The 72,089-nt window shown below is 41.1% G+C and overlaps 1 pseudogene; it reads right to left on the reverse strand.

Annotated features, from left to right (window-relative positions):
• Positions 1 to 5,653: 5,653 nt before the first annotated feature.
• On the reverse strand, positions 5,654 to 42,366 carry LOC101399305 (large ribosomal subunit protein uL11 pseudogene; annotated as a pseudogene).
• Between the last annotated feature and the right edge of the window lie 29,723 nt (positions 42,367 to 72,089).

Here is a 72,089-nt window from a genome sequence, read left to right on the forward strand (position 1 = left end):
ATTTGATAGGATCCAGGAAGTACACTGAGGTGACGGTGGTGATGGTGATAGCAACTGAATTTTATAAAGGGTTTGATGGGGCCAAAAATAGTGAGCTCTTCTGGTTGTATAATTTAGTATCATTTACTTTAACTCAAAATGAAACATTAATCTATTGGGTGCTTAATTGTCTGAAAATTCACGCACTCATTATTAATTGAGGTCCTACATTTTGCCAAACTCTCATGAAGCACTGGGGAAATGGCAGTGAACAAAACAGAGTGGTGTTTTCCTCACGAAGCCCAAGCTAGTAGGAAACAAGCATCCAATAATATTCTCACATGTGCACAACAATGGGGAGGAGGCACAGTGAAGAAAAATAACAGGTGTCATGAGAGAGTAAACAGAGGGAACCTACTTTGCCCAGGAGTGTCATTGGGTGTGAAGAAGCCAGAGAAGGACTCTCCAGTTCTGAGACCTAGAGTTTGAATAGGCATGGGCCAGCATTGAGAGTTGGAGAATTTGGCGAGCTAAAGGGACTGGAGAAAGCCAGTGTGGGTAGAACATATGGGCGAGGTGACAAGGGCAGGAAATGAGTCTGTAGAAATAGATGGGGGCCAGACTATGTGGGGTCTTCTGGGTCATCTTAAGGATCTGAGATTTTGTTTTAACGGCATGCAGAAGCCCTTGGAGGCTTTTCAGTACTGTGGTGACATGATCAAAGCTGCCTATTAAAATGCTCTATCGAGCTGTTGTGCAGAAAATGATACAGAAGGGAGAAATAGTACAATTGGGGAGAACAGGCCATTGAAGGAGAGGAGGCATGAAATGAGAGTGACTCTAACTAGTGTGGTGAGAGTGAGATAGAGAAATATTTTGGAACTAGAAATGACAGGATTTGTCATTGGATATAAGTAACGAGCGTAAAGAAGAGAGATGTCAAAGATGACTTATCAACAGTATGAGATGGGGCAAGGGGGAGGGACTGTTAATAGTGTGAGATGGGGGGATGGATATGCCGTTTCCAAAAAAGGGCAATTTTGGGAAGAACAAGTCAGGTGAGCGTGGGTCAGGGGAAAAGAGTCAACCTAATGTCGGCCCTGTTGAATCTGAAATGCCTATGTCACATTTACCCTCATACCTAGTCCCAGCCCCTTGTATCACCATCAATGTGAATCCGGAAATAAAAGGACTGGAGTTGTTAGCACTTGCTTGTAGGACTCAAATATTCTACATTCAGAAAGGTTTTACTCCTTAGTCCAAATACAAAGAAGAGGAAATGTTACTTAACCAGGACAGAACGTGAAGGGTTTCGGTTAAGTGGTGACTTCTAGAATTGGAAACAATTAAACACTGAGATTTGAAAGAAGGTAGAGTAGATTTGCTCATAAAATGCAAACAGAGTCTATTATCAAAGATATTTGTCTCCACTAAATGGAGAAAAAGATTCAGATAAAGGAAGTCTTTATACACTATTTATTGACTTTCTTCTTGACAATTTAACAGACAAGATACAAATAGTTTACTTTTGTAGCTGACTCCGTTTTAAGAATGGCAACCAATAGTCTGGCTGACTGGCTAAAACTATCAGTTAAACAAAGTAAACGAGTTTTCCGCCTCATCCTCAGCACTTCCCATCAAATTAACTGTATGAACACTTACGTGTATTGTTCAATATTTGTGACCTCATTTTATCCTACATAGGAAAGTTTGAGAAAGAAAAGTGAGTTAAATGCTCTTACATTTTTCCCTTCACATATATCCTGAGATAGGATGATAACCCCATCTAGAGTTCATCACAGGAAATTTTTCAACAAGGAGGGAATGATATGAAAATGAGCATTAGAGAGAAATGGTTGAAAAATAGCACAAGGATACATTTACATAATTTCTATGTGTTGTTGGTCCAATGTGGTGTGGTATAAATAAATCTTATTGATAAATTAGATACTTAAGTATGTGGATATACATGTAGATATTTGAGCAGAGCTTTGTGAAAATATGCCCATTATGAAAGGAACAAAATATATCTCACTTCTCAATATTCTTACACAGCACATTAATGCATATAGTGTTTTTTTGACATAACTGTCCCACATGGAAAGATCTAAAAGCACATCTGCTAATGTCTTCATAGAGAGCAGCGTGTTCAGTCTGTTTTTTGAAATGAAAAGTGTCAACCATCACTGCCGTTCTTAGAACTGAGATGTTAAGACTGCGGTGTCAAGAATGGGCTCATTGTGGGCTGACGATAGTACAGACTCCTATAAATGTTCCAGTGTACTTCTGAGCCAAGCTAATGATCCGTTCCTAATGGATCATGAAGAGCGTTTTGAAGCCACCTTTTTCCTGAACATCATTAACTCTGAATACCTTGTCAAAAAGCACCAGTGGTTGTCACGATGATGTCCCCCAAGTGCAACCGAACGCAACCATCAAATGCATTTGAAGGCTTTGGGAAACAGGCAGCAAAATTCAAGGGGAGTTCAACAGTGCATATCTGAGCTTTAAAAAAAAATTAAACCTGAAACAATATTGGAAATTACATCTATTGCCTTCAGTCTAAGGACCCAGGTCAGGGCATCTGGTTAAGTCTGGCCGCATTGACACAGTTCCAGAAAAAAGCAAGGAGCCAATCTGATGGAAAGACCTGAGGTTGCACCATAGCTGTAAATTACTGCGTGTTGTACTTCTCTTTCCTTATTATCAACCTTCAGTAAAATCTCTGCTATGATCTAGAACAAAGGTCTGAAAACATTTTCTGTAAAGGGCCAGAGAGTAAATATTTTAGGTTTTGTGGGCCATGCTGTCTCTGTTGCAACCACTTAACCTTGACATTATAGCATGAAAGCAGCCATAAATACGTAAATGAATGAGCATGGCTGTGTTCCTATACGGAAATTCTAATTTAATATAATTTTCATGTGTACTGAAATATTTTTCTTTTTTTTCTTTTTTTGTGAGGAAGATCAGCCCTGAGCTAACATCCATTGCCAATCCTCCTCTTTTTGCTGAGGAAGATTGGCTCTGGACTAACATTTGTGCCCATCTTCCTCTATTTTATGTGGGACGCTGCCACAGCATGGCTTGATAAGCGGTGTATAGATCTGCGCCCAGGATCCAAACCTGCGAACCCTGGACAGCCAAAGTGGAGAGAGGGAACTTAACCACTATGCCACTGGGCTGGCCCCATATTATTCTTCTTTTGATTTTTTTTTTTCAACCATTGAAAAAAGTAAAATCCATTCTTGGCTCACAGTCCATACAAAAACGGGCCTCAGGCCAGATTGGAACCAGGGTTGGAGTTTGCCCCCTGATCTAGGAAATTAAAGAGGAGGGCCTGTCCTGCTAGGAATAAGGCAGTAAAAGGGAAAGAAGTGTGCCCTTCTCGGAGGACTCAAAGCTGGAAACCAGTGCAACAGTCACCATTGGAAGACAGCCAGCATTCCACGGAATGCTGAACTTCCTCCCCCATAACTAAGCCCACGGTCACTGAATTAGGATGTCAACATAAGAACCACACTGTCTTCTAAACTGCTGGGAATTGGTTATTGTAGATATAAATCACCAGTGATGTGCCTGGTTCACAGAACATGCTTTGACAATACTTGATTCCTTCCCTCCTTCCTTGTTTTTGCTGATTTTAGCTTCATAACCTCAGCGTGGATATATGTTAAATTCCTATCTAAATTGCTGAGTTTTTTATATTTCTAACTAATAGAAAAATAGGAAATCCAAATTCTTACTATTTAAAACATAGTTATTATTAAATTTAGTACTGTTATTTTTTGAGCGATTAAATTGTTCAAGACCTGTAGACAAGGGACAAAAATAAAATAAGACCATATACAAAAGATTCTTTGGGGCCAGCCCCGTGGCTTAGCGGTTAAGTGCGCGCGCTTGGCTACTGGTGGCCCAGGTTCGGATCCCGGGTGTGCACTGACGCACAGCTTCTCCAGCCATGCTGAGGCCGCGTCCCACATACAGCAACTAGAAGGATGTTCAACTATGACATACAACTATCTACTGGGGCTTTGGGGCGGGGGGGGGAAAGGAGGAGGATTGGCAACAGATGTTCGCTCAGAGCCAGTCTTCCTCAGCAAAAAGAGGAGGATTAGCATGGATGTTAGCTCAGGGCTGATCTTCCTCACAAAAAAAAAAAAAAAAAGATTCTTTGATGGTGGTCTCCACCACTCCCCCTATATAAAAATTGCATCATGTGTCTTTTTCTCCACATTCTGTGTATGCCTCTGTGTGCACAAGCACACACTCACAGGCATGTGTGCCTTTCTCCAACCTTTACATTTACGCACAATTTGAAATAAAAATTTTCATTAAATTCATTCATCTTTTGGATTAGCCAAAGGAGAGCCTTGTAGACATTAATGTAGCATAGAAAATCAATACATCACAATTAGTAAAAGGCAATTGGAAAACCTCCTGGCTTTTATTTTATTTTTGCTCACACTCATTCAGTTTGTTCAAACAAAGAACAGTTTTGCTATTCATTCCAGCAGCCAGAATTCTTGAACCAATGAAGCCAATGGACACTAATGAAAAGGCATTTTTCATGTCCGTTACATTTGACTCAACACCAAGTTGCTTAATGAATTACATTTGCGTTTCACCTTACAGTTGATTAAATATTTAACGTTTGGGACAAAATACAGCTGCATTTCATAGGTTAAGGGTGAGCCACCAAATGGCTTCTAACAACCAATTCTAAAAGAAGTGCATTATAGGAAACACTATTAAAAATTATCTAACCCAATAAACCCAATATTTTAGGTTAGAAAACTGAGGCCCAAGAGATCAGGTGGCATTCATTCAGCTACATTTTGATGTGGCACTCGTTTTAGCTGGATGTTAAGCTCATCTTGAGAAGCGGAAAATGAGGCTTGTTTCTCTTAGGATGGCCAATCCTAGTTTTCAGAGATTGGGCCTCTTTTTGGGTGTAGACTGCTCCTGACCTCAGGATGCACATGTTTCTGACAATTCCAAATGAAGTTTCTGTTCTAAGGGAAGGATCTGGACTTTAGCAGCTGCCTGCGAGTGGTCCAGGGTTAAATACCAACATGTCTGAGTGAAGGGTTTATTCTTGAAGTTGCCAGCATCGGCTAATTGCAGATGTAAAAGATAAGACACCAGTTTCAAAAAGAACAGCACATTGCAATGAGAGCATAAAATGTGTTCATTGTGCTTCTTCCCTATCTAAGGACAATTGACCACACTAAAAAAACAGATTAATGAAATTTAATGATGTTTTTTTAATTTCTTTCTAACTTAAATGTGATTTAGGAAAATTAATACTTGGTTCTGTTTTACAAGTTGTCTGGGGTAGCTAAATTGTAAGGCTCCTCAGAGGAAGAGCTATTTCTATTCAATTAATGAACTAATTTTTATAGTATTATTAAGGTATAATTGATACAACAAACTGCACATATTTAAGGAGTACAACTTGACCAGTGTTGACATATGCGTACACTCATGAAACCATTATCAGAGTCAACATAATAAACATTTCCACAATGCCCAAAAGTTTCCTAGGCTTGTTTGTAATCCACTCTCCAACTCTGTCCCTAGCCAGCCACCAATCTGTTTTTTTGTTTGTTTGCTTTTGTTTTGGGGGGAGGTTGGTTTTGGGGGGATTTTTTACCGGTTTTCAAATGATCCTTTATTGAAATATCTTCCTTTGTAGTTCTTCACTGGCTGGGCATCCGACTGCACTACTGTTGATGTCATCTATGATGTCATGATGGTAGTGGCCATCAACATTTCAGCCCACAGACTGGGCAGCCCCCAACATTTCTTTAATGGTTCCAGAGAGTTCTCTGGCTAAAGATCAGTGCCACAAATGTTGGGCAATGCTGACAACCTCATCAACAATGATATTTTCACTGTGCTTCATGTTTTCCTGATTCTTTCTGTCTCTGGGTGGTTCCGTGAGAGCTTTGAGAATCAGAGCAGAGGCAGAAAGCACCCCCTCAATCAGGCCTGTCTGTTCTGAATGGTCAGGTCCACTGTAATCCTTAGACCCTTCCAGTTGCCAATTGCCTTGGTGATGTCACCACCAAATTTTTTTGGAGACAGACTCAGGAGACAGACTTTTGGTGATGAGGGCAGACATGGCATCAACTTCCCCACTGAGGCATCTCAGATACACCACTTTGATCTTGTTGGGGTTGAACTTGAGCAATATGTTGAAGGCAGCTGGTATCAGATGAACCTGGATTCGAGAAGACCAAAGAAAGTTGTACCTTGGCCCCTTCTAAGACAAAAACCAAAAGCTGCTTTTCGTTACTATAGATTTGTTTGCATTTTCTAGAATCTTCTAGAAATGAGATCATATAATATGTACTCCCTTTTTGTCTGGTTTATGCAATCCAACGTAAATGATTTTGAGATTCATCCATGTTGTTCTGTGTATCAATAGTTTGTTCCTTTTTTTCTGAGTTTATTGTAAGGACATAGAAAAAATTAACTTAAAATGGAATAGACCTAAATTCTAACCTATAAAACTTCGAAAAGAAAACAGAGAAAATCATAGTGGCTGTGGGTTAGGATAAGATATCTAACATAGGACAACAAAGCATGAGCTATTTTAAAAAATCAATAAATTGGACTTCACCAAAATTAAAAACTTTCATTCTTCCAAAGACACCATTAAGAAAATGGAAAGGTTGGGGCCGGCCCAGTGGCGCAAGCGGTTGGGTGCACGCGCTCCACCGCGGCAGCCCAGGGTTCGCCGGTTCAGATCCCAGGCGCACACCAACGCACCACTTGGCAAGCCATGCTGTGGCAGTGTCCCATATAAAGTGGAGGAGGATGGGCACAGATGTTAGCCCAGGGCCAGTATTCCTCAGCAAAAAAAGAGGAGGATTGGCAGATGTTAGCACAGGGCTGATATTCCTCACAAAAAAGAAAATGGAAAGGCAAGCCACAGACTGTGATAAAATATTCACAATACATATATTAGACAAAGAATTTGTAGCCAGGATATATAAAGAACTCAAAAAGAAGAAGACAAATGACACATTGAGGAAAAAAGAAAAAACAATGGTCAAAATATTTGATCAAATGCATTACCAAAGAAAATATAAAGTTGACAGATAAGCAAATGAAAAGATGCTCAACATTATTAGTTTTTAGGGAAATGCAAATAAAACCACAGGGCGGTATACTACACACCCATTTGCATAGCTAGACTGACAATACCAAGCGTTAGTGAGATGTGGAGCCACTGAAACTCTCATACACTGCTGGTGGGCATGTAAAATGGTACACCTACTTTGCAAAACACTTGACAGTACCTTAAAATGTTAAATATTCACCCATCATATGACCTAGCCATTCCACTCCTAGGTATTTACCCAAGAGAAATGAAAGCACATATCCACATAAAGACTTGCACACAAATGTTTACAGCTGCTCTATTTTTAATAGCCAAAAATTTAGAAACAATCTATTGTCCACCAATTAATTAATTTTTAATATTGACTTCCTACTTTTTCCAGACCTTTAGTAGATCACGGGAGCAACCTTCAACCAGTGGGGATGAAATCTGGGGGTGAATACTCCTGCATCCCCCCTTTCAGAGGAAAAATTCTGAGAGGCATTCTGTAATCTTCTCAGGGGTTCCTGGCAGAATTGAACCTCCATCCTCCATAGCAGTGACCTTGATAACTCTTGCAATGGATTTTCCTTGTTCTCGATCTCTTTCTCCCCACGACTTCATTCCCGTTTCCTGACGTCACTTCCCAAATAAACCACCCACCCAAGTTCACGTCTGAGCCTCTGTTGCGAGAATTTGAACTAAGACATGGCCCCTGCCAAATGCCAGGCTCAGTTCCAAGAAACAACACGTATTTTCTTGAAACAATGCCATATGCGTCACCCATATTAATTCAGTTGAAGTGCTAACTAGGACAAAAGGGGGTTCATAGGTCTATATGATGATTCTGGAGAGGAATTTGAAAGAGAATGCATGAATAGGGAGGACCGGGTCCTTTTTTTCTTGATGAGGAGGATTAGCCCCGAGCTAACATCTGTTGCCAATCCTCCTCTTTTTCCTGAGGAAGATTGGCCCTGGGCTAACATCCGTGCCCATCTTCCTCTACTTTATATGTGGGACACCGCCACAGCATGGCTTGATAAGTGGTGCATAAGTCCACGCCCGGGATCCAAAACCGTGAACCCCAGGTCACGGAAGCAGAGCGCACGAACTTAACCACTGCACCACCGGGCCAGAGGACTGGGCCCTTTTAATTTCTGTTTTTAATAAACTTTAATAGGCGCCATTTCAGTACCTGAAAAGTTGGCCCTTACCTCTTGATTCAGCACTCATAAAAAGTTTTGGTTCCTGTCCTGGGAGATGGGGCTGCTGTGTTCCAATGGCAACAACAACACGGCTTTCTGGTCCTCCTGCATTTAAACTTGAGAACTCCCTGGGAAAACAGTCCACCTCCTCGCAAACACTGTGGAGCCTACCATTACCAATCTGCTGATTTATTCAGTATCCGGAATTGGAATGAGATATTCACAGATTCTACGGATTTTTTTAATTTTATTTTATTTCTAACACATTTCTGGCTTTGCTCTTTTCAGAATTTGTACAAAACAAATGCCCTTCTTTCTTCACTCTACAGCAGGAGCTCAGGAAAGAACAGAACACCATGAAAGTCTTAACACCCTGGATTCCTGAGAATGCGTTGCCCTCTTTTCAATCACATTTTAGCAAGAGGGGAAAACGCTCTTTGATGGAGTAGGAAACACAGAGCTAGAAACAGAAATCTAATCCATTTTCCAAGGCTCCACACAGATTCTGCCCTCACTGTACAACCTTCTTAGACCTCCCCTTGACAATCTCAGCACTCCTTCTCACTTTTATAACCAACTCTTTCACTCTCCAAAAAAAAGAGCAAGGCCATGCCTGGTAGAAGAGAGTTTTGATTTCACTGCCTCCTGCAATACTAGTGTAGAATAACCTTTTCCATGAGCTCAGAAGATAATTTTAATCAGAAATCCTATTTTCCAAGACTCAGACACTGAGTTCCAGATCTATCTCTGACATTAACTTAAAGTGTGACTTTTCCTCCTCTAGACATGTGAAATGAATCCCCTTCCAGATATTATAGTCCATGTCCACGGTTCTAAGGATAAAATGAGCTTTCACCATACTAGCAGATCATAGGACATATATTCAAGCACACAGGTTTATTTTGATACTCATAATCAGTATATTTGAACAAAGTCTTTGCTACGTAGTACCCTGAGCAAGACACCAATATTCTCTCTGCCTCAGTGTCTCTCCTCTATAAAGCAGGTGTAATGGAACATGGTGAGGATGAAATGTGAACAGCGTTTCCCCCAGTGAACCAGCTACCCAGTGATGTCAAATTATCTTCAACAGTCTGAAGAAATTTCTAAGAAGTCACTTAGGGCAATGCCCAGAGACAGAAATCCTAAAACAGCAACATTTTGCAAGAGGGAATGTCTATAGCAAAAAACAGGGAATGTTTGTGGCAACTGTGAATGCTGGTGGGTATTTTAAATTGTTGAGTATTTAGTAATTATTTGGTAGGGTTATTGTGGTTGTAGATTATTAGAAAGGGTGTAAGTGTTTAAGCAAGGGGCAAAGTGATGTCAGCACTATATTTTACAATTGCTAAAAGTTATAGTATTTCATGGGGCCAACCCGGTGGTGTAGTGGTTAAGTTCGCATGCTCCGCTTTGGCGGCCCAGTGTTCACAGGTTCAGATCCCGGGCGCAGACCCACGCACCGCTCATCAAGCCATGCTGTGGCAGCATCCCACATACAAAATAGAGGAATATGGGCGCAGATGTTAGCTCCGAGCCAGTCTTCCTCAGCAAAAAGAGGAGGATTGGCAATGGATATTAGCTCAGAGCCAGGCTTCCTCACACACGCAAAAAAAAAGTTATAGTATTTTGGAGGACCTTTAAAAGGAGCACTGAGGAGTTACTTATGACTGCCTCCAGGCTTACTCTATTTTCCTACCAATGCTTCCCAAACAGAAGACACTCTTTCACTCACTATAATCCAAGGAGTCATAGTGAGTACAGCTATAAAGCCAAAATTTACGTCTCAGACTTTGATCACTAAGTGAATCTTTCATCATTCAATTCTACATGTTAAATATTGTACCCCTAATTATATTCTGAAGTGTCATAGCTCACTAGGTTTTTGGAGGGGCAGTTGAGACTCTTGCATTTGAAAAGGAGAGAACACTCTGTGAATATGTGTGTGTGTGTGTGTGTGTGTGTGTGTGTGAGAGAGAGAGAATCTGAATTTTATTCTTTGTACTCTAAATGCCTGGAATCACCTGAGAATATTCTACGTGTTGTTATAACTCCAGAAGAATTCATTATGCCTAGGGAGTTAAAACAATCCAAGTTCAAACACAGAAGCACACACACGCACCCTTGGTATATCTAAGTCAAGGAGGCAAAGGGGCAAAGAGGAGGGAGGACCGGCTTTAAAATGGAGCAGACCAGGGCCGGCCCCGTGGCTTAGCGGTTAAGTGTGCGCACTCCGCTGCTGGCAGCCCAGGTTTGGATCCTGGGCGTGCACCGACGCACTGCTTCTCCGGCCATGCTGAGGCCGCGTCCCACATACAGCAACTAGAAGGATGTGCAGCTATGACATACAACTATCTACTGGGGCTTTGGGGGAAAAATAAATAAATGAAATTATAAAAAAAAAAAAAAAAAAATGGAGCAGACCTTTGATGGAATTCTGGCCTGCCACCCACTTCGTATGGATGACAGTCTTGTGTCTAACATCCTGCCGCCTAGGTTTAAATCTTGATTCTGCTGTTTGTAAGCTGTGTGACTTTGAATGAATTACTCTACCCCTCTCTGTCTCCAGGACCCCATTGTAAAACAGGGGCAAAAATAGTGACTGTCCCATAGGGCTGTTTTGAGTATCAAGTGAGGCAACACATGTAAAGAGCTTGGGAGAGTGCCTAGCACATAATTAGAACTCAATTAAATATTAGCTATTATTAGCATCATTATTACTAACTAGTTACGTGTCCCTATGCAAGTCACTACTCTCCCTATGCCTCAGTTTTCCTCTCTCTAAAACAGGCGTAATGAGATTATTATAAGAATGAAATGAGACAGCGTTTGAGGAGTCACTCAGGACAGTGCCCTGGGTGCAGAGGCTCTATAGCTCAGTCACAGGGCGGAATGTCAGCTGAGTGTCCCAAGTTTAATAGTTACTAGTCAAGAAACGCCACACACTTTGAAGCAGCCAAAGGTGGCAAGGCCTGGAGGGGTAGCCAGCTTTATTTATTGTCAAGGCCAGCACATTCGTCAACTCTCCTCATTAAAATTTGCCAATTAATGAGCAGTGGCATGCCCCCTAGCAAAGATCAGCAGCAACCTAAGCAAACTTATCAAAAATTCAAAGAGGGACAGAGTTTGGGAAAAGTTCATTCTTCCCTTAATTAACGGATCTAATTACAATCCTGACATAACAAAATGCAAAATACGCTCTTCAAAAGACACCAAGTCAAAGGTTTAACAGCCCAGATAACCTTCTCCTTTGGTACAGGCTGACTCAAATGTAGGGGAGAGGGTAGAGGGAATCTCAGCATACAGTCAACAGGGTTGATGAAACAGCTTTTCAAGAAATTAAAGCTTAGTCGCACATCAGAGTCCCAGAGCAACAAAGGAATTGAAAGAGAATAAAAATGTTCCCACAGCCTGGGATCCGGGCGAACACAGAGTCAAGGCTTTCACTAATCTCCCTTCTTAGCAGACGTCAAAGTATTTATTTGGTGACCTTTCCTGGCTGGTTATGAATAGCACTTTAGCATCCTAAAGAGCCTGGGTCTGTAATTGTTGCCTCATTTAGATAAAACCTAAAGTACAATAAGATAGAATGGATACGCTGTGTTTAAATTGTTTCTGAAATAGCAGGTCCAGAATTTCAAACCAGGTACCACTAATCAAAGGCTTAGAGGAAAAGCAGCCTGACCTCCAGCACATCCACTCGGGGAGCCAGCATCTTGAGAGGATAAGCTTGGTCTCTGTCTCATGACATGGATCAGTTGCATAGGAGACTGAAACTCGAGCACCTTCAAGTTGTGATTCTTTACGCGCAAGTGAATAGATAGGAACCATTAAGTCTTAGTCCTTCTCACTAGTTGCAGGGGTGTTCAGACTTTCAGACAGTGGGATGGTTTTCCATTCAGAGTGTCTCAAAAGACTCTTCAGGAATTTTTTCAGGAGTTCCCAAGTGAGAAGCATACTAATGAATTAGAATAAACATATCACAGAATATTATTCATCTGAAAGAGGAAACAGATGTTCAAAGAGAAGAAATGCCTCCACTAAGATCAAACAGAAAAGTAACAGTAGAGAACCCTGCAACCCACCCTTGGCAGGGTCAGACGTGGTATTTCCACCCATCTAGTCATTTCTTTATTCAATCAATATTTATCCAGCATCTTTCAAGTGTTGAGCCTTGTTTAGTCACTGGGATGTAGCTGAGTTTCCAAAGTAGACAAGATCCTACCCGTCATGGAGCTTGTATTCTAATGGAGGAAGACAGACAATAAACCAACAAATAAGCAAGAAAAATGCATCTAGTATCAGTGCTTACAGAGAATTAAAATCGAGGGACATGAGAGAGACTGGGTGACTGTTATGGTTGGAATGACCAGAGAAGTTCCCCCTGAGGGGTGACATTTCAGCTGAGACATGAATGACACAAAGGGCTCTCCAAGTAAAGACCAGAGATGAGAGCACAAAAGCAGGAAAAAATAGTGCAAAGACTTAAGCCTGCTTAAGAACAGCAAGAAGACCAAGGTGTCTAGAACCAAGAGAGTGAGGAGAGTGGCATGAGACGAGGCAGGAGCGGCAGGCCATGGGTAGATAATCTCGGACTTTGCATGTCCATGCTAAGGTGTATGAATTTTATTACAAGTGCAATAGAATCCAGTGGAGGGTTTTAAGCAGAGGAGTGATCTGAATTTCCTTAAAAAGATCATCCTGGTGTACATGTAAAAACTGGATTAAAGGAGTAGGGGGCAGTGCAGAGTACAGTAAGAAGGTTGCAGCAGACAACCAGGTAAGAGATGAGAGTGGAAGTGTCATTGGAGATGGAGGTAGGGTCAAAAGAACTTGCATATGAATTGATCAAATGTGGGAGGAGGTGAGAAAAGAGAGGAGAGGAGCATCATGGGTGGGTTTGGGGCTTGGCAATCTTGGATGAGTGGTGATGGCTGTTACCAGGGATAAGAAAAATAGGTCATGAGAAAGAAGCAAATGTGGGGGTTAGAAATAGTTCTTTTTGGCCAGATTTGAGATGCCCATTAGATACTCATGTGAGATATCAGCTAGATAACTGGATATAGAAATATACCAACACGGGATTCTGGGAAGATGTTTGGGATTGAGGCATCAAATTGCGAGTCATCTTCCTTAGAGATACCACTTAAAGTCATAGGACTGGATGAGGTCATCCAGGCAAAAGGGAGAATTTTTCCAAAGGAGCAGTCCACTCGCTCCTTTCTAGGAGGAGCTCTGTGCTTTTTTCTCTCCCACACAGCAGTTCTCTGACAGTACTTGAAAACAGCAAAGGAAGGGAGGTGGCTCAGCGCCCTTGGACGCAGCATGCTTGGAGTCGGCGCCTCTTCCCTGTAATCAAAAGGCCCTCAGAGGTGAGACGGGAAGACGCACACGTTCTGTGATGTGCTGCAGAGTGAACCCTGGTCCCTCACTCAAGTCCTTCGTAAAGCAAAAGACAAAAATCAATCCGCTTCCACAAACTGTTGAGTTTTACTTACTGCGCACACGAGGAGGAAAAATGCAGCAGCAGCGATCAGAGGCCGTCTTCCCCGAGAGCCCGGTGCGAGGCTGCCCCCTCGTGTCCACTGGCGTTTATGACCCACGCGGCCATCCGAAATCAGCTTCTTCAAGTTGCAGCACACATAGCTGCCTTTATTCCCTCTGAACTTTTTTTCTGAAATAAGCACCACTTCCTAGAAATTCATCCCACACGTCCCCATTACAGGAACATAAAGGAGAAAATGAGAAAGCTCCAGATGACTTGAACCACCAAAATATCAAAAGATGGGCTTTTTAAAAACACGTCTTTCTCTATCCTGCAAGGTATAATTCTCGAAGGATGATATTGGTGGCTTAACGGATTCCTGGTGGTCCTTTAAGATACCCAGAGGAGTCTGAACTTGATGTGACATATGGGGCTGATTAACTAGTGTCTAGATTTGGGCTCCTCTGAAACAGCCTGACATAAGGAGTTGGGTGTAGACGATATCAGATGTAGGAGTGCGGAAGGGTGGGAGTGAAACACAGAAGGAGGAAAAATCACGGATGGCTTATTGAGCTGTTTGCTTCCGGGTCAGTTAGAGCTCAGTGCCGCCAGGGAACTTCTGAGAACCCGTGTAGAAGGCACCTCAGCATTGCCCACCTGAAGGGCAGAGGTCTGGTGCATTTTTCAACCAACTCTCATTCCCCACTGGTTGCTCCCTTGGTCTCTGGGCTGAGCCTGTAACAAGTTAACTGTCCTTCCACGGCTTTAGAAAAACCCCTGAGGCAGAAAAGCAGAAAGAGACCATGGGACACAAGCTTGAGGAGGGATGAGAACAGGAACAGAGACTGTCCACCTCAGCTGGGCTGAAGAAGATGAGCTGAGGGGATGTGGCCTGGGCGTGACAGGCATCTGCGTCATCCAGGAAGAGTCTCCTCCCGAGTAATTTAGGGAAGCCTTGTTCTGTAGAGGACGGGGCACCACATTTGCCATTTGCTAGCTGTGCGAGCTTTGGCAAACTTCTTTTCCCTCCGAACCTTAATTTCTTCATCCACAATGTAATTACAATGGTAACTATAATTAAGTGCTCTTCTAAATAATAAATGTGCTAATATATGTAAGGTGCCTAGTGCAAGGAGAAAACACATTAAGTTGTTATAGTATTGTTAATAAAATAATAATTATAGGAGTAATATCTCATCTGCCTCACTGGTCTCCAATTTTGGTTCACATTTGTTGACTCCCTTTGGGTCTTGCTCTCATTTAGTAGCTTCTGTTTATTCAGACACATGTTAGTTGCCTTGGCTTGTTTTCATTCTTCCTTCCTAACAAACATTTATTGAGCCCTAACTGTGCTTCAGACATTGTTCACACCTTCCTCTATAATTCTGCTTTGCTTCTCAGACTGTATTCAGCATTCTTATCTGAAGTGCTGGAAATTCACTGTTTGTATAAATACTGCCCACAACTAACCCCTATCCCATACCACGCAAATACTTTAAAGTCTTGCCATGCCACACTGGCAATGCAACAAATAGACCAAAACTTACATCTAAATGAACACTGTTCCTCTTAAAGCAGTCACCTTGCAAAGTTCCACAATCCACTTCTCTCCCTCCTCCACCCCATGTATGCATTTAAGGAACAACACAGAGTTGGCATATTATTTTTAATGTATTTGAAGACAAAAAATAGTTTTTATTTGTAGGCATATGCAACAACACAAACAGATGAGTATATAACACTAAAGAGCACAGCTTATTCTCCTTTTGCCACCCCCACCCCATACCTAACCTAGTAACCTTCACTTAGTAAGTATACAGTAAGTATTAGCTACTGTATTCATCCATTTATCAAATACTCTAAGCACCTACTATAAGCTAATTGATGTATTAAGAGCTGAGGAAGGACACAAAGGTAATTAAAATATGATTTATGGTCTCCAGATCACTATGGTCTAACAGAGAAGATAATATTAAAAGCCTCTACAAAAGCATCTTAGAAGAGTTTTATGGATGAAGATGAATTGAAAGGTGGGTAGCGTTTCAGTAGACAATAATGTGAAAGAAAGAATGCATTACTAGCAGCAGGAACAGCACAAGCAAAGGCACAGAGTCAGGAAATACTGATGCACATCCTAGAATAAGAGTATGCAGTATAATGAGAATTTAGAGTATTTATCAGATTACAGAAGAATAAACTAGAAAGAAAGCTTTAGACCACTTAAATAATTAAATCTTATGGATGGGGATCTGCTTATCATCAAATGCAATTACCAGGGCACAGTTGGAGGAAGATTTCCACTTCATTATTACCAGAGAAAGGCTGTATTTTGCTTTATCATAGAGAGGACATTGCCCAGAACAGTAATTTCTATAAAGTAAGCCCCAAGTTCATGGAAAGAGCTATTGTAGTCTATGGATGGAATGAAAAATGTTTGCACACATTTTAAATCTATATACGAGGTTTCAATAAAGAAAACAATTCATTTAAAAGTGTTAATTTTTTCTCAACCAGTGGGGAATATAAATACTATCACCATCTTAGCCCTAAAAAGAGATCTAGAGACGGCCAAATGGAAAACACAGTCTACCCGAACATTAAGATCAAGGTAATTTGGGGAAACAGAGCTAATGCACCAAAGTTACCTTTTTTTTTCAACTTTAACAATGACCACTGGTTGTCCGACACTGCTTTTAGAGAATGGATGTAGAAAGTATGGATTGGAAGGTGAGGGATCAGCTAGGCGACTATGGCAGTGATTTAGGTGAGAGATAATGTCTGAAGATGATACCTGAAGGGGTGAAGAAGAGGAAGCAGGTTTGAGAGATTATGTTTTAGTAAAATTTTTTAAAGGACTATATGAACAAGATCAATTAGATGTGGAAATAAGGCATAAGTGGAGAATATCTCCTAGGTTTCTAACTTGGACAAGTGAGTGAGTTGCGATGCCTTTTTCTGCAGGTGTTTACTTGCCAGTGTGCATTGAGAGGTGAGAGGAAGTGGTAGATGATGAGTTCAGTTTTCTTGAATGAAGAGTGTGTGGAACATCCAGGAGAGACTATAAAATTTAGCACAATTGGCCAGTGACATGCCCTACCGACAGCTGTGCTATTTTAGATTTAAGTGGGACCTTTATAACACTTGTAAGAACAAAGTTTGAATTTTCAAAAATGAGAGAGTTGTTTTCCTCCATAAATCTGAGCAAAAACTTAATTCGCTGGAAGTATTACTACCAACTCTTAGCTCCACGAGGGTAGGCATTCTGTCTTATTCATCGTTGTATCATTAGAACCTAGAATGGTACCTGGCCCAAAGAAGTCATTCAGGAAATATTTGTTGAATTAACTAATTAATTAATATTAGAATAAATCTCTGCCCTATTCTCAAGAGTCTATAGGACTACTGGAAAGGAATCCAAGCCTGTAAACAGAGCTCCTTGGGATGGGGAAAGAGGAAGGAGGGGCTAGAGAAATTATCTTTTCAATCTCAAGGAATCAGGCGATATCTCCAGAATACAGCCAGTTGTTTCCTCTTACACACATCACCTGCCCACTTTATTTCCCATATAGAGTCTTAGACTGAAGATTAGTAATGTTTTGAAGAGGGAAAAGAAGGGGAGGAAAAGGAGAAAAATTGCCAGAGCTCCCACTGGCTTTTTGACGTATGGGTTCCAGACATCTACGAGGCCTGATTTTGTATTCTTTTGATACTCATCCACCCTTCGTAGCTTTAGTTTAACCAAGCTTGAAGAGTATTCACTCCTTGAAACTAAGCGGTTGTTGAATTTAGCACATAGTAGATACTCAAAACAAAAAAAGAATGGAAGGAAGCAAGGACAGAAAGAAAGATCCTTTACAAAAGGATCTTTTGTAAAGGATTTTTGAGAAAAGCCCTCTGGCAAATCAGTCCAACCTTAAACACACAGAAGAGCTGGAAGAATCTGAAGCCTTTGGTACATTGGCTTTCCTTTATGGGACTTTTTGTGACCACTGACAGTCAGCTTTTTCCAAAGCACTCACGTATTGCATAGACAAGTTTGCTTGGTTTTAAACCTCAAAACCAGCAGCAACATTTGAAAAAGTAAAGAGGGCCCAAATTTTGGATTGGTGATACATTTGTTCCCAAAGGATGACTCAGTCACTGGGGGGTTGAATCTGATATAAGAAAATGTAAAGGACCTGGGCTGGCTAGGGAAGTAGAAAAGAGACGTAGTAGAGAGGAAGAAGTGAATGCAGAAACAGGCAGATAAGGATTTGAAATGAGCCTGGAGAATTAGTAGATTCATATAATCTATAGAATAGATTACTTGGGACGCTGTACTAAAACACTGGTATAACACCAGAGGCATCAAAACATGGGTGTTAAAACTCGCTTCCCATAAACCTTTTTTTAGTAAAAATGCAGCTTGAAAATTTGAAAAATATTCCTTACCAAAGAATTCTCTGGAGGAGTTTGAAAATCGCCTGCCTCCAGCTAGTACTTTGCTCTGTTAATGATTTGTATACATGTGAACAAAAGGTTCAGTGCTCCTACTAATTACCTAAAACAATGATTAATCTCCTTTTCCAGTTTCGAATTAGGGAATCAAGAAGTAGAGAGCCTAGGCCTTCTCTGTATCACAGATATCAGAAATGAGCATCCTTCCTTGTACACTCACCATTTTTCCTTCTGCTCCCATTCTGTACCCCCATATTGAACAGTGGGAAGAGATGAAATTCACATTCATCTTAGTTTTGCTCAAATCCTGGAGGTAGAAATGGTGGGGCACAAACTTTCCAACCCAGGGCAGATGTATGGTTAACCATACCCTTCACTTCACCATAAGAATGTCCCCTTCTCTCTACCTGCCATCATATTACCCCCTGCACATGCATTTCACATAAATTTACCAGGGAATCCTCAAACTGTCCATGATCTTTTTTTAAATACCACTAGGTGTTACCTGTCTACTTTGCCTATGGTTGGGGTCTTAACTTTCATAGCCTCTAGTCTTACAATTCACTTTCCCATTTATGACCTCTACTCTAAACAATAATTTGGATTTGCCTTATTTTCATTGCCCTGTGCAAATATCCCAGCAGACAAAACATTGTTTTGGGGGCTGTCTACCATATTCCAACTGCCAACATGAAGAGCTCTCTGGAAACTTCACCTCAAATTATGGAATACTGAATCGAATTTAAACCAAATAGGACATTCCATAAGATCATTTTTATTTTCCTGAAAATCGTTGATGAGTGTCATTGTGTTTAGGACTTGTAACAGTCAGCACTTGTACTGACTTAGATGAAGATGTAAAAGGTGGGAATTCAGCCTTGCAAATAACGTGGAAATGTGGAGGAAAAAACGATTGAGTGAAGTGCAATAAGCAACTATTAACTATCATTAAGGTACATTTTATAGTTAAATCACACCATTTTATCATAAAACATCCCTGAAGAGTTGCTATTGTTATGATCATATCTGTACTTCACAGAGGAAGTATTAGGCCTTATCATGCCCAGGGCACAGGTGCAAATCCATTGCAGCTGAGGGAAGGGAACAGAAAAACTATCTACCCCTTGGGTAGGGGCAGGAACACATGCGGGACATAGACCATTAGAGATCTCCTCTAGCTGAGAGGAAAGAAGTAGAATCCCTAGAAGACTCCATCCCCAAGACCCAGGACAGAATGCCTATCTAATACTGAGGCTTAGACAGAAGAACAGAAAATATGACCCCTCCTCTGCTCCACCACCAGGCTAACAAGCATCAGGTAATAAATAACAGCATTCCATTGCTGGAGAGGGACAACAGAAAGACCTACAGCTGAGGGTGGAGCACATATTGAGAAAAGCCCTCTGGCAAATCAGTCCAACCTTAAACACAAAGAAGAGCTAGAAGAATTTGAAGCCTTTGGTACACTGAGGATATGACAGGTTGAATTGTTTCCCCCAGAAAAAGATATGTTGGAATCCTAAGCCCCAGAATATGACCTTAAGTGGAGATATGGTCTTTACAGAGGTAGTCAGGTTAAAATGAAGTCCTTAGGGTTAGTCCTAATCCAATATGACTGACGTCCGTATAAAAGGGGAAATTTGGACACCCAGACAGACACACATAGAAAGAAGACCACGTGAAAAGACACATAAAGAAGATAGCCATCTACAAGCCAAGGAGAGATAGCTGGAACAGAACCTTCCCTCACAGCTCTCAGAAGAAACCAACCCTGCCAACACCTTGATTTAGGACTTCTAGCCTCCACAACTATGAGACAACAAATTTCTGTTGTTTAAGCCATTCAGTTTGTGGTACTTTGTTATGGCAGCCCTAGAAAACTAAAACAGAGGGTAACCACAGAAAAAGCAAATCCAAAACCCAACTTAACTCCTGACTAGACCGAATCAATCACCATACTAAAGGTCTAGCAGAAGGAAAGGCATGCCAATTTCCAAATATAAAAACTATTTCCTTAAGTTTCTACAGGTATAAAAAAAATGTCTGGCTTTCAACCAAAAACTACTAGGCATGCAAAACAGGAAAAGAAAGAAAAAAACACTGTCAAGAGACAAAGTAATCAACAGAATCGGATTCATATATGATACAGGTGTTGATTCTAACAAGGAATTCTAAATAATTATTGTTAATATGTTAAAGGCTATAGTGGAAAGGGTAGACAGCATGCAAGATCAGAATTTCAGCATAAAGATGGAAATTATAAGAAAGAATTAAATGGAAATGCTAGAAATGAAGATCACAGTAACAGAGATGAAGAATGCCTTCAACAGGCTAATCACTAAACTTGACATAACTGATGAAAAAATGTTAGTGAACTTGAATATAGGCCAACAGAAATTACTCAAACTGAAACACAAAGAGAAAAACAAAACTAGAGCACCCAAGAGCTGTGTGACAATATCAAATGGTCCAAAACACATGTAATAGAGATCCTGGAAAAAGATTCCACTTTTTTTTCCGGGAGAAGAGAGAGAAAATAAGGCAGAAAAATATTCAAAGAAATAATGGTGAAAAATATTCCAAAATTAATGACAACATCCTAGCTTGGCAGGATAAATACCAAACAAAGCATATCCAAGCATATCATATTAAAATGGCTGAAAAGGAAAAATACAGAGAAAATATTAGAAGGCAGCTAGAGGAAAAAGACATATTACATAGAGAGGAACAAAAATGAGAATTATAGCAAACTTCCTGTCAGAAATTATGCAAGCCAGAAAGACAATGGGGTAACATTTTTTAAGGTGTTAGGGGAGGAAATAGTCAACCCAGAATTCTGTATCCAGTGAAAATATCTTTCAAAAATGAAGGAGAAAAAAAGCTTTCTCAGAAAAACAAAAAAAAAACTGAGCGAGTTTATTACCAGTAGACGTGCACAATAAGAAATTTTAGGGAAAGTTGTTCAGGCAAAAGGCATATGACACCAGACAGAGACTTAGATCTACACAAAGAAATGAAGAGTCCTGGAAATAGAATGAACAAAGGTAAATGTAAAATTAATTTTTTATTTTAATTGCTCTAAATGAAAACTGACTGTGTAAAGCAAAAATAATAGCAATACAAAATAACATATGTCAAAGAAAAATGTTTGATAACAATAATACTAAGGACGGGAAGGAAGAGTTGGGAGCATAATGCAAGATCTTTACACTACACATGAATTAGTATAATATTACTTGGAAGTAGATTCTGATTAATTAAAGATATTGTATTAGTCTTCTTGGGCTGCCATAACGAAATACCATAGATTGAGTGTCTTAAACAACAGAAATTTATTTCTCACAGTCCTAGAGGCTGGGAAGTCCAAGATCAAGGTGCTAACCAATTCAATTTCTGGTGAAGGCTCTTTTCTGACTTGTAGATGGCTGCCTTCTTGCTGTATCCTCATATAGCAGAGATAGAGAAGGCAAGCTCTCTGATGTCTCTTGTTATAAGGACATTAATCCTATCAAACCAGGGTCCCACCCTCATGATATCATCTAACCCTAATTGCATCCCAAAGGCTCCATCTGTAAATACCACCACACTGGGGGTTAGGGCTTCAACATATGAATCGGGGTCGGGGGAAGAGGGACACAAACATTCAATCCATAACAGATGTATTATAGACTCTACAGCAATCACTTAAAAATTATTTTTAAAAGATATAAGTAATAGGCCAATAGTGTAGAAAATTAGAAACAAAAAATACTCAATTAATCCAAAAGAAGCCAGAAAAAGAAACAAACAACAAATAGAATAAATAGAAAAGTGAGCAATATGGTAGATTTTAATCCAACCATGTGAATAATTACATTGAAACAAACAGTCTAAACATACCAATTATAAAACAGAGATCATAATATGGCATTAAAAAGCAGGAACCAATGATATGCTATCCATAAGAAACCAACTACATATATAAAGATGTAGGTAGATTAAATGTAAAAGGGGAGATGAAAAGTATGTCATGAAAATACAATCAAAAGAAAGCTTGAGTTACTATATAAATATCAGACAAAACAGACTTCAGAATAAGGGATATTCTCACATATTAAGAGGGCACTACATAATCATAAAGGGATCAATTCTCCATGAAGACCTCATAATACTAAATGTGATGCACTTAACAACAGAGCTTCAGGGGCCCGGCCCCATGCCACAGCGGTTAAGTGCGCACACTCCACTGCTGGCAGCCCGGGTTTGGATCCTGGGCGCACACCCACGCACCGCTTGTCAGGCCATGCTGTGGCGGCGTCCTATATAAAGTGGAGGAAGATGGGGACAGATGTTAGCCCAGGACCAGTCTTCCTCAGCAAAAAGAGGAGGATTGGCATGGATGTTAGCTCAGGGTTGATCTTCCTCACAAAAACAAAATACCTGAATAAAGGGATATAAAAGCCATGAAAACAGATTGGAAGAGTCAATACTGTTAAGATGTCAGGTCTTCCACAAAGTGACATATAGATTCAACACAACTCCAATAAAAATCTCATCAGAAATTTGTATAGAATCTGATAAGCTGATTTTTTAAATTATATGCAAATGCAAAGGCATCAGAATAGCCAAAACAATTTTGAAAAATAAGAACAAAGCAGGACTCACAGTACCTGATTTCGAGATGTACTATAAGGCTACAATAGTCAAGACAACATGATATTGAAGAGAAAGAAGAGATCTATAGCTCAATGGAAAGGAATAAAGAGTCCAGAAATAGGGCCAGCCCTGGTGGCCTAGTGGTTAAGTTCCTGGGCATGGACCTATACCACTTCTCTGTCAGTGGCCATGCTATGGTGGTGGCTCACATACAAAAAGAGGAAGATTGGCAGCAGATGTTAGCTCAGGGCTAATCTTCCTCAGCAAAAAAAAAAAAAAAAAAAAAAGAGTCCAGAAATAGACCTTATGTATGTAGTCAATTGATTTTAGACAAAGATGCAAAGGCAAGTCAATGGAGAAATCACAGTCTTTCCAATAACTAGTGCTGGAAAAAATGGATATCAATACCCAAAAAAAGGAACCTAGATCCATACATCACTCCCTATACAAAAATTAACCCAAATTGGATCATAGACCTAAACATAAAATGCAAAGCTATAAAATGTCTAGAACACATAGGAGAAAATCTTTGTGACCTAGGCTTAGGCAAAGATTTCTTAGACATGATACCAAATGCACTATCCATAAAAGAACAGATCAATAAATTGTACTTCATCAAAGTTAAGAATTTCTGTTCTTCAACAATGTTAAGAGAATGAAAAGACAAGCCACAGACCAATAGAAAACATTTCAAATCACATATCTGGCAAAGAACCTGTATTCTGAATATACAAAGAACTCTTAAAATGTAATAAGAAAACAAAAAACACAATAAAAAAATGGGCAAAAGATTTGAGCAGACAATTCACCAAAGAAAACGTAGAGCCCAAAGAGAAATCATGAGGGGGCCGGCCCCGTGGCTTAGCAGTTAAGTGCTCACGCTCCGCTACTGGCAGCCCGGGTTCGGATCCCGGGCGCGCACCGACGCACCGCTTCTCCGGCCATGCTGAGGCCACGTCCCACATACAGCAACTAGAAGGATGTGCAACTATGACATACAACTATCTACTGGGGCTTTGGGGGAAAAAAAAAAGGGAGGAAGATTGGCAATAGATGTTAGCTCAGAGCCGGTCTTCCTCAGCGATAGAAAGAGGAGGATTAGCACGGATGTTAGCTCAGGGCTGATCTTCCTCACAAAAAAAAAAAAGGAAATCATGTGAAAAGATTCTTAACACTATTGATCATTAGTAAATGAAAATCAAAACCACAATGAGATACTTTTATACACCTCTTGGAACGGCTGAAAAAGAAAAAAAACCTAGCAATACTAAGAGTTGGTGAGAATGCAGAGCAACTGGAACTCTCATGCACTGCTGGTGGAAATGCAAAATGATACAGCCACTTTGGAAAACAGTCCGGCAGTTTCTCATAAAGTTAAATATATCCTTTCAGATGGCACAGCAATCCCACTTATAGGTATTTACCCAGGTAAAATGAAAACCTATGTTAACACAAAAACCTGTACATAAATATTTACAGCAGTTTTCATCACCTTTGCCAAAACCTGGAAACAACTCAAATGTCCCTCAACTGGGGAATGGATAATCAAACTCTGGTATTCCACCCAATGATATACTGTTCAGCAATTTGAACAAAAGAACCGATATGTGCAACGACGTGGATGAATCTCAAATGCATTACGCTAAGTGAAAGAAGCCAGAATCAGAATGTTACACACTATGTGATTCCATTTACCTAATATTCTTATAAAGGTAACATTATAGGGACAGAAAACAGATGAGTGGTTGCCAAGCATTAGAGGGAGTGGTTGACTAAAAAGGGGCACAGGGGAATTTTGGAGGGTAATGAAATGTTTCATATCTTGATTGCAGGAGTGGTTACACAACTGTATACATTTGTCAACACTCACAGAACTGTACACTATAAAAGGTGGATTTTACTGTATGTAAACGATAACATTTTTAATGGAAAATGTTATTGGCATCTAGCAACAAATGATTAAACTAATCACAGAAATTTTTAAACTCTTGAAATTATAAATAAAATATTTTTACAGTACATAGAGTACTTACTAGCTGACAAATGCTCTACAAAATTCTCTCTAGTCTTTACAGGAACCCTTCAAATATGTACCATTATCCCTACCATAAGATCAAGAAACTGATCTTCAAAAAAATAGAAGAAACTCCTAGTAAGTTATGGAACAAAACTCAATTCCAAGTTTTTTTGGTTTAAAATCCAAACTAATATGTTGCACCCAAAAAATGTGCCTCTTTCACTTTCAAAAGATCAGCTCGGATTAACTGCAGTTGAGACCTACACGTTTTAGTTGGCTACATGCTCATTGAGCCGTATCTGTGCTGTTTCTGCTCAGACAATAAATTGGACAATCGGCTGGATAAATGAAGGAGGTCTGCATTGTTCAGACATCTGGAATATAATGTCCACATCTGGGAAGGTGGAGTATATCCTAAGAGTGCTAACTACTACAGAAAAGGGTTGAAGGAACAAGAAGGTTTTAGCTTGTTGAAAAGAAGTATACCACAGATGACAGTCTCGCTGAGTCTTAGTCGTATTCATGTAGTTTCAGAAACCATAACAAGGATAAATGGGTGGTGGTTTCAAGGAAGCAGATTTTGCCCTGCTATTGCAATTGCATAATTTTCTCACAAGAATTCAGTATGGAATGGACGGTCTGAGAACGCGGTGATAGCCCCATTTTTCAAGGTATTCAAGAAGAGACTGAATGGCCTCAAATCAAGCACGCTGTGGTAGAAGTTAGATGTCTATGTTTTAGAGGAGATGAAGACAGAGCACCTCAAATTTACCTTCCAATTCTGATGTCACTGTTCTTTATGTAAGTCTCCACACCAGGTTCTAATGTTTTTGATTTTGTGGTAAAACATATTTCTACTTTTTAGAATTCACTCTAGACATATTTTCTCTTAGTAATATTAGAAGAGAATGTTAATTTTCCTTATTCTTCCAAAAATGGACTGAACTGAAACAACTTCAAGCAGGAGCCATGTACTCAATTGTAATCCATTTCCAAGAAAAGTGAGTCCTGTCTTCTCTCAATAATCCCCTCCAGCAGGTTCTAATCACGGCGTTCCAAACTTCTTTCCCAGGGTAACCTGAAATTCTTCCTGATGTTTCTCATGTGTGTGCCTGCTCCTTTAAATTTAGTGGACTAAAAGAGATTGAAAGAGTAGTTCAGATAACTAAAGCACGACCCCACAAAAGCTACCCAAGCCTTCTCATCACCAAGGCCTATTAACGTAAAATAAAAGAATTGCCATTGGGTCACAAGTCAGAATCAGGCCAATCAAGACAACGTCAGATCTCAGCAAGAAAATCACAATACTATGAGCAATCTAAAACCAAGGCCAGCAGAGGCTGATGGGGGAGGAGAAGCAAGAAAGAGTAAGCCTTGGCAGGCACTGCACTGCTACAGGCATTGTTTCTCTTAAACCTTAGACCAAGCAAATAAAGTAGGTGATCACATCCCTATTTTACAGATGGAGCTACTGAGGCCTAAAAGATCAGTTGCCTATCCCAAAGCCACACACAGCTGATAAATGATGGTTACAATTTACCAAGGTCTGCCTGATTCTAAAGCCCCGGCTTTTAACTAGTATGCCAGAGGTTCTCAACTGAGGGTGATTTCGCCCCACCCCCAACCCAGAGGACATTTAGCAATGTCTGAAGACATCTTTGGTTGTCACAGCTGGGGGCAGAGATGGCCCTACTGACATCTGGTGGGTGGAGGCCACAGATGCTGCTAAACATCCCACGAGAAGCAGGACAGCCTCCCACAGCAGAGAATTATCCAGCACAAAATGTCCATAGTGCCAAGCTTACGTAACCCTGCGTCATGCCACAGGGCGTATGGAAGAAAAGTTTCAGGTTGAGACACTATTTTGCTTCAGCGGAGCCACTTTCCACGGTCTATGGTCTTGGTCCTGGTGGCATGCCTCTCCCAATATTAAAGACATAAGCCTGGGGTCACCATGCATCTGCCCCCTGGGAAAGAGACAGTTGGGGTAATACAGAAGGAACTTGAAAAAATACACCAAAGGATGACTGTGTTGAATTGAAAGAGATTTTGGAATGTCTGACCCTAGTTCAAGAAGGCAACGCACAGGGGCCGGCCCGGTGGCACAAGTGGCTAAGTGCACGCGCTCCGCTTAGCGGCCTGGGGTTCGCAGGTTCGGATCCCAGACGCGCACCAACGCACCTCTTGTCGAGCCATGCTGTGGCGGCGTCCCATATAAAGTAGAGGAAGACGGGCATGGATTTAGCCCAGGGCCAGTCTTCCTCAGCAAAAAGAGGAGGGTTGGCATGGATGTTAGCTCAGGGCTGATCTTCCTCACAAAAAAAAAAAAAAAGAAAGAAAGCAAGCAACACCCAGAGCCCACAACTGATGTATTAGGTGGCCTGAAGCCCTGAGCCCCTAGGGTAGGGCAGGGATGGGGGTGGGAATTATGCTCCCATTATCCACAAAGTGAACATTTTCCTAACAGTAACAAAGTGATTTCAGAAGCAATTTAAAAAACAAGAATCCTTCCCCCAAACTCCTGAGCTTTTCTGAGTTTTGTCAGCAACAAAAGAATTCAGCTTCCAAAAGCAGGCTGCATCTCTGAATATTAACACTCCCACCTTGGGAAATTTTTTAAGCCTTCAGACAACCCCTTTTAAAGTTATAAATGAAAGTCACTCAACAGACTGTAGTGCTCCTGGGCCCCTTTTATCTACTGAAGAAAGACAAGAGAGTGAAAACTTAGGAGCCAGAGACCAAATTACTGACCTTGAGTCACCTTCCACATCACATCTGGCCCAAACAAGATAGGGAGTTAATAGTAAATGATGTAATTTGATGAGATAAAGAAATCCATCAAGAGAGACTAAATGGCTAGATCATATTATTCACAGAGCTCTTAGAGTTTAAAAAGAGCCTAAATTTGCCTTCAGCTAAGCCCTTTCATGCTAAAAATCAACCATTCCACTTTCCCCTCCTGTCCAGAGAACAAGCAATTCCAGGACCAAAGAACTGGCCCACTGCAGCTTGGACTGTCCTAATGGGTTTAATATACACCTGCCTAGAGCTGTATGGGCGAACCCCTACATCATCTCCCCCACCTCTATTGCTCTGATTTCTCTCTTCTATGATGGTTATTATTATGTCACACTGATACCTACTCATCCACACCCCTAGCTGCATTTCCCATGCAAGCCAACTATGAAACTTTCTGAATTGCCACTGAATCCAAGCATCAAGGGTCTAATGCCCAAAACTGCACAGCAAGGATGCACCACAGCACTTTGTGGCATTTTCCCAGGGACTCACAAATTGCTATCTTCATGTTCAAATCTGCTTCTCTCTGCCTTACTTTCTTCCTAACTCCTGACCGTAAGCATTAACTATCCATTCTCAGACACTCATTATATACCTGGCACTGTACTAGGTGTTTTACAAATACAGTTTTATTCAGTCCTTGCAGCAACGACCCATGAGATAAGAATCATTATCTCTATGTTACGAACGAGAAAACTAAGGCTAGAGAGTTTTAGTAACTTATAAAAGATAACATAAAAAACAAGTGGCAGATTTAGTCCTAGTCTATCTAACCCCAAAAACCATTTTTATTACACAGCATACAAGATTAATGGATGAAAACACTAAAAAATGTTAACAATACATATTGCTAAAATATAGGGTGATGGCTAATTTTATGTCTTTCTTAATTATTGTTTATACTTTTTCAATATTTAAAATTGGGCATACAAGATAGAGTAACAGAGACTGGATTTACTCTTACATCTAAAAACAATGGAATATACGAAACAAAGGTTTTCAAGACACTGGACATCAGGCAACAAAGGCAGTGATCCCTGAGACACAGGAAACAATTAAGATGAGCCCTATGACTGCCTCAGTGTCCTCTCTTAAGAGAGTGCCCAGACCTCTGCACAGGGAGGGGAAACCAGGCAGAACCTGGCAGACCCCCTGAGTTGAGGAGACAAATGTAAGAGTCCAGTGAGATGAAAGTGGCTAGAGTTCACAGCACAAAGTACCACGGAGGAAGGAGGTACACAGAAAGAGAACTCTAGACATCTGCAAAGGGTACCCTTTAATGAGGACTGACCAGTGCACATGTGTGAGGAAACTACCTGGCTCAGAGAAAGAACCCTCCAAAAAGATTAAAGTATGCAGTGTTCAAACAGGGCTGGGAATAGTGACTATTCCCATCAGCCAGACTAGAAAACCATGTGACTCACAGGTCACTGGGTAGAGGACACTGTGGGGTCTTGCCTCAACAATGGAAGATAATTATCCCCAGACAGCTCTGCTCAAGTCCCACCTAATATTTCTTAAAAGCAATACCCAAAAAAATCAAACTACTTTCAAGTAGCTTAAATGTGTCCTAGAACAAACCTCAAAAATATTCATAGGGATACAAAAATATCCAGCCCTCAGTAAGCTAAAATTCATAACGTCTCACATCCAATCAGAAATTAAGAGACATGCAAAGAAGTAAAAAGATAAAACCATAATGAGGAGAAAAATCAATCAATCAAAACAGACTCAGAAATGACACAGATGTTAGAATTAGCACACAAGGACGTTAAAACAATTTTAAAACATTAAAACAACAATACAGATACACAATTGGTATATCTGTATTCCATATGTTCAGAATTTGAAGTACAGGCATGAAAGATATAAAAAGACCCAAATCAAACTTCTGGAAATGAAAAATACAAGGTATGAGGGGCCAGCACCGTGGCTTAGTGGTTAAGTGCACGCACTCCGCTACTGGCGGCCCGGGTTCAGATCCCAGGCGCGCACCGATGCACCGCTTCTCCAGCCATGCTGAGGCCACGTCCCACATACGGCAACTAGAAGGATGTACAACTATGACATACAACTATCTACTGGGGCTTTGGGGGAAAAAAAGAAGGAGGAGGATTGGCAATAGATGTTAGCTCAGAGCTGGTCTTCCTCAGCAAAAATAGGATGATTAGAATGGATGTTAGCTCAGGGTTGATCTTCCTCACACACACAGAAAAAAATACAATGAAAAATATATTGGATGAGAGTAATGGTAGATTAGACATTGCAAGCAAAAGATTAGTGAACTTGAAGATACAGCAACAGAAACTACTCAAAATATACCACTGAGAGAAAAAAGCACCCAATAAAATTAAAAGAGCACCCGGGAGATATGAGACAACTTCAAGCAGCCTAATATGTAGGTAGCTGCAGTCCTAAAAAGAAGGGAAAGGGAGAAAAAAATACTTGAAAGAATGATAATCAAAAATTCTCCAAATTTGATAAACTATAAACCCACATATCCAAGCTCAAAAGAACCCCAAGTGGAAGAAACATGAAAAAACTACACCAAGGCACACCATAATCAAATTGATCACACCAGTGGTTAAATAGAAAACCTTAAATTCAGCCAGAAAAAAAAAGACATGTTATGTAGAGTGGAGCAAAGATAAGGATGACAGCAGATTTCTCATTGAAAACAACACAAGGGAGAAAACAGTCCAGCAACATCTATAAAGTACTGAAAGAAAAAACTGTCATAATAGAATTCTATACCTAGCAAAAATATCTTTCTAAATAAAAGGAAACCAACACAGATTAACCTTGAAAACAGTATGCTAAGTGAAAGAAGCCAGTGACAAAAGTCCAAATATATTATTTTATTTATATAAAATGTCCAAAATAGGCAAAGCTATATAGACAGATAGTAGATTAGTTGGGGGGTTGGGGCAAAAGGGGTTGATAACTAAAGGGAATGGGGTTTCTTTTTGAGGTGATGAAAATGTTCTAAAATTGATGGTGATGATGGTTACACAACTCTGTGAATAAACCAAAAACCCTTGAATTGTACACTTTTTAATTGAGTGAATTGTATGATATGTGAATTATATCTCAATAAAGTTTTTTATAAAATGAAAGGAGAAATAAAGAGATTTTCAGAATTACATAAGCTAAAAGAAGTCATCACCAGCAGACCCATACTACATGTTAAAGGAAGTCCTTCAGACAGAAGGAAAATTATATTAGATGGAAATATGGATTTATGCAAAGGAATATGAAGAACATTAGAAATGGTAACTGCAAAAGCAAAGATATGATTTTTTTATTATTATTTATTTAAATCTCTTTAAAAGATAGCTGACTGCTGAAACAAGATTAATAGTGTATTATAGAGTTTATAATACAAATCTTCCTCGATTTACCATGGGGTTACATCCTGATAAACCCATAGTAAGTTGAAAATATCCTAAGTCAAAAATGCATTTAATAACACCTAACCTACCAACCATCATAACTTAGCCTAGCCTACCTTAAACATGCTCAGAACACTTAATTAGCCCACAGTTGGGCAAAATTATCTAACATAAACCGTATTTTATAATATAGTGCTGAATATCTCATGTAATATATTGACTACTGTATGGAAAGTGAAAAATAGAATGGTTGTATGGATATAGAATGGTTGTAAGTGTATCGGTTGTTTACCCTCATGAACATGTGGCTGACTATTGCTGCCGCTGCCCAGCATCACAAAAGAGTATCGTACCACATACTGCTAGTCTGGGAAAAGATCAAAATTCAAAATTCAAAGTACAGTTTCCACTGAATGTGTATCACTTTCACACTACGGTAAAGTCGAAAAATCTAAGTTGAACCATTGTAAGTCAGGGACCATCTGTGTGTTTGTGTGTGTGTGTGTATGTGTGGTGTGTGTGCGTGTGTGTAAAAATGTACGACAATAACAATGTAAATGCTGGGAGGGGAGAATGGAAGTATACTATTGTAAGGTTTCTGTACTATATCTGAAGTGTACAATATCATTTGACAATAGATTGTGTTCATTTAATATGCATACTATAAACCATAAAGCAATCACTAAAATAACAAAACAAAGGGTCAGAGCTAAGAAAAAAAAAAACAAAAGGAGATAAAAATAGAATCATAAAAAATAACCCAAAAGAAGGCAGTAAACGAAAAAGAAAACAAAGAACAGATGAGACAATAGAAAACAAATAGCAAGATGATAGGCTTAACCCTAACAAAATCAGTAATCACATTAAGTGAAAATGCTCCAAATACTCCAATTCAAGGCAGAGACTGCCAGCTAGAGATAGACAAACAGATCAGTGGAACAGAATAGAGGGTCCAGAAACAGACCCATGGAAGTATGGAAAAATTAGTTGATTTTTTACAAAGATACTAAGGCAGTTCAGTGAAGAAAATACTCTTTCAACAAATGGAGATAGAACTATTGTATATGCATATGCAAACAAAACAAAAATAATTTTAATCTGTATCTCATACCATATATAAAAATTAATTTGGACCTAAATATAAAACTTAAACTTCTAGAAGAATACATAGGTGAAAATCTTTGTGACCTTGGATTAGACAAAGAATTCTTAGATACTATACCAAAAGCACAATCCATAAAGTAGCAAACTGATAAATTGAATTTCATGAAAATTTAAAACTTTTGTTTTTCAAAAGTCACTATTAAGAGAATTAAAAGACAAGCCACAAACTGGGAGAAAAAATTTTGCAAAGCATGTATCTGACAAAGGACTTGTTCCCAGAGTATATTTTTTAAAAACTCTCAAACCTCAAAAATAAGAAAACAAACAACCCAACCTTTTAAATGGGCAAAAGATTTAAACAAACTCTTCAGCAAAGAAAATATATGAATGGCAAATAAGCGCATGAAAAGATGCTCAACATCGTTGTCATTAAGGAAATGCAAATTAAAACCACAATGATATAACGCTATATACTTTAATCTAATAGCTTAAATTAAAAAGACTGACCATACTAAGTGTTGGCAAGGATGTAGCGGAACTGGAACTCTCATACACTGTTGGTGGGAATGTAAAATGGTGCAATTGCTTTGGAAAACAGTTTGGCACTTCCATAAAAAATTAAACACACCTACCATATGATCCAGCCATTCCACTCCTAGGTATTTACTCAAGAGAGAAAAAAGGGATATGTCCCTACAAAGACTTGTTCTGGAATGTTCATAGCAATTTTATTTGTGATAGCCAAAACTAGGAATAATCCAAATGTCCACCAACAGCTAGATGGATACAACAATTGTGGTATATCCATACAGTAGAATACTACAGGCACACATCACTTAACGACAGGGATACATTCTGAGAAATGCATCATTAGGCAATTTCATCATTGTGTACTTACTCAAACCTAGATGGTATAGCCTACCATACACCTAGGCTATATGGTACTAATCTTATGGGACCACCATCATACATACAGTCCATCGTTGACTGAAACGTCATTGCGTGGCACATGACTGTACTTAGCAATAAAAAGGAATGCACTGTTGATATACACAACATGAATGAATCTCAAATTAATCATGCTGAGTAAAAGAAGCCATTCTAAAGAAATTTTTTTTATAAAAAAATGTTTAAAAACCATACTGTGCAATTCTATTTATATAAATTCTACAAAATGCAAACTAATATAATGACAGAAAGCAGATCATTTCATGGGCGGGCAGCGGGTAGGACAAAGGACAAGAGAGAAGAATTATAGCGGTTAAGTTCACACGTTCTGCTTCTGTGGCCCGGGGTTCGCTGGTTCGCATCCTGGGCGTGGACCTACTCACCGCTCATCAAGCCATGCTGAGGCGGCGTCCCACACAGAAGAACTAGAAGGACCTATAACTAGGATATACGACTATGTACTGGGGAGAAAAAAGAAGAAAAAAGAGGAAGATTGGCAACGCATGTTAGCTCAGGGCCAATCTTCCTCAAAAAGAGAAAAAGAATTATAAAGGGAAAGAAAAAACATATGGGTTGTGACTGATAGGTTCACTACTTTGATTGTGGTATTGGGTTCACAGGTATGTATATATATATGTTTATTAAATTACAAATTTTAAATGTGTGCCATTTATTGCATATAAATTATGCCTCAATAAAAATGGGCACATGGGGCCGCCTCCATGGCTTAGCGGTTAAGTGCGCGCACTCCACTGCTGGCGGCCCGGGTTCGGATCCCAGGCGCGCACCGACGCACCGCTTCTCCGGCCATGCTGAGGCCGCGTCCCACATACAGCAACTAGATGGATGTGCAGCTATGACATACAACTATCTACTGGGGTTTTGGGGGAAAAATAAATAAAATTATAAAAAAAAATGGGCACATGATATTTTATAATCATAAAGCATTAAAATGTATCTTAATAAATCCAAAGAAGTTTCTAAAGTAGTAGGAATTTCAATTGCTATATTAGGGGGAATATTTTAGGGGAAGTGGAATCTTCAGTTCCTATAAGATATCAATCTAAAAGTCCAGCAGAGCTAAAATACTTGATGGGCTAGACCACAGCTGGTGACAATTGCTTATTTGTCTTGTAAGTACTAACAGGAGTAAAGTCGAAAATGAAAATCTACCGAATTTCAAGAGGTTTATTTCAACCATCCGTGTAAGGACTCTTCTCTTGAGATCATAAAACACCACACAAGGCTCCTTCAACACCGATCTGCATAAAAACAAAGAACTTGTCTCAATAGATAATGCTCCATGCTAATGCTTCTTTCCAATTACCAAGTGAAGGTCCATCACAATCATAAAGATTCCCACAAATCATTTCAGTAGGTGTTGGGTTCTACTCAAAAGCTACCATTCCAGTGAAACCTCTTGTAATCAATTTCACTCATCTTTGAGCACTTCAAGACTCTGTCGTTTTGGCACTCAGGTTTGTAAACCAAACTACAATAATTACCAAAGATTTCTATGACTGAAGTACTCTCTATGTTCAACTATTTAATTGTGCATGCCACAAGAGAAACTGTGCAGGAGAGTGTGCACGGATCCATGCAACCCCACCCCAAGACCATAGAAAGAAACAGACATTTAGAAATCCTATATTCTTGTCTTAAAAGTTGATATTCTCTTTGGGGGTGGGGGGAGGGTGGGGAGAGGTGGAAGAAAAACATAAGTAATGTGTCATATTGAAATCCTTTGGGAAAAGGGAGCAGAAATGAAGGCCAGAAGAGGGGCTTTTACTTTTTACTTTATAGCTTACAGTATTTTTTTAAATTTTCTAACTCTTTACATGTATAACTCGTTTAAGTCAGCAGGGAATATCTGGGTGTTGGGTTTGAGATCCTTTTGTATTCATTTTTATAATCCTCTGTATTAAATCTTTTTTTTTTTTTTTTTTTGCTGAGGAAGACTGGCCCTGAGCTAACATCTGTTGCCAATCTTCCTTTTTTTGCTTGAGGAAGATTAGCCCTGAGCTAACATCCGTGCCAATCTTCCTCTATTTTGTGGTGTTTTTTTTTTTTATAATTTTATTTATTTAGTTTCCCCCCAAAGCCGCAGTAGATAGTTGTATGTCACAGCTGCACATCCTTCTAGTTGCTGTATGTGGGACGCGGCCTCAGCATGGCCGGACAAGCAGTGCGTCGGTGTGCGCCCGGGATCCGAACCCAGGCCGCCGGTAGTGGAGCACGCGCACTTAACCGCTAAGCCACGGGGCCGGCCCTACCTTCCTCTATTTTGTATGTGGGTTACCACCACAGCATGGCTGACGAGTGGTGCATGTCCACGCCTGGGATCTGAACCCACGAACTGGGCCACCAAAGCAGAGTACACTGAACTTTAACCACTACACTATGGGCCCAACCCCTTAAATCTTTTAATAAATGTAATTTTTAATAATGTTCATCCTCCATCATCACTGGGTCCCCTTCAGAACCTGAAGGGACCATAGTGATCTCTTAACCCAAGATCTTCATTGTACAGGTGAAAAAACTGATGCTCAAAATAGAGAACCAGTCTCCCCAGGTCTCCAAGCAGTAATTGGTATGGCCAGTTCAGGATCTAAGGCCTCCTAACTGCGAATACATTTTACCAAATTTCCATCCTTCACTTACATATTAAGATTCCATAATAAACTTTTTATTCTAAGTGCACCAATATTCTAGATGCCTTGAAAGAAAAAGCACCCAAGTGGAAAACTATCCAATGAGAAGTAATTGCAGGGACTTCAGAAGGAGGCTAATGAGGGATATAGAAGTTTTCTTGTGATACCTGAATTTCTTTAAAGCGACATCATGGGGAAGGGGTGGGGAACATGTTCTGTATGGTTCTAGAAGGAAAAACTAGGTTCCAAGGGAGGAAGTCCAAGAGGGCAAATGCCTGTGGTCCAACTATCCACAATGGAATGGTGTGTGTGTGTGTGCACGTGTGCAGTGAATTGGGCAATAATAGGCCAACAGAGCCAGCTATGTTGGAGAAAGAGCTAGATGCACTTCAAGCTCTTTTCCCCTGAGGGCCCAGGCCAGAGTTCTACACACTGTGGTTGCTCCTTAAGTACAGGACACGTTAGACCATACTTTCCCTTGCCTCCTTCCATCTGGAAGACACTGCCTCATCCCCTACTGTTCTCCCCATGAAATAAATGAGTTACGCTCGGCTTCGCAAGAATAAAGTTTTATATCAGCAGTAAGGATTACTGGACAGAGGGGCAAAGTAAAACCATCAGACCCCACACTAGCCAAGGAGCAGAACTCCCAAACAGAACTAAGCAAAGTTTGAAAGATGACATGGCCTGTTTAGCGCATCCAAATCTTTCCATTTCATTATCCTATCAGTCTCATTGGGGTTTTGGTGCTTTTATGTTTTATCTGTTTTCTTGTTTGTTTTGCCCTCATTTCGAAGCATCCTGTCTATTCAAATAGCAGCAAACCTCCTAGATGATCTTAAAGAGCCAAAGGGTGCTGGGTCTTATTTAATGTAATGTTAAACAAACACAGCTTCTAAACTTCCTCAGGGCAAGACCATCCTTGTATCTTTTTTGAAGAATAACGTGAGAGGTGAGAGTGAACAGAATGAGAAGTGGGCTGAACACTGAGTATGATCAAAAAAGACTATTTTATTTTAGGGGCCAGCCCGGTGCTGCAACGGTTAAGTGCCCGCACTCTGCTGCAGCAGCCTGAGGATCCCGGGCACGCACCAACGCACCGCTCATCGAGACATGCTGTGGCGGCGTCCCATATAACGTAGAGGAAGATGGGCAGGGATGTTAGCCCAGAGCCGATCTTCCTCGGCAATAAAAGGAGGATTGGCTTCGGATGTTAGCTCAGGGCTCGTCTTCCTCACACACACAAAAAAAGGACTATTTTACCTCATTGGAGAGGTTTTTCACTAATTTATTTACCCATGTAATGGCAAAAAAAAATAATGTGTGAAGAACATATGAGCTTTGGCCAGACAGACAAAGTTTTTGAGCTCTGGGAAAGTGACTTACCTTCTGAGTCTCAAGTTCACCAGGGGTAAAATGGGAACAATAACAAATTTCTGCTGATCTTCAGATTCATATATTGAGCTACTTGAGGGCTTCTTTACTTCAACGATACCTCAGTCCCTAACTCAGCATGTCTAAATCATTTTCTCCCCTCTGAGAACCTATACAATCTTCCAAAGTTCTCTGTTCCTCACTGTATCACCACACACATAGCCATAAATCTGAGTCATACTAAATATATTATTTTCTTCTTTCTATCCACCCACATTGATCCACTCACCAAGTTCTGTCATTTTAAAAGGAGTATTATGCAGTCATTAAAAATAAGGTTGAAGGGGGCCAGCCCAGCGGCGTAATGGTTAAGTTCACACACTCCACTTCAGCGGCCTGGGATTCGCAGGTTCAGATCCCGGGCACAGACCTACGCACTGCTTATCAAGCCATGCTGTGGCAGGCGTCCCACATATAAAGTAGAGAAAGATGGATGCGATGTTAGCCCAGGGCTAATCTTCCTCACCAAAAACAATAAACAAATAAGACTGAAAAATAGCTAAGGCCTTAGAATGATGCCCCAATAGCATGTGTACACACGCACACACACAGAGGGAGGATAAGGTAGGAGAAGGGAAGAGAGGAAGGAAAATTAAAAAAAAAAAAAAACTACAAATTGTTTTCAGCAGTTACCTAAAGGGTGTTGGGAATGGAGTTTTTATTCTTCTCTTTTTGCTTCTCTGTACTGTATAAATTTTCTATAATGACTGTTAATCAAAGGAGAAGGTCTTGTTTTGAATTACGAGAATTAGCTAAGGAATAGATTTCTTTGATGGAAAAAACAAGACAACAAACTCTGTGGTTGTTTCAAGACCAGAAGCAGCAGTGTTGAGCAGTGGTTAGGACACAGGCTCAGAGCCAGACTGCCTGGCCTGAACTCCAGCTCAGCCACTCCTCGTCGTGGAATATTAGGTGAAATACTTAACCTCTGACTCTTAGTTTCCTCATCTGCAACATGGGGATGATATGAATACCAACTGCATAGGGTCAATGTGACAATTAAATGAAATAATACATGCAAAATCCTTTAAACAGAACCCGAAACATAGTAAGGATTATTTAAATGTCGCGGCTATCAGTAGTAATAGCCCAAGTGCCTTCATCGTCATCATCCTCCTCCTCCTATCCGTCCTAATCTAGGCCCTTAATTTTTCTCACTGGGACTATTCCAACAACCTTTTAATTACTCCCCCTGCTTCTAGTATTGCACATCGCAAATTCATCCTCCAATCAGTAGCCAGACTGATCTAGCTAAAGACAACTCCAGCCATGTCACGTTATTTATAGAGAACATATGTATCTTAGTGTGATATAGAGTTACCAGCTCTGATCTGGCCCCTAGGCACTCTCCTTTCTTCACCTCCAAAATATTTTACTTTGTACTTCGTGGTGTGATAACTCCAAACTGCTTCCTACAAACTCTGACGAAACACCAAATTTCCCACGTACCCTCTGGCTTTGCTTATGATGTTTTCTTTGCCTGGAATGTACCGCCCTTCTTTTCTCCCTTGGATGGCTTTTATCCATTCATTCAGGTTCAACACAGATGGCATGTCCAGAAGCTTCCCCTGAAACCCCAGAGAATATTACTCATCTTCTTTTTTTACACAGTTTCCAGTGCTCTACTATGAAATGTTCTGATTGTGTGATTATTTTGCACACCAAACTGTAGGAATCTCATGGGCAGGGACTGTGTTTATTTCTCTTTATACCCTCAGATTCTAGCTTTGCAGAAAGCAAACACAAGTATTTGTTTAACTGAACATATCTGTATAACAACCTCAATAAGGTATTGTGGGGATTAACTGAAATGGCAATTCCCTCCTTTTGATTTCCTCCTTAAATCAAAAGCAACAGAAAAACAAAAAAACTTAAGCACCTGCCATGTGCCAACTCGGAACTAAGTACTGTGGAGGTAATTACCTCACAATATAAAAAGAGTGATAAGATTCTTAGAAAATAATTATAGTATGAGGTAATATTTGATAAAGTCCAAAGACAAGATACCAATAAAGGGTAAGTGAAATGAGCAAAGGGATAATATTGTTTGTTAAATTCAGTACACGAAGACTGTGAGGTTGGACCCTTGAGAGTTTGGAGCTCCAAAGGGGTTCTCCCAGAGAGAAGGGCAGCTGGATGAACAGTGCTCTGCGTTTTGCCTTCTGCCTGGATTCTTTCCTTTTGTTCCACAATAGCATCCAGGAGCATCCGGTTCACTTCTTAGAATTCCACAACAGGGGCCGGCCCGGTGGCACAAGCTGTTAAGTGCGCATGCTCCGCTTCGGAGGCCTGGAGTTCACCGGTTCGGATCCTGGGCACACACCGACGCACTGCTTGTTAAGCCATGCTGTGGCAGCGTCCCATATAAAGTAGAGGAAGATGGGCACGGATGTTAGCCCAGGGCCAGTCTTCCTCAGCAAAAAAAAGAAAACAAAAAGAGGAGGATTGGCATTGGATGTTAGCTCAGGGCTGGTCTTCCTCACAAAAAAAAAAAAAAAGAATTCCACAACAGCCACCAAACATGCTATCTTTGTCTTGAGTAGTGCAGGAATAGGCTGGTATGTTCAAAAATAACTTCAATAACCACCAAAATGGGAAAAAAGTAAAGGAGAATGTAATAGCAGAAATTGACGGTCACACATCCAAAGTCAGTGTTTGTGAGTGTCCAAACATCAATAAAAGCAGAAACACACACAGAGAGTACCTAGAGCAGTTATCACAGTGCCTGAGGAGTAGGAAGCCTCGGCAAATAGTACAGCTTCCTCAGAACAAGCCTATAAGGTAGGTGCGTTCTACAGACAAGGAAACTGAGGCTCAGAATGATCGAGAGAACTGCCCAAAGTCACAAGGTTGGTTGTGGAGACAAAATTCAAATCAGTGTCTATTAGACTGCAGAGTCTGTGTGCTTTTCATTACACTAAGCTGCCTTCTTAGCCTGTTGTATCCCCCTATACATGCAGTAGATGTCTCTCTTTTTTTTTTTTTTTTGAGGAAGATTGGCCCTGTGCTAATATCTGTTGCCAGTCTTCCTCTTTTTCTTTCTTCTCCGCAAAGGACCAGTACATAGTTGTGTATCATAGTTGTAGAGTTGTAGCTCTTCTATATGGGGCGCCGCCTCAGCATGGCTTGATGAGCAGTGAGTAGGTCTGCACCCAGGATCCAAACCGCCAAACCCCGGGCCGCTGAAGCAGAAGGCACGAACTTAACTGCTACACCACCAGGCTGGCCCCAGATTTGTCTTCTGATCAGTACTACCTATTACCTTAAGCTATATTTGGTAAGCATTGATTTACGTGTAGCTTCAAAATGTTCACCTCCCATTGGCAGAGGCCAGCTTAGCTGCAGAAGGGAAGATGATCCAAAATAAATCCATATGCTCTATGTTTTGGGTCTATTTTGTGCCTGGCCCATTTTCCTGAATCCCAAGCGTCCTAACCTGGCTGTACCATGATGGGAGGGAAGAAACACAATATTGGGAACTGTATATACATGTTGCCCGCATTCGCTGAAATAACCAAAAGAGGCTATAGAAGTAATAGGAGGTTATATTCAAAAGCCTATCGTAACATTCCTATTCCCCATGTAAGATAGAAGGCAGCAATTTCAATTCCCATCATAGAAGACAAAACATACACTTTGACATCTGAATGAGGATTTAAAGCTGTGAAACTGAGATATCTGTTTTCTTATCTGTAAAAGGGGTTGTTATAAGCATTCAAAATAATAAATATAACTTGCCCAACCCATTGTAAGACAGGTTGAAAACTGTCACTATTATGAATATTAGTTGTATATAGTAGTAGTATTGTTCTGGCAAATGAACAGGGAACAACAGAGTGAACTGGGAAATCCTTAATGAATTGCATGGCTCTTGGAAACCAGCTCCTACACGAGTCCTTTCCCTTCAGCATGGGACCGTGAACAGACAACTTAGACAAGTAATCAGGGGTTTGAGCAAGCATGTGTGAGGAGATGCAGTGCAATCTCCCATTCCTCCTTGAGGAGCTACCAACCTTTTGATGAACGATGACAGTGAGTATCAGTAATGAGGCAGAGTGGTAGGAAGCACTCCACATTAAATATTCAAATCCCAGCTGCCATTCCCGAGGCCCCCGAATCCATATACCCAGATATGAAGCAAATGAAAAACAAGAGAGCAAGTAATAAGTTAACAACCCACTTCAGAAATGACTGCACATGTTCTGTTGAGCAGCTACTTAAAGTTCTGATGGTTCCTGCCCATTTGCCAGTGTATGATTCTAATCAGAATGAAAGTCCTTAATCATAGCACTGTTACAGAATCTTCTACCTTGAACCTATTGAGACTCTGTAAATACCCTGTGTTTGCTGGCCTCTGCAAAAGGAATTGAGCTCACGGCTCTGTCTATCCCAGGCTTATTCCTGCATTCCACAAAGCAGTACCCATCTCTTCCCTATGTATGTGGTTTATCCGACCGTGACTTGACCTTTCACCTTCCCGTGCCCTGTGAATAAAGATCATAAATATCCTCCCTCCTGCTCTGACTCAGGTCAGCGCATATATCCTGACTCAACGTTATGCTGGTCATTTAACTTTTCTCTACCTCATTTTTCATATACGTAAAGCAATTGGTCAAGCCATCATGCCCTGTCAAGCACCTAATGCCCTGATACAGGGCAGCACCCCTTAACGAGGTTAATGTGAGGATATCAGGGGGTGGGATATGGATAGGACACATATACAGCTAATGGAGCAGGCTGTAAAAGTAACTGAGCTCCATTTGGGTTTTATTGAGAGTAACAAAAAGAAAAGAGAATCATGTTACTGGTCTATAATATCTTACAAAATTAATTCAAAGGAAAAGTGTCATGTTTCCTCTTTATAAACAATGACTGTCACCTTTGGACCAACTCCCACCTTAGCCCCTCATCACGTCAATAGCATTGCTCAAGGTTGATTCAGTAGCCCAAAATTTAAACAGTTGTATGTTCCCCAAGTCTACTTCATCTCTATTCTTTTAGTTACTTCCGCTAGATATTCTACATCCATCTTTGACTGCTTACCCAGCCACCAAACCCTTCAACATCTCTACTACTCCATACCCCTTCTCCATCCCAGTGGTCAGTAAAAAGCTCCAGACCCGTGTTCCCTCTCAACGAGCCCATGGAGAAAGCACTCTCTTTGTTCATCTTGCCTTCAGTATCTGCATTTCAGCGTATCAAGTCTACCCTTGCGATTTTAACCTTTCTAAAACAAATCTCTTGTTTCAAAACACTAAATGTCTCCCCAGTTTCCTCGAAATAAAGACCCACACATCTCAGCCTGGTGTTCAAGTATTTTCACAATCTGACCCCAAACTTTCTGCCTCCATCAGCTCTTGCTGTCTCCATCCTTGAATTCTAGAGTCCACTCGGGCTAGACTGACTGTTGGTCCCGGTGTATGCTCCTGCTTCCACTCCTCAAACATATGTTTATGATGTTTCCCACCTGCAAGAAATCCTTAATCCACCAATCTGTTCACGTCTAAATCATCCGTAAGCATCTAGGTCCAACTCAAATGACACTTTTCCTGAAGACTTCCCTGAACTCCCAGACAGAAGGGATCTTTCTCTTCCCTGAACCCCACTGCCCTCTCTCATAGCACTTATTACAGTGTGATGACTCCATAGACTGAGTTCTGCACCATTTCATTCAACTTCCTCTCATAACGCAACAACAAATCAATCTCCGAGGAGTCTGAATCCTGGCCACGTATTACATCTTTGACCTGAGGTTATTTATTTAACCTCCACCAGCCTCCATTTGCTTGCTTATAAAATGGGAAAAAGAATTATTCCTACCTCACTGGGTTAGTATGAGGATTTCATGAGATAATACATGTCAGGTACTTAGCCTGCTACCTAACATAGAACGGCTCTCTAAATTTTAGTTATGGTTCTTATTTATTTGTATCTTTGGAATATGCTCTCCAAAAAGAGTTGCCATCAGTTCCTTCCCTCTCTCTAAGTGTGTGCTACTTCACCCATTACCACTACTATCACAGGGCCGGCATTGTGACTTTCCCTGATCAATAAAATGCAGCAGAAGTGATGCCATTTCTGGTCTTCTCTTTTAAGAAGCCTGGCAGCTTCCACTTCCTCCCCGGTGAAGGCAGTCACCTTGCTGTAAAGAAACTTAGACTAGACTATTGAATGAGATGCCACAAGGAAAAAGAAAGACGACATGGAGGAGCAGTGAAGCACCAGACATATGAGTGAAGTCACACTGGATCTTCCAGCCAAGCCCACCAGCCAGCTGAATGCATCTGCACGAGAGACCCCCCCAAGCAAGACAAGTGAAGGACCCCCCAACTAAGCGCCAGCAAACCCACAACAAACCCACGGTTTCATGGGAAATCATAAATTATTATATAGATAACTAAAACAACATCCATTCATTTTCCCTTCTACTAAACCATGAGCTCCTTGAGGGCAAGGACGATATCAAATTAAATCTGTATTGCCAGTTCCTAGACAGACAGAGATCAGAATAAATTCATATATCAATACACCTGTGGAGTGAGTATGTGAGTGGCTAAGGCAGAGTGTTTGAACAGAAAGCTATTGAATGAATTCTTTCCAATCACTTTATGAGGATACTTTACATGCAGAATCAAAGCCCAGGGTAGGAAAACATTAATACAATCCGACAATATAAGCAAAGGGACCCCATTTTTGAAAACTCTATGCTCAACATCTTGGTTAAATAGGTCTCTTCCAAAACAGCCTGGCTGCCTATCAACTTCTAAGACAAAGACAAACTAGGTAGCCTGAGAAAGAGAAGTGGGAAACTTAGATTTATGGCACCAAGTTGAAATTGCAGAGGGAAGCAGATGGGAGATAAAATGTTCCACAAAGTTTACATTTTTCTACCCATTCATTCAGTGATTACTGCTCACCATCTGTCTTGGCTCTGGCAAGTTGGGTCTTTAAGCATTGAAAGAGCCTCCTTCTGTCACTACTGCAGAAAGATACCAAATACGCCACTTCTTAAGATTATATCTTGTCTAGCAGAACCTACCTCTGTCTCCTTAAGCCTGATGGCCCATCCCCACATGAAAAGATCTAAAAAGAAGTCATCTCTGGCAGACATTTCTCTTTCCCAAGCTTTGTCCTGAACCATCACCCTCTTGCTTTGTTTTTGTTTCTCTTTTCTGTTTAGAATCTTGCATGTGTCCTCAGACTCTTACTGTGCACCAATGATTCTGATCCCAAGCTCTCTTCCCAACCATGATGCTTTATTTTCTCATGAATTTTCCTACTTCTGGTCACTGTAGAAAAAGTGAAGACTCTCATTCATATGGCCTGGCCAAAACATCCAGTGTAAACCCTTGTAATCTCTACAACCCCTTGGCATACACATGAGTTCTCAAATAAGCCCCAATCCCATCTTTTGGTCAACATTTTACAGGGATCCTTTGGAAACGGGGTAGGAAGAGAAACAAAAAAATCAAGGATATGACCCTCCTAATTTGAGTAGACGCTAATGAGACCCAGTGTCAGATGTTTTCATCAGCTTTCATTCCTCATTTTCCATCATGTGAAGTCATGCCCTCCCCAACCAGTTTTGTTAATTCCCAAGGTTCTTATATTCTCACTGCCACTCCTTACTGCAATTCCCTGAATTCTTGTTCCTGATTTTAATTATGCCACATGTTCAATTACTGAGCCTCAAATATCTTTCTCATATTATCAAATATTTCTTTAGTCTTTCATATGTGAATGTAACAAAACCCAGTTACTGTTGTCTAGGACACAAAGATCTAACGGAGTGACAAAAAAAATTAATAGGTGATTAAACACTGTGGTATGCTCCTACAGGAAAAGTAGAAGGTGATGTGTAAGCACCTCATTCTGGAGGATGAGCTGGGAGGTCAGAAAAAGCTTCCCAGGGAGATAAGAAGAAGGTGATACCTAGATACTTGCACTCAAAGGGTGGTCCATGAAAATAGCTAAATCCACAATTATAGTTAGAGATTTCAGTATCTCTTTCAATAATTGACACAAGTGGATAGGAAATCAGAAAGGATGTAGTAGACTTGAACAACCATCAACCAACCTGACCTGAGTAACATTTATAAAACACTCAACCCAACAACATTATAATACACATACTTCTCAAATGCATACAGAGCAGTTACCATGAAAAATCCTATTTGGGGCAATAAATCAAGTCTCAGTTATTTCAAAAGGACTCAGCTGATACAAAGTATGTTCTCTAACCACAAAGAAACTAATTAGAAATCAATAACAGAAAGACCTCTGGGAAATCCCAAAATATTTAGAAACTAAATAACACACATCTAAATAACCCATGGGTCAAAAACAAAAATAAAAAGGAAAATTAGAAAGTATTTTGAACAGGATGGAAATGAAAACACAACATATCAGAATTTATGGAATGCCACTAAAGCAGTACTAACAGACAAATTTATAAGACTAAACGCCTCTATAAGAAAAGAAGAGAGGTCTCAGATCAAAAACTTCAGATTCCACCTTAAAAACTAGAATGAGGAGAAAATTAAATGCAAATTAAGCAGAAGAAAGGAAATAATAAAGATCAAAGTGGAAATAAATGAATCAGAAAGCAAAAAGGCAATAGAGAAAACAATGAAACCAAAAGCTGCTTCTTTGAGAAAATCAATAAAATTAATAAAACTCTAGCTAGAATGATTAAGAGAAAAAGAGAAAAGACACAAATTACCAATATCAGGAATCAAAGAGTTATATTATTTAAATTTCCAAATACATTAAAGGGTAAAAAGCAAATATAATGAACAACTTTGTGACAATAAATTCAAAAACTTAAATGAAATAGACAAATTCCTTACAAGACACAAATTACCAAAGCTCATTAAAAAAAAATTACATAATCTGAAAAGCCCCATCTATAAAATGAATTGAAATTATAATTAAAAACAGCCCACAGGAGCCAGCCTGGTGGTATACTGGTTAAGTTCACGCACTCCACGTCGGTGGCCCTGGATTTGCAGGTTCAGAGACCGGGTGTGGACTTACGTACCGTTCATCAAGCCAGGCTCTGGTGGCATTCCACATACAAAACAGAGGAAGATGGGCACAGATGTTAGCCCAGAGCCAATCTTCCTCACGAAAAAAAAAAAAAAAGCCCACAAAAAAAATGGCTTCACTGGTGCATCCTACCAAATATCTAAGGAAGAAATAACGCCACTTCAATACAAACGCTTCCAAAAATTAAAGAGAAGGGGATATTTGCCAACTTATTCTGAGGCCAGCAGTACCCTAACACCAAAATCAGAAAAGGACATTACAAGAAAAGAAATAGACCAATATTCCTCCTGAACATAGATGCAAAATTCCAAACAAAATTTTAGCAAATCAAATCCAAAAATATATCAGGACCAAGTGGGATTTGTCCAAGGAATGCAGGGTTAGTCTAACTTTCAAAACTCAGCCAACAAAATTTACTATGTTAACTAACTAAAGGAAAAAAACACATGATAATCTTAACAGACGCAGAAAAAGCATTTGCCAAAATCCAACATCCATTTCTGATAAACAGGATGTTTATCAGAGGAACATTCCTTGTTCCTCATCAAACAAGGAATAGAAGACAACTTTCTCAACCTGAAAAAGAGCCATCCACACAAAAACCCACAGCTAACATCATACTTAATGGTGAAGAACTTGAATGTTTTCCCCCAAAGATCAAGAACAAATCAAGGATGTCCACTCTCATCACTTCTATTCAGCACTGAGCTGGAAGTTCTAGACAATGCAATCAAGCAAGAAAAAGAAATTAAAAGTATGTGGTCATAAAGGAAGAAGGAAAATGGTCTTTATACACAGATGACATGATAATCTATGTGGAAAAACAGAAGAAACCAACCAAAAAACTACCAGAATTAATAGGAAGGTTGCAGGATACAAGATCAATATACAAAAATCAATTATATTTCTATATACTAGCTACAATTGAAAATTGAAATTTTTTAGGGGCCGGCTCCGTGGCTTAGCGGTTAAGTGCGCGCGCTCTGATGCTGGCGGCCTGGGTTCGGATCCCGGGCACGCCCCAAGGCACCGCTTCTCCGTCCAACGCGAGGCCGAGTCCCACGTACAGCAACTAGAAGGATGTGAACCTGTGACGTGCAACTGTCTACTGGGGCTTTGGGGGGAAAAAATGAATAAATAAAATCTTTAAAAAAAAAAAAAGAAAGAAAATTGAAATTTTTTAAAATACCACTTAATACAGCATTTTAAAATACTAACTATTTAGGGATAAACCAGAAAACGAAGGGGAAAGACCCATAAACTGAAAACAATGAAATATTGCTGAGAGAAATTAAATAAGAATTAAATAAATGGAGAGCTATACCTTGTTCATGGGTCAGAAGACTCAATGTTGTTAAGATATCAGTTCTCCCCCTAACTGATCTGTAGATTCAAAGTAATCTCAATCAAAATCCTAGCAGACTTTTTTGTAGAAATTGATAAAGTGATTCAAGAATTCACATGGAAATGAAAAGAACCTAGAATAACCGAAACAACTTAGAAAAAGAACAAAATTGGAGGACCTGATTTCAAGAATTTTTTAAAAAATAAAGTAATCAAAACAGCATGGCATTGCCATAAAAATAAACAAATAGAATAGAGAATCCAGAAAAAAAACTACACATATATGAACATGTGATTTTTTTTTCCTGAGGAAGATTCACCCTGAGCTAACATCTGTTGCCAATCTTCCTCTCTTGTACGTGAGCGACCGCCACAGCATGGCCACTGATAGACAAGTGGTGTAGGTCCACACCTGGGAACCCAACCCAGGCCACTGAGGTGGAGTGCCCCAAACTTAATCACTAGGCCACTGGGGCTGGCCCAAACATGTGATTTTTTTACAAAGGCACATAGACAATGAGGAAAGGATAGGCTTATCAACAAAGAGTGCTATAACAATTGGATATCAATATGCAAAAAAAAGAAAAATAATTTGGATCTGTACTTCATACAATATACAAAAATTAACTCCAAATAGATGATAGATCATGAATCTAAATGTAATACCTAAACTTAAAAACCTTTTAAAAGAAAACATAAAATCTTTGTAACCCTGGGTTAGGCAAAGATTTTAGATATGGCACTAAAAGCACAATCCATATAATAACAAATGGATAAAGTAGACTTCATCACAACTTAAACCTTCTACGTGTCAAAAAGACTCTGTTAAGAGAATGAAAAGACAAGCCAAAAAGGTAGAAACATTTTTACAAAGCATATCACTGATAAAGATTGTATCTAGAATATATTTTTTTAAACTTGTGAAACTCAACAAAAAGAAAACAACACAATTTTTTAAATGGGCAAATCACTCTTAATTCTACTATAAAAGCTAAAAGACAAAAGTATTAAAAATAACTGTAGCTACAATAATTTGTTAATGAATACACAATGTATAAAACATGTCAATTGTGAGATCAGTAACATAAAATGTAGGGAGAGGAGAAGTTAAACTGTAGAGTTTCTGTGTGTGATCAAAGTTAAGTTGATATTAGCTTAAAATAAACTGTTATACATATAATATGTTTTATGTAAGCCTCATGGTAACCACAAATAAAAAATCTGTAATAGATACACAAAAGATGAAAAGAAAGGAATCAAAGCATATCACTATAAAAAATCATCAAATCACAAAGAAAGACGACAAGAGAGGAAGAAAAGAACAAAGGAATTACAAAACAGTCAGAAAACAATTAACAAAATGCCAATAGTAAGTGCTTACATATCAATAACTACTTTAAATGTAAATGGATTAAATTGTCCAATCAAAAAACACAGAGCAGCCGAATGGATTAAAAAAAACAAGATTCCACAAAATGCTACCTGCAAGAGACTCACTTTAGTTTTAAGGACACACACAGGCTGAGAGTGAAGGGATGGAAAAAGATATTCCATTCAAATGTTAACCAAAAGAGAGGAGGGGTAGCTATACATATATCAGACAAAATAGACTTTAAGTCAAAAACTGTCACAAGAGACAAAGAAGGTCATCATATAATGATGAAGGAGTCAATTCATCAAGAGTATATAACAACTGGAAATATATATGCACCCAATATTGGGGCATCTAAATATATATGCAACTATTAACAAAACTGAAGGGAGAAATAGACAGCAATACAATAATAGTAGGGGACACTAATACCCCACTTTCAACACTGGATAGATCATCCAGACAGAAAATCAGTAAAGAAAAAGCAAACTAAAACAATACGATAGATAAAATGGACCCAACAGGGCCGGCCCGGTGGCTTAGCGGTTAAGTGCACGCTCCGCTGCTGGCGGCCCAGGTTAGGATCCCAGGCGCACACCGACGCACCACTTCTCCGGCCATGCTGAGGCCGCGTTCCACATACAGCAACTAGAAGGATGTGCAGCTATGACATAAAACTATCTACTGGGGCTTTGGGGAAAAAAAAGGAGGAGGATTGGCAATAGATGTTAGCTCAGAGCCCGTCTTCCTCAGCAAAAAGAGGAGGATTAGCATGGATGTTAGCTCAGGGCTGATCTTCCTCACAAAAAAATAAATAAATAAAATGGACCCAACAGACATATACAGAACTTTTCATCCAACAGCAACAGAATACATCCACATTCTTTTCAAGGGCACATGGAACATTCTCCAAGATAGGTCATATGTTAGGTCACAAAACAAGTTTTAACAAATTTAAGAAGATTGAAATCATATCAAGTATGTACTCTGACCACAATGGTATGAAACTACAAACCAGTAACAGAAGGAAAATTGGAAAATTCATAAAGATGTGGAAATTAAACAACTCAATCCTGAACAATCAATGAGTCAAGGAAGAAATCAAAAGAGAAATCCAAAAATATTCTGAAAAAAATGAAAACAGAAACAAAACATACCAAAATTTATAGAAAGCAGCAAAGCAGCTTTAAGAGGGATGTTTATAGTGATAAATGCCTACATTAAGAAAAAAAGAAAGATCTCAAATAAACAAGCTAACTTTATACCTCAAAGAACAAGAAAAAGAAGAACAAACTATACTAAAGTTAGGAGAAGGAAGAAAATAATAAAGAGCAGAGCAGAAATAAATGAAATAGAAACAGAAAATCAAGAGAAAAGATTAAGAAAACTAAGATCTGGTTTTTTGAAAAAATAAACAAAATCGAAAACCTTTAGCTAGACTTAGGAAAAAAAAGAGAGAAGAGTCAAATAAGTAAAATTATAAATGAAAGAGAAGACATTACAAGAGAAGATATTATAAAAATGCAAAGGATCATAAGAGACTACTATGAACATTTACACACCAACAAATCAGACAACCTAAAAGAAATGGATAAATTCCTAGAAACGTACAACCTACCAAGCCTGAATCATGAAGAAATAGAACATCTAAACAGACCAATAATGAGTAAGGAGATTGAATCAGTAATCAAAAATCTCCCAACAAAGAAAAGCCCAGGACTTGATGGCTTCACTGGTGAATTCTACCCAATGTTTAAAGAAAAATTAATGCCAATCCTTCTCAAACTCTTCCAAGAAATTGAAGAGAAAGGAATACTCCCAAACTCATTTTACAAGGCCAGCATTACCCTGATAATCAAAGCCAGACAAGGACACTACGAGAAAAGAAAATTACAAGCCAATATCCCTGATGAACATAGATGCAGAAATTCTCAACAGCACATTAAAAGGATCATACACCACGACCAAGTGTGATTTATCCCTGGATACAAACATGGTTCAATATATGCAAATCTGTAATTGTGATATACTACACTAACAAAATGAAGGACAAAAATCATATGATCATCTCAATACATGCAGAAAAAGCATTTGACAAAATTCAACATCCATTCATCATAAAAACTCTCAACAATCTGAGAGTATAGAGGGAACATACCCCAACATAATAAAGGCCATATATGACAAACCCACAGCTAACATCATACTCAACAGTGAAAAACTGAAAGCTTCTCCTGTAAGATCAGGAATAAGACAAGGGTGCCCACTCTCACCACTTCTATTCAAAATAGTACTGGAAGTTCTAACCAGAGCAATTAGGCAAGAAAAAGAAATAAAAGTCATCCAGATCGGAAAGGAAGAAATAAAACTGTCTCTATTTGCAGATGACATGATATTATACATAGAAAATCCTAAAGACTCTGCCAAAAATACTATTAGAACTAATAAACAAAGTCAGTAAAGTTGCAGGATACAAATCATATTCAAAAATCAGTTGCATTTGTACCCAGTGGTTTAAAACCTTTGGGCCACTTTGAGGTTGCCAGCAGAAAGGAGGAAGAGGGAACAAATGAAGCCTTGTTAGAATACGATAGAAGATTCAATTCTCTAAAATTCCCGGAAAATACCTAGAGGGGAAAGGGGCTTCTAAAGTTCTTTAAAGCCCCTGTCTCATGCCCAGCATTTCTAAAAGAACTGAACCTCTTCCTAGGAGAGTGAGGGGTGATTCCAGAATGCAGATGGGAACTGAACACCACAGGTAAATGAGCCTGGACTGTTCCTTTACAGTCTTTTTGGAAGGCAGATGGAGAGGAGGTGGGTGACGAGGATTTCCTTCCACAGTTTCTCTGCAGCAGACAGCCAAGGGAAAAAGACCCCAGTCTCCTCACTTCCGGGTTCTCTGCCACTAGTCCCTAGTCTCTTTTTTTTATATATATAAATTTTATTTATTTATTTATTTTTCTCCCCCAAAGCCCCAGCAGATAGTTGCATGTCATAGCTGCAAGTCCCTCTAGTCGCTGCATGTGGGACGCGGCCTCAGCATGGCCGGAGAAGCAGCGTGTCGGTGCGCGCCCGGGATCCGAACCTGGGCCGCCAGCAGCGGAGCGTGCGCACCCAACCGCTAAGCCACGGGGCCGGCCCTAGTCCCTAGTCTCTTATAAAGCCAAGAGGAACCAAATCATGTGCCTGCACTCTCCATCTAACTGTGACAGAGCCAAACTGCCCTACCCAATGGACACACACACATACGCACACGCGCGCACACACACACACACAATCTTCCAGTGCTCACTTGTTTTCTGACCCGTCAGCTACTCTATTCTGGAAAAGTAATGGTAGTTATTTTGAAATTTTGATCAGAAGCCAAGATAGACATACATTCAGGCCACCAACATTGCCACAAAGATTCACCAGAAGGAGAAACATAGCAGAATAAAATTTTGAGATATTTAATCTCTATGGTATGCTTTCTCAATTTCACTTCCTAGAAGACAAGCAAGTAATTGGTCATATCTCCATTGCCTCAGGAGAAAAATAACCCAAAGTAGAAATCAGAGAGATGTTGCAAATCCTCTTGATGTTTTCATCTAAATTTTAAGCCACAGGAAGAAGAGAATTCAGAGGTACAGGCATATTGGGGATATGTGATGGGTAATGTTCTGTAATTTGACTGGGCTAAGGGATAACCAGATAAGCTGGTAAAACATTATTTCTGGGTGTGTCTGCGATGGTGTTTCCAGGAGAGACTAGCATTTGAATCAGTAGACTGAGTCAAGCAGATTGTAATCCCCAATGTGGGTGGGCATCATCCAATCCACTGAGGGCCTGAATAGAACAAAAAGGTGAAGGAAGAGCAAATTTGCTTTTTGCTTGAGCTGAAACGTTCATCCTCTCCTCCCCTCAGACATTGGCACTCCTGGTTATTGGGCCCTCAGACTCAGATCAGGACTTACACCATCAGCTCGCCCGGTCCTTGGACCCCAAGACTCAGACTTGGACTTACACCATTGGCTCCCATGCTTCTCACGACTTGGGGCTTGGATTGGAACTATATCACCAGCTTTCTCGGGCCTCCGGTTTGTAGGTGGCAGATTATGGAACTTCTCAGCCTCCATAATCACATAATTCAATCGCTCATAATAAATCTTTTATATAAATAAAGACTAGAAAGAGCTTCCTCTGGGCTGGGGAGCAGAGGAACAAGGGAAAGGAGGTGGGCTGTGAGACTAGAGTCGGAGAAGGAGCAGGAGGAGGAGGAGTCCGGTGTGGCAGCAGCGTGCCCAGCAGGTTGCGCCCTGCGTGGAGCATGCTGAGACTTCTACCACCAGATGGCAGCATCTGCCCACAGATGCCACGACCAGCCGCGCCCATCTCCGCAACACTTTGGAGCATGTTTAAGGAACACTACAGGGTCCTGAGCCTTTGCCTCCTGTTGTTGGAGGAAGAGAGCTGGTTCAAAAAATCTCTCCTGGTAGGGGGCGGTTCTCTCCACGCCTCTACAGGTGTACACACACTCCGCCCTCCTGCACTCAGAAGGTCCTGTTAGCTTCCATACAGGTGTGGCTATTTTAAACACACACACACACACACACACACACACACACCCTACGCAAGACGTCCATGCTGAGCAAAGGCCCCTAAACCATCAAATCTCAAGATTCTTGGGGCCGGCCCCATGGTGTAGCGATTAAGTGCGCGCGCTCGCTGCTTGCGGCCGGGGTTGGGATCCCAGGCGGGCACCTACGCGCCGCTTGGCAGGCCATGCTGTGGCGATGTTCCACATAAAGTGGAGGAAGATCAGCACGGATGTTAGCTCAGGGCCAGTCTTCCTCAGCAAAAAGAGGAGGATTGGCATGGATGTTAGCTCAGGGCTGATCTTCCTCACAAAAAAAAAAAAAACCTCAAGGTTCAGAGGGATCTTGCATCTGTTCCTCGCTTTCCATTTTTAACATACAAGTCACTGGAGATGTAGCAACTAAACAACAGTTTCAGTGTCAAGTAGGTCACCATGGTTGTACTCTGCACACCTGGGAACTGCAGGAAACCACAAACAGATCAATCACTGATGTTTATAGAGCTCTTCCCCCTGTCAGGCACTGTGAAGTAATCTATCCCTTTTTTTCACTTCAGGTAACTGATTCTCAGTGCAGTTTAGTCTCTTCTCCATTGTCATACACTACCTAGTAATAGAAAAGAGATGCAAACCAGATTTGTCTGGTTCCAAACCCCATTCTTTCTACTATCACAGCCTTTCCTACAATACTGGGCGAAAAAAAGAATATCCAGTTCTCTGAAAAGAATTTAGCATCACTTGCAATTTTTTTCCTTTTACAAATAGGATCCAATCGAATTAAACAAAGAATTTTGCCAAATGCTAAGTAGAAAGTCTCCTACCAAAGACAAGCCACACTTAAATGGAATGGACTGTGGAATTCTAGTCAACATGAATTCTCACAGGTATTGCATAAAATGCAGTTTTCTATAATCACAATAGCACCCAAAATGCCTCATCACCACATAAATTTTTTTCAAGTTATATGAAAATTGCCACACTTGTTCTCAAAAATGTTACTATATAAAATAAAATAAGCTGTACATTCTTAGTTTGAGGTTAGATATTACATAACTCTGACCCAGAAGTTTTTTTCGTATGCTACTCCTAGCCACAGAGCCATTATAGTTAGCAAATCAATATGGGCTTAGGTTGCATTAATAAAAAAGTGAAGTCCTAAAAAAATGGAAGAGATCATCACATTCTACTTTGCCTTGGTCAGACCTCTTTTGAGGGTGCTAAGTTCTTGTTACAAAATTTTATGATGGGTTTTGTTAACCTGAAGAATGGGTTTTGACACCAAGTTCTTATTATGATATTTTAAGATGACTTTTGTTAATCAGAGAAGAGAGACCAGGACGGCCAGGGGCTCCAGGCCAGACATTCCTATGTTCCTCAGCTGTTTCTCTTGCCAGGGGCTAAAGAAGAGATGATTAAAAAGGGGGATACAGCACCTGTACTCAAATATGTATAGCATTTTTTTTTCTGGCTCTGGTGATCAGATGCTCGCCTGTGAATAGAAGGTACACAGAGTTTATCTCGTTATAACGAAGAGCATTATCACACCACGTGCTGTCCCACAAATGGCCTAGGTCGCCTGGTGAGGGCATCAACAAATATTTGATGAACCAATGAGATCCATAAGCAGAAAATTCTTCCACATCTGTGATGTGCTATGCCAAATTCAAGGTGCACAATGGTGTTTGAGGTGGGCTCTGTCTCTGCCCTCAGAGGGCCTTCACAGAGAAAATAGATCAGGAAAAAAAAAAAAAAACAGGAAATCATAATTAGAAAGCATGCAATGTACTATAATAAGAACAATGTGCAAAGGGAGCACTTATCCCTTGGGTAGTCAGAGAAGGACTCCAAGAGAATGGTTACCTAATTTGAGACCTAAATAGTAAATGAGAGTCAAATGAATAAATGAGTAAAGAAGATAGGAGAGGGCCAGCCCCATGGCTTAGCGGTTAAGTGCGTGCACTCCGCTGCTGGTGGCCCGGGTTTGGATCCCTGGCGCGCAACGACGCACCGCTTCTCCGGCCATGCTGAGGCTGTGTCCCACATACAGCAACTAGAAGGATGTGCAACTATGACATACAACTATCTATTGGGGCTTTGGGGGGAAAATAAATAAATAAAATTAAAAAAAAAAAAAAGAAGATAGGAGAAAGAGCGATTTTTCCACTGAGAATAATGCTCCTTCCCAGGCACTGGGTTTTGTTTGTTTGTTTGTTTGTTTTTTGGTGAGGAAGATTGGCCCTGAGCTAACATCTGTTGCCGATCTTCCTCTTTTTGCTGAGGAAGATTGGCTCTGAGCTAATATCCGTGCCCATCATTCTCTATTTTATATGTGGGATGCCACCACAGCATGGCTTGATGAGCGGTGCATCAGTCTGCGCCCAGGATTCGAACCTGCAAACCCCGGACCGCCGAAGCAGAGCGCGTTAACTTAACCATTACGCCACCAGGCTGGCCCCTTCAAACACAGTTTTCTGTGACCTCCTTCACACATGCGACCTTCATAAACACCAAGAAAAATAGCCCGTTGTCATCAGTTACCTACTGCTGCATCACAAGCCACCTCAATATTTTGTGGCTCAAAATCACAACCATTTATATGTTTATAATTCTGCATCTTGGCTGGGCTCACACAGGAACTTTTTCGGCCTTGCCGGGGCTCACCCATGTGGCTACAGTCATCTGATAGCTCAACTGAGATGAACTGGCCAGATGGCACCGGCCCCTCTGGAAGGCTAGACAGAGCTTTACGCAGCGGTCTCAGGGCTGCATTCCAAGAGGGCGAGGGAGGACATCTTAAGGCCTCTGGGGGTTCAGGTTCTGGAATTCGAATAGCATCATTTCTGCCACATTCTATTGGTCAAAGCAAGTCATAAGGCCCATCTGGATTCAAGGAACAGGGAAATGCTCTTCTCTTTGATGGGAGGAGCTGCAAAATATCGTGGCTGTGTTTTTCAGTCTATCACAAGTACGCTGAGAAAACCCACAGTGGATGAAATCAGAGAAGACTCCAGAGAAGACACGGAGCTTGAGCTCAGTCTAAAGGATGTTGTTGAGGAGAGTGGGAGGAGTGCACAGCATTACAATGGCATAGAGGTGTCGGGGAGCACAGGCGATCTGTCTGGAGAAGAAAACGGGGGGCTGGCACCAGGCTCAGGCTACAAAATTGTGGGGAAAGATGCAACAGGAGAAGAGCATCATCACACCTAGCACTCCCACAGGCATTTGGCCGCCGATGAGATGATTAATAAATATTGACTGTGTCCAATCAAGGACAAGATTACCAAGGCCTGTATGATAAATGTAGGAGTTCGCCAAGAGAACAATTTTAATCAGGGGAGTCAGGCAATGAGACTTTTCCTTGTATATCTGAAATGTCATTTTACAGACGCTGCGTAAGATAGCATCCAAACTATTTTGTTCCTATAGATCTGGTCAAGACTTTAATTATCTGTACTTTCTGCACCCCCTCACTTGGTCATCTGTGTGAATTCTGAGCCCCTGTTTTGATCACATCAATTCACTCAGATTAGAGGAGAGATGGAATCTCCCCAGCAAGTCGCAAAGACCCATCTGACATGATAACAGACACTGAAAGCAGAGGACCATTATAAGAGCAGATATGAAGGCAAATGGCTCACATCTAAGCCAACACACGTGATCTCCCTCCAGTTGGATTTACACAGGATTTTTTTCTATTTGTCCTCAATCAGTAGGAAGAAGACATTTTATTGCTAAAAGGCTGGAGAGAGAAAGAACTGAGATAGCAGTTCTGGAACTAATCAACTGTGGCAAATTCAGGATAGAGGTGACTTAGATTGCCCAGGGCGACATGAACCAAATAATTTAAGATGCTGAGAACAGATTTCCTCATATTTGTGGTTGCTCTGAGAGCAGGAACTAACATGACTCACGATGAAAATGTAGTCACAAAAGACCACATATTATTATTGCATGATTCCATGTATATGAAAGGTCCAGAATAGGCAAATCTATAGAGACAGAGAGTAGATTAGTGGTTGCCTAGTGTGTGGCAAGGGGAGGGGTGGGTGAGGGGAGAAATGGAGGTAGCTGCTGAAGGGTTTCTTTTGGGGATGATGCAAATGTTCAAAAATTGATTGTAGTGACAGTTATACAACATTCTGAGTATATTAAAAACTATTGAATTGTACACTTTAACTGGATGCATTATATGTATGTGAATGATATCACAACAAAGCTGTTTCAAAAAAATTAAGTTAAAGCATAAACTCTCTTTTCATGCAAATCTTGTCATTTGGAAGCTGGCTGGCAACCGTCCTCTAATTTAACCTTTGTGCTCAGAAAGTTCTCAAAATCAAGGGGATATTCTCAATGCAAAAACAAGTATAACAAATGTCTTCTACTTCCTAATTGTGCCCTTTGTTTGTTTAACCCAAAGGGAGCATCTACAGAAGTGCAGGTCAAGAATCCAATAATTTTGATAACTATCAACTAGAATTTACATTATCCAATTAACCTCAGTTCTGGCAAAAACTACCCACTTGTTTTGTCTTGTGCAGAGAAGTGGAATCTCTTGGAGGTGAGAGGAATAAAGACCTATTGATTCAATGCATTTTATGTTAAATTAGCAAGATTGATGACATGTCCCTGGGCCTCAGGTTGACTATGTTTTGCTAAGACAGGAAAGAATCTCTCAGGAACACTCAAGTCTGGGGCTACTTATGCTGCAGGGTGGATTCATCACTAACCTGTCTTTCCAACAAATACAAATTACCTCCTATGTTGTACAAGGCCCTCAAAAATTAGAAGAGTGACTCTAACGTCCAGCCACAACCTGAGCCAGCAAGATGGCACCAGCCAGAGGAAGCTCTTCTTGGTTGGCTTGCCCAAAGGTGAGCAAAGGCAACCATGATCGTGCATATGGCTTATGAGGACTTGCACATACCATGGTCTTATGCGATACTCCCCTCAGTCATTGTTAGGGAATGGTTTTAATTACATTCATTTGCACATGAAGAAACTGAGGCTCAGAAATGTCAGAATCATACAGTGGACAGGGCTTAGCTTTTACAGATGTAGAGCTCTTCATTCAAATGCCATCAACACAACTAATTAGCCCTGTGACTTTTGGGAAGTTTTTAAACCTTTCTGAGTTTCAGTCTCCTCATCTTTATAGTGACAATGATAATGCCCCTCTCATAGGCTTGTGAGAACTAGAGGAGAATTTATTCACACACGTACACACAGGCAGAACTCCTGACACTTCAAAAGAGTTTAGCAAGTGGTTATTCATCTGTGGCCTCTGGAGTCGGACCACTTGGGTTAACATTCCAGGCCCACCATGTGCCAAAGCTCACAAATTTAAGAAGTTCAGCTTCTCTGTGCCACATTTCCTTATGCATAAAATGGGGACAATAATAGCAGCTGCCCCATAGGTTTGTTGTAAAATTTAAAGATGACAAAGGCATATAAAGTCCATAATAAATCGTCAATAAATGATGGAGGTAGAGAGGATAATGATAATAAAGGTAATGATTATCTTAACTCGCAAACAATTTGTTCAGGGTCACATAACAGGTAAGGTGGAAGCAAGTTCCAATTCTAGGTCTTCTGACTTTAAATACTGATGTTTTTCCATTATTAGACAAGACCACAAAGTCAAGAGCAAAGGTATGAAATATTTTCAGATCCCAAGACGTCTTTGGTGGCAGAAAATACTTCAGTAACATTCAAGAAACAATAGAAGGGAACACTTCCTAACTCATTGGATGAGACCAACATTGTTGGCCCGGTTCCAATACTAGATAAAGACATGATAGAAAAAGAAAACTACAGACTAATCTCTTTTATGAACATAGACGCAAAATACTAGCAAAATAAATCCAACAGCATATAAAAATAGTTATATTCTATGACCAGGTGAGATTTATCCCAGGAATATAAGATCAGTTCAGGATACAAAAAACATTCAATATAATACACCAGATCGATAGAATAAAAATAAAAACCACATGACCATCTCAATAGATTCAGAAAAAGCATTTGACAAACCCAACACCCTTTCATGATAAAAAAAAAACACTCAACAAACCAGGAATAGGATGGAACTTTCTCAACCTGCTAAAGAGCATCTATGAAAAATCCACAGCCAACATCATACTTAGTGGTGAAAGACTGAAAGCTCTCCCCTAAGATCAGGAACAAGACAAGAATGTCTACTCTGGCCACTTCTATTGAACATTGTGCTGGAGGTACAACACTGTACCAGGGCAATTAGGCAAGGAAAAGAAATAAAGACATTCTGGTTCAGAAGGGAAGAAGCAAAATTATCTCTATTTGCAGGTGACATGATCTTATACATACAAAACCCCAGATAATCTACTAAAAAGCTAGGAGCTAATAAATAAGTTCAGCAAGTTGCAGGATACAAGATGAATATATAAAAAGTAGCTCTATTTCTACACACTAGCAATGAACAATCCAAAGATGAAATTAAGAAAATAATTTCACTTGTAATAGCAACCAAAAGAATAAAACACTTAGAAGTAAATTTAACCAAATAAGTACAACACTTGTACACTGAAAACTACAAAAGTTGTTGAAATTAAAGAAGATCTAAATAAATGGAAAGAAATCCCATGTTCATGGATCAGAAGATTTAATATTGTTCAGATGGCAATACCCTCTAAATTCATCTACAGCTTCAACACAATACCAGCACAATCTCGGCTGGCTCCTTTGCAGCAATGGATAAGCTGGTCCTAAAATTCATATGGGAATTCAAGGGACCCAGACCACCCAAAACAATCTTGAAAAAGAACAAAGTTGGAGGACCCATACTTCTGAATTTCAAAGCTTACTACCAAACTACAGTAATAAAGACAGTGTGGTACTAGCATAAAGATAGACATATAGATCAATGGAATAGAATTAAGAGTCCAGAAATAAACCCATACATCTATGGTCAATTGTTTTTCAACAAGGATGCCAAGACCGTTTAATGGGGAAAGAATAGTCTTTTTTTTTTTTTTTAAGATTTTATTTATTTATTTTTTCCCCCCAAAGCCCCAGTAGATAGTTGTGTGTCATAGCTGCACATCCTTCTCGTTGCTGTATGTGGGACGCGGCCTCAGCATGGCTGGAGAAGCAGCGCGTCGGTGCGCGCCCGGGATCTGAACCCGGGTCGCCAGCAGTGGAGCGCGCGCACTTAACCACTAAGCCACGGGGCCGGCCCAAGAATAGTCTTTTCAACAAATGATACTGGGAAAAGTGAAGAGCCACATGCAAAAGAATGAAGTTGGACCTCTACTGCACACCACACACACAAAAACTACCTCAAAATGGATCAAAGGCTTAAATGTAAGAGCCAAAATCATAAAACTCTTCAGAAAACAGAAGGCCTTATGGCTAGAATGGTACCTCTCAGGCTTTGACCAGGCTTACAAAGAAGCTATATTGCAAGACCTATGTGATCTATTTTGTGCAAAATAGTTGTGCAAAAATGTGTTGGTCATGTGACTGAGTCACAGAGCTATTGTAGCTGGTTGTGAATAGCCGGGACCATCTGCAACTCAGATTTTGGGGGTTTTTTTGGGTTTTTTGCTGAGGAAGATTCGCCCTGAGCTAACATCTAGCACCAATCTTCCTGTATTTTGTACGTGGGCCACTACCACATGGCCACTGATGAGTGGTGTATGTCTGCGCCACGGAACCAAACACAGGCCGCAGAAGCAGAGCACGCTGAACTTAACCTCTAGGCCACTGGGGCTGGCCCTTCAACTCAGTTTTGATAGAGGGTTTCTGCCATGATCACAAGGCACTCGTATCCCTTTATCCCTCACTTTTTCCCTATCATAACCCATTTTAGGAAAATATACAAAGGTGGTCATTTACATTTGTAGTAGAAAGTGCCTTCTAGCAGGTCATTCATCCCTTAATTTATTTATTTTCCTGGTGCTTTCAATTGCCCAGGGTCAAATAACTTGTATAATAGGCTTCAATTTCCATTTCATTGTTGAGAGACAAGTCTCCCTGGATTTCTCACTTTCTGCATGGTCTGGGCCTTCTGAGCAAAAGATATGTTTGAAGAGCAAACAGCATTGGAAGCTAGAGATATGTTCTCTCTTGAAAGATTTGGAGATTACATCCCCAGAGATAGCCCAAGGTAATGAATATAACAAGCCTTTTCCTTCCCTCTCCCTTGGAGGAGATTTGCTTACATTCCAGGGTAATGAGTAATCTCTCTCACCAGTTTCCTAATTTCAGGGTTCCCTTCCTGTGGGCACCCCACTGCATCTGCAGGTAACATCCAGCCCTCATCACATTTCCCTGTGGAAACTGGGGCCTGGCGAGATGCTTCTGTCAGTATATGCATATAAAACTGTGACAGGCTAACTTGTAAGCTTGCAAGTAAGGTAAAATCTCAGCCCTTTCACAATTTCTGACTTAACATTTTGTAAAATGGATAACAACAGTGCCATCCCTTAGGGTTTTAATCAAGACCATATGAAATAATGCATGTATAGCACTTAGCTGTTACTCGTCAGTCTCTGTATATTTACTATACCATATAAATATAGTAGATATATTTACTATACTATGTAAATATATCTACTATATTTATTAATTACTCCATTGGAGACACAAAGTTAAGTACTAAGGACACAGTAGGAAACAAGAAAGGGATGTGGTTCTTGGATTTCTGTCTGAAAATCTAAGTTTGAGTCCTGGTTCCACTATACACCAGTTTTGTGACTTTGAACAAGTCCCTTCTCTCTCAGAGCCTTTGTAATCCCACCTGTAAAATTAGACTATTGGAAGAGGTCAGTATTTATAAGATTTATTCCAAGGAACATTAGACTCTTGAGATTATTCCTGCGGAAAAAAGGGTTCCATGGACACAAAAGTCTGGGAAACTTTGCATCTTGTATATCTCCCCTAGAAATCTATAACACATACAATAAAAAGTCTGAGAAGCCCTGCAGAAAAGAAACTTGCTTGATTTGAATTAAGCCAAAGTTTCCAAAAGTCATTTAACCATCTTTTTTCCTCATGATAGCAAATTATCATTCCCTGGATTGTACTGTAGGAAATGCTGAACTAGGTGATCTAAGAGTCTTTTTAACATTAACAATCTTTTTTCTCTGTACCACCGTTTCTTTCTGTAGTTTCAGACTCATGTGTGAATGGTGATGGTCTTCCTGTTGACAGGGGCCACACTTGTCACTCCTAAGCCACATGGCATAGGTAACTGACAGGTCTGTATTTACAGAGCCATGCCAGTAAAATACACACCCATCAGTGAGGGCACAGAGGCGGCATGAGATTGGAAGTTTGTAAATGCTTCTCAACATTTTTGTTGCCACCAGCACCCTTTACTTTTTCACTGTTCCTGAGAAGCCTTTTCTTTAGTAATCAGATGGAAAAAAAAACTTGGACCCAGAAGCCTTTTTTTTTACCATCTAAGTAGCTAAACCCAGTAAGAGTGATGGTCTGGAGTCTGAAAGATTTGGATTCTAATTCTGCCTGTACCATGAACTCACTCTTGATTTAAAGCAAGTCATCTTCCTTATCAAATCCTGCATTTTTTCTATCTGGAAAGTGAGGGAGTTGAGCTGGTGGTTTCTGTGCTCTCACCCAGTTTGAGGTTGTTGTTTCATTCTAAATAAACGGCATCTGAAGGCAGCTTCCGATCCAGCAACTGCATGATTTGTCAGCACAGCCTTCCGCAGGGGCGATCTGTCCGCATGCGGTGTACCGTAGCCTCTCTAGCCACCAACAAGAGATAGCGGGAGGTGGGAACAGCTCAAGCCCATCCGGGTTTTTTCAAGGAGGCTGCACCCTTCATGGTCAATGCCCTCACTGATGTCACCCTTACTCTTTGGGAAACGCTCTCTCCAATTTTGGGGACAGCCTGTGTCCACTAAATCAATGGCTTGGACTGTTGTGATCCTGATATTTTATTTCTTTTTTTTTTTTTCCCGTGAGGAAGATCAGCCCTGAGCTAACATCTGCCAATCCTCCTCTTTTTGCCGGGAAAGACTGGCCCTGGGCTGACATCCACGCCCATCTTCCTCTACTTTATATGGGACGCCGCCACAGCGTGGCTTGACAAGCGGTGCGTCGGTGCGCGCCGGGATCCGAACCTGTGAACCCTCGAGCTGCCGTAGCGGAGCGCGCGCACTTAACCGCTTGCGCCGCCGGGCTGACCCCTTATTTCTTTTTTAATAATTAAAAACTCAACAAGAACCCTCATTTAAGTTATGTGAAGGTATTTACTTCAACCGACAAAAGCAATGAGCCCCCTAGACCTGGGCCTGGAAGTGGGGCCAGACACAACGCCTTAGATTAAGGAGGAGAAGAGCTTCAAGTTCGAAGTTAAGGTTTATTCTTACTTTTTCTGTGGCTCTGTCAGGTCCTTAGCATGATTCAAGCATAACTTATTTGGGGGAATTAAATGCCGTGACTGTGCACATTGGCTTCGACTGTGCTTAGGAGGAGCTCAAATCCTCTTACCTACTGAGCACGGGGAATCTCTCCCCAGTGAGCCTCCGGCCTTGGCTTTGATGTCGCTGACTGCCCTCCTCCCGCTGCCCTCCACACTGTCAGCTGACTGAGGCCTGGGGCTTGTCTGAAGTCCCTCAGTCACCCTCTCAGGGCTGCACACTTGCAGGGAGAGGAACAATGGAGACCTGGTCGGATCTGACTTGATCAACCGTGACCTTGAGCCAGTCATGTGACCTCTCTGGGCCTCAGACACTTTCTTCTTCTGTAAAATGGGGCTGATAACCCTGCCACGAAACCTCATCAGACTGCTGGGGGGACAGCTCTTGCCCCACCCCAACTTGTGCTATAATATCTGAGAGCATCTTAACTTCGTCTGACTATCTGTGTCTCGTTCTCTGATGTCTTCCAGCCTTGACAAGGGCTGCTCCTTCATGCTGGTAACATCCTTCCTTTTTGTTTTTTTGGGTTTTTTTTGCTTAATAGACTTTTAGTCACTCTTCTAGAGTCAGGTCAAGTGTTTTCGCCTCCGAGTGGTTTTTCCTGACACCGCAGGCTGGGTGTCTCTGCTCTGCACTCCTCTGGCAGCAGCATCTGTATTCACCTTTGTCAGTGCACTTAGAGAATCTGGAATCACAGTCCCCACCTTCAAGATGCTCACGGGTTTGTGGCAGATGTAACATATTCCATTATAATTGCCCTTGTTGGCCATGTCCCCCTAGGGTGGCTAACACCACTCTAGGCACATAATGGCTGACTGTTGAGAGTGAAGGCACATGGGGTGCAGGGGGCACCAAGGCAGTAACAGGACCCAAGGGGTGTGGGTGCAGCACTGGCATTGTCTGTGACATGGGAGGAAGCCAGCACCTGCCTCTCTCTGCTGGTGGGCAGATCCTGCCAGGCCTCCTCAAGGGTCACGTGGAGGGGAGTGGACTCTATCTTGAGGAGCCTCTGAAGGTTTTAAGCAAGGGAGAGAGCATGATTAGCCATCTGTTTTAGAAGGATCCCGCTGGCTGCTCTATGGAGAATGTCTTGAAGGGACTAGAGTCAAACAGTCCAGTGAGGGGGCCAGCCCGGTGGCGGAGCAGTTAAGTGCGCACACTCCACTGCTGGTGGCCCGGGTTTTAATCCCGGACACACACTGATGCACTGCTTGTCAGGCCATGCTGTGGCGGCGTCCCATATAAAGTGGAGGAAGATGGGCGTGGATGTCAGCCCAGGGCCAGTCTTACTCAGCAAAAAAAGAGGAGGATTGGCATGGATGTTAGCTCAGGGCTAATCTTCCTCACAAAAAAAAAAAAAAAACAGTCCAGTGAGGGGCTTTTGGTGTGACCCAAGAGAGAGCTGATGGTGGTGGCCATGCGGATGGCAAGAGGCAGGTGGCTCCGCTTCCTGTAACCAGGACAGACAGCTGGGGCTGAATGCCAGCACTGCCCCTCCCTGGCTATGGACTTTGGACACCAACTTCATAGCACCATTGTGAGGAATAAAGGAAGGAATAGGTGTTTTCGTAGTAGTAGTATTCCAGACATGTTCTGGAGGTCAGCTGGAGAGTATGGGAGGTGAGGGAGAGCCAGATCAAGGATGACTCTTGAATTTCTGGCTTAAGGAAATGGGTAGGTAAGTCAGAAATGACTCAACAATGAGCATGTCAGCTCTTGGGATAGACGGGGGGAGGACATATTTGGAATCTGTGGGTGGAATATGTTTGGGCTCTCACATCTCAGCCCTGGGCTTCTTTTTTTTTTGGGGGGGGGAGGTGAGGAAGATCAGCCCTGAGCTAACATCCAATGCCAATCCTCCTCTTTTTTGCTGAGGAAGAATGGCCCTGTGCTAACATCCGTGCCCATCTTCCTCTGCTTTATATGGGACGCCGCCACAGCATGGCTTGACAAGCGGTGTGTCAGTTCACGCCCGGGATCTGAACCTGCGAACCCCAGGCCTCAGAAGCGGAGCGCGCACACTCAACCATTGCCCTACCAGGCCAGCCCCAGCCCTGTGCTTCTGATGCCTGCTCCTCACCTCCATGGGCAGGGCAGGATGATTCCAGCATAGGGAGCCAAAAGGGACAGACCTGATTGGAAAAAACAACAAGCCAACTCTCTGAAGGCTGGGCCCTATCAGAGGTGCTCTGTGTGGGCCTGGGTAAGTCACTTCACCGTCTGGGGCCGGAGCTCACACACATAGAATGGGGGAGACAACTTTCCCCAGCCCTGGTCTCTCAGACACTGAGAGCCAGGAAGTACAGATGATGATGTTGAAACACCTCCTCTTCCTTCAAGGTCCCGTTTGTGTGCCACCTCCTCCATGTCACTTTTCCTGGTCCCCCAGCTAGAAGCAACTCCTCTCCACTATGGGCTCCTAGAACCCCACACTCTGAGCACTTACAGGGCTATGTCTGGCCTCTGCCCCCCACCCCACACTCCTGGCACAGCGCTGGCACACACAGGCACTCACTGCCACGTGTGCTGCTCCGCTCCTCCTCCCTGCAAGCAGACAGCATGAGCCCAGGGCTCACTCAGAACCTGCGCCTCCTGCTGTCATGATCTTGGCTAACATGGTAACTGGGGTCCTTCTGGCGAAAAGCCTGAGTGTGAAGCAGAACAAAGGGGAATCAAGACACACCCAGGGGCTGCACACGTGGAGCCAAAGACAGACACCATCAATACAGTATTTTTAAATCATTTATTAGATCCTTATAGTTATCAGGTGGAGGTAGGTGGGTGTACTTTTCCAGAGTAATTTCACATACACAGAAAACTGTTTGGAGACATTCTGAGCCAGTGGGAGAGGTTTCCAGAGGGTCTAGTAGCCAGAGACCAGGATGCTCCACAGGGGCTTGGGAGATGCTCTCCCACCCTGAGGAGGGGCAGAGTCACCAGAAACTCCCCCTCATGCCTTCTGCTAGGAGGAGGCTGACTGTGGTGGGGCAGTGCCTGCCCCCAGGCTCTTCTTCTGAGGCTTTGCATTTCTCTGGGGCAGGTTGGGTATGGAGGACAAAGGTTGTAGTGATACAAAAGGCCTTGGTTGGTCCCAAGAAAGGGCTACTTCTTCAAATGAGATTTGCCCTCTCAACCAGCACAATCCCCTCCCCACCCAAGGCCGCTGAGGCAGCCCAGCATCCCCTATCCTGGCTCAGCCGGCCTCCTCTGTCCTCTTCAGGAACAGGCCACAGGGCTTCTCGTCTGATGGGTCTGGAAGCTGGCACACATCCACTCCCCACTCCCACATACACTCCCACATACAGGATCCCTGCATGCAAACAGGCACACACAGAGACATCTGCACAAAGACACACATCTCTCACTGACTCCCACATATGCACACAAAGGCAAAACACAACAAGGTCATGCTGAAACACAATCACCCCAAGTGCACACACATGCCGTCCATAGACTCCAAAGACAGGCATGTTCACACACAGCTACTCATACATACACACACACACACTGTATACATGGGCACCTCACAAGTACTCTCCTGACACATTTTATATAAACATTTATGTAGTAGATGCTGTGGGGTGCTGCTCAGATCCCCTGCCCTCCTTTCCACTGAAGCTTTCACTTGCCCAGGCAAGGCCACTCAGCAGGACGAAGGCGGGAGGGAGTTTAGGAGGAGTCAGTGCAGAGGGATAAAAGCCAGGCCCCAGTTCAGGACAGCTCTTCAGAACCCGTACAGCTCAGAGCCTCTGCTAGTGCTTCAGCACAGCTTCTCCCTCTCCCTAATCCGGCTTCCTTCACTCCCCACAGGTGCTGACATAACCACAGGCCCTCTAGGACCAGTCCAACTGACCCCATCTTATCAACAGAGTAATTAAGAGTGGTTTTTCAGGATCTGAGACCCCTTGTCCAGTTCATGCCAGTTGAGACCACCAACCCATCAACCGGACCTGAGCAAATGCTCAATAAGTGAACTTTTGGACGTCAAGGAGCTAAAAACTCTGCCCTCGTGTTACCGCACAAAGGGCATGATCCGCTCGCAGCAAGACAAAAGCCAATTGTCAAGAGGGAAGACGGTGGAAAAGAAAGGGCAGTTTATTACAGCTTACTAGCAAGGGGGAAGATGGCCGACTAATGTCTCAAAGACCCATCTTACAGAACAAAGACCACAGGCCAGTTATATACGGGGCTGGTCTCCGGGTGGGGGAGGCAGCTGGTCTCTGGGTGGGGCACCCATCTGACCTCCAAGTGGGGGCATCCATCTGGTCTTAGTTCCTGATAGTCTTTGGTTTTACTGGATATGCATCAGAGACCGGAGCAACACCCTATACCCTGATCTTTCAGCTGTCCTTGATGACGGCTATCAGCATAGACTCTCTGCCCGGGGGTCATCACGTATCTAAGGAACTCAAGAGAACAAAGTTATCAACGTATAGCAGCTGGGAGGGGCCATAAAATCCACAGAGCATGTCTGGGCTAGTTAATCAGAGGTCATTCAAAGTTACAACGGGGTTTCTTTTCTACAGTATGGCTTCCCTTATGTCAACCTTGTGTTGAGCCTGTATCAAGTCCTTCCTTTTGCTGTTTAATCTCTCAATCTTGAGGGATATTCTGTTGTTCCATCTTATTGAACCAGTCTCTTAGTAAGACAGTGATGCAGGTGGGCTCCCAAAGTTAGGCCTATATTGTAGAAGCAAGTAACCAGGTAATTAATAAGACAAAAGAAAAAAAAAATTCAATGGTGGGAGAAAATTATAAACCAGTTTCTGAGTCCAGGGGGCAGCCAGTCACAAAGATTTCTAGATGGCAGAGTCAAAGCATCTTTTGCAGTTTCAAATGTCTCTGATGATGTCATCAGGTATTCAGGTACCTTTCTGAGAGGCTTACACAGCAACAGACATGAATCTCTCTTAAGTTTATATCAAGCCCACCAGCTTCAGTTTGCAAGGCTTCCGGGAAAAAAAAAGGCAGATTCAGTTCTCAATGATTCCAAATGAAACTGATGGAAAAAATTGAAAACATTAGTTTGTAGATTCGTAGCCAGATATTTCAGGAGACTGGAAGAATTCAGGATCCAGTCCAGTTAACAGATGGAAAGCAAAAACACCTCAAAGACAACTAACAGCAACATCCACAAATGTGTATTATAGTTCCTATTGAAACATAATTTTTCTCCCCAAAATCACCCTCATTTTTACCAAAGGTAGCCAAATTAAGACTAACTGGTTTAAAAAATAAGTCTAGTTTCAATAAAACTTGAGTCAATTAGTTACATAAGTGCAGCAAGAATAGCAACTGATCATATAGGCCCTTTTAAATCTGCTTTGCTGGAACTCTTTAGAAGGAATCTCAGATTGAACTTTAAAGGTCTCTCAAGGCCGGGAAAGCCAAGCCAAGAATTTTGTCATCAGACTTTGCCTGCAATACCTAGAGATTTGGGTGAACTCCTCTCTTTTCGAGGTTCTCCAAAATATTTCAAGGTTCTTTGCACCTGCCAAGTGCAAAGTGACATTCCTTACTTATCCAGTAAGTGCTGCTCGGAATGCTGAACATAAGGTACCAGGCCAATATTTCCACATGGCTTTATTCCATAAAGTCCAATCTCTGTCTCTCAAAAGCTGTCTTGTCATATCTGAGTCTGTACGTTTTTCTCAAATGTGATATTCCAGTCAAAGCCTTCGTAATACAACCAATGTTTCCTGCTATAAGGAGAACAGATTCTTATTGAACTTATGCAAATAACTATATTGCCATGAAAATAACAACATCCACTCACTCACTAAGAGTTTCCAAATACTGGAGCGATCAGGTAGGGAGAAAAAGATAAATGTTTCAATTCTGCTTACAAAGTTATAATTTACCAAATTGCTATAAGCCACGGCTAGCTTGAGAGAAAAGAGAAAAAGTTTTCCTTAAATCTGAAAACAAAACATTAAAAAAATCAGCAATATTTCAAACAAAAGTCATAAAAATTATAATCATTCTCATCAGTTCATTCAGTCCAGTGTAATCAATTCTTGACCTTAATCTTATTAGCAATTTCACAAAGTTATCAGTTTCTCAGTTAGAATTCTGTAATTTCTTACCCAGTTCAGTTTTATGATCTGAAAGTTTATCAGAAACCTGTATTTTAGAATAAGTACCAGAGTCCTTTCCATGAACTTCTGTGAAGATGAAACATATTTTGCAAAAGCATCAGAGCAAAGAAATAACTGTCTATAAACAACAAGACCCCAAAATGGCAATTCAAAAAGAAATTTGGTTAATTTTGTGACATATAACACTTCATAATAATAACCAGAACCACACAGATAACAAGGACAGATCAGAATTTCAGTAATGTTATATAATTTCAGAACACCTATATCAATAACATTCACCAACAGAGTATCATAGGTCCCCACGAAACAATGCTTAGCTATCCATTTAACAAAAGATCTTGAAGGCAAACAGAGAGACCCAAATAGTTTAAAAAACTGAGGGGGGGAGGAGTGACATCAGCGTCATGGCGGAGTGAGCTTTCCCGTAAACTCTTCCCCCAATAAAGATACAACAAAAGGAACAGTCACAGACCAACAACGGAATCCTAGACAGTGAAAAGCAAGATCAGAAAGATCCACACTGCCGCACATCTGAGAGTGGAATGTGCTGGGCCCCCGGAGGAAGTGGGGAGAGGTAAGGAGAACTCCTCTCCCTCCCCATCAGATCAGCGTCCCGGTCTGCGCGGCTCCCAGAGAGGGGGGAGGGGTGGCCCTCGGTGGGGAAACCATAGCTCTTCGGGCTCTCTCAGCTAGTGGGAAACTCTCACACAGAGGACTCAGAACTGCTATGGGGTACCATCAACATCTGAGCACCCCAGAGAGCGGATAAGGAGGGGCAAATGAGAAGCCGCCCACGCCAGGGACCCAGCAGGCAAAACAGAGAGCCCCCCCCCACAAACCGGACTCTGCAGCTCAGCCGACCAGACCTGACCAAGTGACCGCGGATCGCAGCAAAAAACCTTGGCAGAGCGCAAGGGGATCAGATTACACAGCCCTTTATCCCCACACAGTGGCTGCGGGTGGAAATTGCAACCAGAGATTTCCAGGATGAGGAAAAACAAAGCCAATACAGGAACCACAATGCAAAGATACATGAAATCACCAGACCAGAAGGAAAATGACAAGCACCCAGAAACCAACCTTGAACACACAGAAATCCATAACCTAACTGACAGAGATTTCAAAATAGCTATCATAAAAACACTCAACGAAATACGAGACAACACAGACAAACAATTCAATGAGATTAGGAGTTTCTTCACAAAAGAGATTGAAAGCATAAAGAAAAACCAATCAGTGCTGATGGAGATGAAGAACACAATGGAGGAGATAAAGGAGAATCTGGAATCTTTAAAGAACAGAGCTGACAATATGGAGGAAAGAATTAGCACTTTAGAGGACAGGAATACAGATATGCTCCAGATGGAGGAGGAGAGAGAACTAAGACTAAAAAGAAATAAAGAAAGACTCCGAGAAATATCTGACTCTATTAGAAAATGTAACATAAGAATTATAGGTATTCCTGAGGGAGAAGTGAGGGAAAGAGGACCAGAGAGCCTATTCAAGGAAATAATAGCTGAGAATTTCCCACATCTGGGGAAGGAGCAGGAAATACCAGTAAGCGAAGCCCACAGATCACCTAAATACGTCAACAGGCAAAGGCCCACTCCACGACATCTAGTGGTAAGGCTAGCCAGAGTCAATGACAAAGAAACAATTTTTTTTTTTTATGAGGAGATCAGCCCTGTGCTAACATCTGCCAATCCTCCTCTTTTTTTTGCCAAGGAAGACTGGCCCTGGGCTAACATCCGTGCCCATCTTCCTCCACTTTATATGGGACGCCGCCACAGCATGGCTCGCCAAGCAGTGTGTCAGTGCATGCCCGGGATCCAAACCAGCGAACCCCAAGCCACCGTAGTGGAGCACGCGCACTTAACCACTTGCACCACCGGGCCAGCCCCAAAGAAACAATACTATGGGCAGCTAGACAAAAACAAAAAATAACGTACAAAGGAACTCTCATCAGGCTCTCAGCGGATTTCTCAACAGAAACTTTACAGGCTAGGAGAGACTGGAATGATATATTCAAA

The sequence above is a fragment of the Ceratotherium simum genome, chromosome 30 (assembly GCF_057802395.1).
Source record: "Ceratotherium simum simum isolate JZ-2026a chromosome 30, ASM5780239v1, whole genome shotgun sequence".
Taxonomy (NCBI): Eukaryota; Metazoa; Chordata; class Mammalia; order Perissodactyla; family Rhinocerotidae; genus Ceratotherium; species Ceratotherium simum.